This window comes from Castor canadensis, chromosome X (genome assembly GCF_047511655.1).
Source record: "Castor canadensis chromosome X, mCasCan1.hap1v2, whole genome shotgun sequence".
In the NCBI taxonomy this organism is placed as follows: Eukaryota; Metazoa; Chordata; class Mammalia; order Rodentia; family Castoridae; genus Castor; species Castor canadensis.
Genome location: NC_133405.1, coordinates 136,549,407 through 136,621,495, shown reverse-complemented (window position 1 = coordinate 136,621,495; position 72,089 = coordinate 136,549,407). Strand labels below are relative to the sequence as shown.

The following is a 72,089-nucleotide window of genomic DNA, read 5'->3' as shown; positions in this document are numbered from 1 at the left end:
AATACTATAATGAGCAAAGCTTATTCTATATCACCTAAAAAACAGAGTTTGTGACTCAATGATTTTTGGATACTTCCTTCTAAGTTTCTCCAGAGGACCTTATCTGAAAAACTAACAAAAAAAAACCATTGAAAGAGTAGTAACAGTGATTTAAAGGGCAACAGACCCCAGCCCACCTCTACAAGCATAGATGATTGTCCCTAAAGTTGCCTGCCCAGCAGCTCACACGATTGCAGCCAGGTATCCATCTCATTTCTTCTCAGAACACAAGCCCAGACAAGAAGGTATGTCAAAGTGCTTGCAACAATTTTTTTCAACTCTTTATAAAATAATAAAGAATCACTGTGAAGTACAGAGAAGGAAGAAAACTTGATAATCACATGTATTAAAGACATCAGACTCAAGAAAAGAAAGTACACTCATTTTAGGGAGCCAGAAAATGTAAAATTATGGATCAGTTCTAAAAATAATCCAGTAACAATTAGGTCCAAATGAAACAGCAGAAAATAAGAAAAGAAAATATTTTTTTCTAAAGATCCATCTCTAAAAAATAGCTGATGTTTAAGGATTTAGTTTCTTAGTCAGTGCCATTTCCAAACCTTTTGTCAACCTCAAAAGAAAGCTCTGGCCATGCAGCTGTCCTTGGATAGTTAAGTGACAAAGTCTCAAGGTCCAGAGGTTCACCAGAAGGAAAAGCAACTTGCAAATAGCACTAACCTTGCAGACCTAAGAAACTGTCTGCTGTCCACTCTTCCATTCTTCATGAAAGAACCAAACACCCCCGCATGATAACCTCTCCTCTCTGGGTTTTGCTTAAAGGGTTAAGTGTAGTTTGTTGCATAGAGCCATTAAAAGCAATTTATGCTTCAGTTCTTTATTCTCCAAAGCGGGAAATCTCTCTCATTACTGATGATTAGCTTTCTATTGATTCTGCCATGTGCCCACTCAAGCCTTATAAAGCTGGTTTTTAAAATAGAATAAAAATTTGGACGACATTTAGCAATGGCACGGAAATTAAAAACGTGGCGGGAGGTGGGGACAGAACACTCAGTAACTCTGTAGGCAAGCTACTGAGTGGAAAATCTGCAATCTACAGATAAACAGGCTTTAAATATCACTATTTGTATATCAATATTTGTATATAAAAATCCTATAGAGTACATCAAAGTCAATGACTTCCAAATATAAGTACCTGTCATATCAGGTCTTCCCACAGTGGTTCTTCAGGGCAAAGTGTTTTTGTCTTAAGATTTGAGATGAATGCATGGAAAATAATGGGTTACAGCATCTAAATTTAAATGGAATAGATTGACATTTTAACTTTTAATGCTAGTCATTCTCTCAGTATTGAAAGGACAATCATGGAAGCATGCAGGCATTGAATGAATACATAACAAGAGAAGCCATAATCCACCACACAATGAATTGAAAATTGAAGCTATTTTTCTTCTGTATTTAGAAAACTATTCTCTATTTCCTTCTAAGAAACCACCCTGCTAAAATTGTTTTTTAAATGGATACATAAAAACATAAAAATTGAACATAATAATGGAGCATTGTGTGATGTTTTGATGTATGCATATATTGTGTAATGTTTAAATCAGCTTTAAAATATCTATAACCTGAGATATTTATTATGTCTTTATGGTGAAAACATTCACATTATTCCTTCTAGTTTTTTTAGGTACACAGTACATAATTATTATCTATAGTCACCCTACTGTGCACTAGCACCCCAGAATTTGTTACCCCTATCTAACCATAATTTACTACTCATTGACCAACTTTCCACATCCCTCTCTCCCCTCTACTCTCCCCGGTCTCTGGCAACCATCATTTTAATCTCAACTTCTATGAGATCACTTTTTTCATATTTCACAAGAGTGAGATCATGCAGTAAGTACTACGTGTGTCTTCTGTGCCTGGCTTATTTCTATTAACACAATGATCTCCTGCTCCATCCATGTTGTCACGAATGACAGGATTTCATTCTTTTTATGACTGAATAGTATTCCACGATACATAGAATCACATACACGAAATGTATCTTCAAACAAATTTTATTTGCCTTGTTAAAATATTCTTGAGTTTTGTGAAATGCAGCCAAGGAATATTTTCAGCAAGAAACTGACATTAACGGTGAAGAAGGTAGTAGATAAAGTATACATTTATCAAGAAAACACTATAATGGGAAAAGCACAAAGTAGTAGACATGGACATAATGGGAAATGAAAGCCACTCTATTTCCTTGCAGTTCTAATGAATTAAGCACAAACTATGAGCTCTTTTAAAGTAAAAACACTCATTCCTTGAAGGAATGGCAATAGATAGATGAACCATCATTGGAGATACATGTTTCCTAATACCCTCATAAGTTTGCAATCACTCCTTCAAGTGCCTAATTACCTGTGAAATTTACCCAATAAACCATGTCCTGAAAAGGACCCCAAAACTCAACTGATAAGCCAAAAATTGTGCAGTAGGAGTGTTTAGAAGCCCCAAAGCATATTGGTTGATGATATAATTAGTTCACAAGCCTGAAATACATGACTTTCAGTCACAGTTGGTTTTTTGTTTTTTAAACTGACTAATAATTAACTTCTCTGATTTTCAGTGTTCTCCTCAGTAATCTGGAAATAATAATGGTCTACCATAGTAGTTGTTAAGCAAGAAACCAAAACACACCAAAAAAAAACCCAACTTCACAAGGGCTAAAATATATTAAGCATCCTTACTGTTGTAATTATTATAGGTGTTACTGGACTGAGTCTTGTGGGGCCATAATTCAAGTAAATGTGTAACAGTTGTTATCAATCTATAATGATATCATGCTGCAAAATATTTTCTTTGGGGAGTGTTAAGCCCTGAACATAAGACCCTCCAGCCTCCTTAGAACATAATCAATGAGGATCCCAAGTAAGGGATGGGGATGTAGCTCGGTGGTAGAATGTTTGCCTAGCACGCATGAGTTTGATCCCCAGTGCTGAAAACAAAGTCCCAAGCCACATGGAAAGGTCTTTAGAAGAAATAAGAGACAGCTCAGTTGGCCACCAGAACAGAGGTCCCAGGCAATAGCATCAAGGGACCAGCATGTGAGAGGGCTATGTTGGGGAGCCCAGGACCCAAGGTAACTATAACCCCAACCAAACTCACAGGAAGCATAAAAACCACCCATCTGAGCCTAGCCAACCTACAGAACCATGAGAACACCCCAAATACTATTGTTCAAAGCCTTTAAATTTTGCCATGATTTATTATGCAACAAAATAGTGTGGAAATAGTCTGACCTGAGGGTATATTGTGGCACACTTTAATAGCCACTTATTTGAGGCACCAAATAAAATTATGATCTATCTCTATTTGAAGCTAGGTTTCCATTAAAAAATTTCATTTACAGATTCTTAAGAAGTGAAAATTCATTGTCGATAATGTGCTTGCCTGAAACAAGTCCTGATATGAGGATTCAAAGATGTAAAAAGGGTAGTTAGAGAAAAAGGGAGAAAATAAAGTTTTAAGGCATTTCCATTCAGGCATAGGCTTTTCTCAAAAAGATAGTGATATATGTACCTTAAGTATTTCCAAAATTTTTGAAAATAAAAGTTAACAGTTTTAGAAGGCATTATTATTCTCCAGTTGAATCAATCCAAGAACGTAATCATTCTTCAGACTTTCAAGGATGTTCTTTTACTAATGTAGAGTGTCTATTTACCTCTGAAATAAATCCTGAAAGAGGAAATATGTGTCTTTTACATTCATAGAAAGTTCAAATGCTGCAGACTCTTTACAGGCATCGAAAATGAAGCTGACCACTCTGCTGCCTTCCAAGTGCATTATCCTGTTTTCTAGAAATGGTACTGGAGAACAGTAACTATTATCGTGTATTCCTTCTGCCTTTGCCTTCCAGTAGCATGGATCCGGGGCACATGAGAGAAGAGTAAGACACAGCCTCAGCTCACACAGCTCTCTGAGACAGATATTTCACTGAGTCCAGCTGTGGACAAAGCTATTCGTTCATCCATTCCTCACAATCTTGCTGGGAGTGTGTTTGGGCAATAGCAAGGATGACAGAGGTTAGAGCAGAGAGCAAGAGACAGAGCGTGTCAAGTTAAATAAAACAATAATCAGAGAGAGATCCTCCAAAGAATGATTTTATTTATTTTGGAATTGCACTGCAATTTGCATAGCAGAGTGTTGTAGTGGGAATATGTGGACCATGTTAGACAGAGGGGTAGTCAAAGAGGTTGAGACAAGGGGAAGTCGTGAAGATAAAAGTCAGGAGAATTGCATCACATATTTTAAAACATAATCTTTGGCCACAGTGATTAATAATAACAGTGACATTGGCCCAAGGCTGAATAGGCCAATGTATAGGCTGGAATGATGTCCTTTTAGAAGTACTTTTTCTTAAAAATAAGGTTATGGTTCCAGAAGAGCCTTTCATGAGAGTTACTATCAGGCATTCATGTGTGAGAACTCTTTCTTCATGATCTCCCAGTTATCTTTCTTCTTTTTGTTTTCCCCTGTAGTGATGACACAGCGCCTTCATTTTGATTCTGACAACTTCAGCATTTCTTCCACAAGAGGAAGAGACAAAGGTGTAGTGAGAAGAAAAGACTGAAAAGCAGTCATCAAGCGATGAGGTCTGATTACATAAGGTCTTGTAGGTTGTAGTAAGGGGTTTTGAATTTTACTTTGAATGAGGATTTTGAGCAAAGGAACCCCACAGTCCTTTTAGGAGCAAGAGTGCTAGTAAGTGTGCTGCACACAGACAAAAGGTCAAGGTGAAAATCCAGGAGACCAAGCGATGAGGCTTTTATATTCACGCAATTGAGAAAACAGGTGGGCCAAGAAGGGTGCTGAGAAGTAGCTGAATTCTTAGGCATTATACATTTGAAGTTAGGGCCAACGGAATTTCATCAGACTTAGATTTCAGTGTATGTGTGTGTGTGAGAGAGAGAGAGAGAGAGAGATTGACAGAGAGAGATCAAAATATATGCTCTGAGCAAATGGGGAATGACATTGTCATAAGATGCACTTCTGTTCTATAAAGTTGCCATTGCTGAGTTAGCAAATTGTAAACCACTGCTCCAAGGGAGAAAATAGTCATTCTCAGTGAACACACAGCCAGCAGTCCTAGACCTCATGCCTGAGCAGAGCTTTTCAAACATACATTTTCTTCATAGGACATGTCTCAGCCTTCTTGCACTTAGGATCAGTAGATAGCATGTCAGCACTATGCTTGAGGGCCATTTTAAATGGCAAAATCACCCACAGAAAGCACAAAAATGTGAAAGATGTGGCACTCCATAGGCCATAAAAAGGACACTTGTTGACAATACAAGAGCTGAAATGAGAAGGCAGCGTTCCCTTGTTCAGACGTAGCTGGGAATATGCACAAGGGTGGCCCAAATTTACCTCCACCCTGAACATGTCCAAGAATGACCACCAAAGACTGCAAATGTTGATTTGGGAGCAAAAAGCAAGTGTTAGCAAGGAGGTAGAATTTGCATATATGAAATTTGTGAAGGATTAGGACTGGCTGACAATCCTGAGTGCTTTAATAGCTATTTTTTAAGGATATATGGCAATATTCAAGAAGAAAAGACTAATGGAGACCAGGGAAGGAAACCGAAGAATTCACAGACAGGACGGTGCCCTACGGTCAATTTGCCCTTTGCCACTTCAGATGAGAATTGGCTGACCTGCCCCTTAAAATGCTGAATGCAGAACAGGGACAGGCCAAGTGCAGGTGGTAATGACACAGCATGTACTCAATGACAGAGGCAACTCGTACTTGGCCTTGGTGTCAAGGAGACAGTAGACAGCTACAGCAATGGTGGGAAAGGGGACAGTCTGAGCTGACACATGCTCAGCTACACCCAGTCCTTGGCATGACCCATGAGATCCCAGTGCGGTTAGATACAGTTTGTCTCAGGGGAAGTTGAGAATTCAGATCTTTTGTGGAACCAAAAAAAAAAAAGTCAACTAATTCAATGCTGTTGTCTTTTGTTTGCTTTGAGACAGTATTTCCTTACATAGCCCAGGGTGGCCTTGAACTCGCTATCCTCCTGCCTCCCGAGTGCTGCGATTAGAGATGTTCTTCTTCATTCATGCTAGACATTGACCTTCTTTGCTTCTTGTTTCTACCTTAATCTCTTACACACTCATGTGTGACACAGATAAAAGGTTCCAAAGTTGGATGTCAGCAGAAGTAAACAGAAATATCCAAGTGCTCAGAATACAAAGCGATGCATTTGCACTTTGCCTCATATCTTGCGCCATCCCCATAGCTTTGAGTGAGGTGCTTCTGGGGTTGTTTTTGTTTTTGCATAAGCATGAGCATGGATTTTAAACATTTCACAGTGTGATAGAAAAAAAAGGCTAGATGCATTTAAAATAAAGCAACTAGGATTTATTTCCCTACAGTGATTTTTGCTCCAGGGCCTTCACTGTTATTCAGTTTATGCTACTATTCCTCATTCCTAGAATTGGCTTCAGAATTGGGTTGCCAGTGACGCCAGAATGTCAGGCATGCCTCTTCACAGCCAAACTGATTAACTTGAGCAATCACAAACCTTGGGGGAGAAGAGGTCCACTGAGAGGTGGAAGAAGCCACAGACAAGTGGGTTATGTCTGAAGCATCAAACTTATTTAAAATTTTGATAAGAAAAGTGTGCTAGAAAAGATATTTGGCAACAAATGGTGCAAGAAAAAGCACAATGGTAGACCAGGTGTGGTGGTACACACCTGTAATCCCAGTACTCAGGAGTCCGAAGCAGGAGGATCATGAGTTCAAAGCCAGCCTGAGCTACATAGTTAGACCCCCGTCTCAACAAGTAAAAACAACAAAAGAAAAAGCACAATAAGAATCTGTCCTGGATGAGTGAGAAAACATGGAAGCTTTCATTACTGGTGTGTTAGCACTGACCTTAGGTCAAAGAGAGCAAGATGTACCCCTACAGTAGAAATGATTATTTTGCTGAGTTTTCACTTAGAACATATTACTGGGGTCATGGGGAAAGAAGTCTAGTTTTGTTTTGTTTTGTTTTTTGCATAAAACTGTATTTTACATTATCACTCAGTATCTTCCTTCAAGAGCCCGAATCAAACCAGGCATTGTGGTACTTGCCTGTAATTCCAGCACTTGGGAGGCAGGAGGATCATGAGTTCAAAGTCAGCCTGGTCTATACTGTGAGTTTGAGGCCAGCATGGGCCACATTTGGTGAGACTTTGTTTCAAAAAGCAAAAGAGAAAGAACTGGGCTAAAATCATGCAGAAATGAGCATAGATGACACAGGAACTGTGGAATGCTACCAATGACAATGACAAACTGATGACATTGCTCAATGACAAGATCTTCAAATCTCAAGACAAGTGAGAAAGGGAATGACCCAGAAACTAGAAAAAGCAACAAAATTTGAAATTTTAATGAAGTCCATGAATTTTAGAATTAAGGGACCAATTCAAATAAAGATTTATGCAGGAGAAATTTATAATTTCCTTTTGCAACTTTCCAATTTCAACCACAGCAGTAATCACTATGATTGTTTGACATGCCTTTCTCAACATTTACTCTGAGTCTTTTGAAATTAAATTTTTTACAGTTATTCTGTTAATAGTAAAAAAAGAACATCTATCACTCTCTATGGAAAAGGAGTTACAACAGTATTATAGCTAAGGAAAGGGACTAACCAGTTGACCCTTTCTGTGTATGAAATAAGTGACATGTTTTCATAGCGAATATCCTTATCTAAAACATCTCCAATGACCCTAAAAATGTCGAACAGCATCCTTCACATTTTGGGAAATTTGTTCCTCTTTCCTTAGAAATTACTCTGACAAGTGATAGAGCAAGAAAATCAATGTTGTCATTTGTGTATGACATTTATGTGGCTTTTCTTTCTAGAGATAATGTGACACTGAAGCTGAGAGGAGACAGTGTCCTTGTGTTACAGCTAATCTTCTGTGTCACCTCTTCTCATTTCAGCTCATTTTTCCAAAACTGATAGATTCAATAGAGTAGCATTTCAACCAGTGACCAAGAGACAGATAGGCAAGAAACGACCAGAAATATCATTTCACTGTGGAACTTATGATGCACAAAAGAAGATGTGCAACAATTTTCACGATTCAGAGCAAAGTTGGAGAATCTCAACATTCAAACTATATCAGCTTGTTTTCATCAATGGGCCCTGTAACCCACACCTCTTTCCTCAAAACTGGGAGTTTAGTTGCTGTTTGGCTTGTAAGCATGTTATTGGAGAGACTGAGAAACAATGTTTTGGATTCATTTATCAGTGTCCTGGAAATTGCTCCCAACCTCCTCTTCTCTTTCTTTCCTTGCTCTTTTCTGTTTTGCTTCTGGAAAACAGTGATTACAGGTGAGACTTAAGCTAGGATACTCAATGAGTAGGCCAGGTGAAAGGTGGGGACGGAGCTAAGGGCTCACATTCAGGCATGTGTTAGTTTTTCTTAGTGTAAAAAAAAAATACTTGCAATAAGCATCTTAAAAGGAGGAAAGATTTATTTTGATTCATGTTTTCAGAAGTTCATAGTCAGTTGTCCCCATTGCTTTTAGGCCTATAATGAGGCAGTACATCGTAATGAGGAGAACATTGTGCAGTGAGCTGTTCACTTTAAGACAGCCATGAAGTAAAGAGGGATGGAAAGGAGGGGCCAAGATCACAATATCCCCTTCAAGCCACACCCCAATGACCTAACTTCCTCCCACTAGGCCCCACCTCTTAAAGGTACCACTGTTTAATAATAGTGGCACAGACTGGTGATCAAGCCTTCAACACCTGGGTCTTTGATGGATACTTATCCAAACCATAGCTAGTAAGCCAAAAAGACAGCTTCTCTGCTGAGAGGCTCAAGAAAATTCCAACCAGCTGCCTACTGACTACATATATCATAGGTTGTCAGCACAGATATGATTGATCAAGAGCTAAAATCCTGCATTACTGCAGGTCATTTTGACACAGGTCCTGTCTCTAGAGAAGTGAGGATGCATTTCAGAACTATCTACTTTAAACAGTAAAATTTTAATAAGCATACAGCCACCAATAATAATTTATATCTTAAATCTGCTTTACAGCTTTCAAGGTATCATCACACATGGAGACAATGTGCAATTATCCAACGACAATTTTCAAATTTGCAGCATTTTCCAGACCATTTGTATTTCCCCATCTTTCTGCAATTACCTTGATTCTAAGCATTTCACTGCATCTCAGTGCTTTTTAGCACTGTGAAGAAAGAGGAGCTCCCAGGGAGCCAGGTTTGCTATGCATTAGTGATTCCCACAATAGAGATATGGATGGGACTTAACTAATAATTTCAGTGGTGAGTCTGGACTTGTGAAGTGCTTTCCCATTAGTGCCTTGCTTTCACCCTTTAAACATAAAAATCATTTCTGACTAAATGAGTCACTCTAACAATTACAGTGCTTGTAACTCCTCCCAATCCAAGTGCCTGCAGTCCTTGGAAAGGGCACAGTCCTAAAAATTTCTCTTTCAAATATTCTCTCAACATCCCTCTGTTTTCACCTTCAATATTTTGGTTGTCCAATTTCCTTCTATAGAGAAGTTCTAGAATTTTCACTCAGGTCTTATCAGTCACATCCACCCAAAAGAAAACCAGCCAGACTTGAGGCCAGGTCAACTTGTGACCAGGAATAGATGGTTGATGCAGAGTGATTTTTTATTTTGCCCACTATCCTTTACCAAGTGAGAGTTTTTGGCTTTTCCTTTTGTGTGACTTTCATTTCTTTCCCTTTGCTTCTTTTCATCTACTTTCCTAATGTGGGAAGTGAATTTTCTCTTCCTTTTTACTTTTTATGTCAAGGAGTAGTTCACTGGGTTAAGCCACCAGGTAAAACTTGAAACAACAGAAAGTGGCTGTTTAGAAATCTCAGTTCAAGTGGCCATGCCATATGTACATGCATTTCAGGGTGTTTTGACCTCCCTGTTTCTCCTTTTACTAAACCAAATATGTTTTTTAAATTGTTGATAGATATACCAAGATGAGTTCTCTATGAGACTTCAGAGTCTACTGGAAACAGGACCCAATTTTTAAGTATTTGTGAAGAAAAAGGAGTTTACAAATTAGCACTAAATTCTTTCCTAATATCACAGGCACCTTTAAAATTTTAAAGTTCCACTAAGGTGGAACTCGTGTTGAAATTTAATTGCCATTATGACAGTAATGGAAGTTGGAGTCTTTAAGAAGGGATTATTAGGTCATTAGGCCTCTACTCTCATGAACGGATTAATGGCATTGTAGCAGTAGTGGGTAAGCTATCTCAGGAGTGGCTTTGTTATAAAAGTTCTCTCTCTCTCTCTCTCTCTCTCTCTCTCTCAATACTGTTATGATATGGATGTGAAATGTCCCCAGAATTCATATGCTAAAGGCTTTCTCGGCAGTGGATGGCATTATTGGGAAGTAGCAAAAATTTAAGAAGTGTGGCCTAGTTGTAGTAAGTAGGCCTTTAGGGGCAGTGCCCTAGAAGCCTGCCTTGTCCCTGAACCCTTCCTTTCCCTCTCTTTCTCTCTGGCCCTCATGAGTTGAGCAGCTCTATGCCACCATATCCTGTCTGCCAATATGCTTTGCCTCACTACAGGCCCAGAAACTCTGGAGTCAGCTGACCATGGACTGGAACCATGAGCTAAAATAAATCCTTTCTCCTTTAAATTGTTTTTGTCAGACATTTGTCCCAATGACAGAAAACTTGCTAACACAGATACCTTCTGCCATGTTATAACCTAGCAAGAAGGTCCTCACCACATGTTGCCCTTTGATCCTGGATTTAGCCTCTAGAATTGTGAGAGACAAATTTCTCTTCTTTATAAATTACCCAGTCTATAGTATTCTGTCACAGCCGCTTAAAATGAGCTAAGACAATTTCCAATTTAGAGATGAAGAAATTACGGCGTAGGGAAGTACAGGAACTTGCTCAAAGTTCACAGCTGATAAGTGGAGGATTCTGAGACAGATTCACATCACTCTATGTTCACATTTCACTAATCAGTTCCAGGAACTAGTTCCCCACGAGAGAGAAACATTCCTGAATATAGGATCTGTCAACAAGTCTAAAAATAATGCAGAAACTGAGAGTTCTAGACTTTCTGCTTTCTCCAGGTATACAGCCATACTCTGGGGAAGTGTTGGTGAGAATGTAAAGGTAGGTAGTCACACTTGAATCTTTCTTCTTCTTTCCACATAATATTTTCCCCAAAAGGCAGCATAACAAAATGAAATTCTGCACAATATGAATGAGAGAGTCATACAACCCATACAAATCTATTGCGAGAAAAAAAAGTGAAGGCAGGTTAAACACACAAGCAAACATCCCTCTCCCAACAGATCTTGGCTCTGAGGTATTTCTCACTCAAGTCCTGCTGAGTTGCGTTCCTGGTGGCTTTTCAAACACACCTGCCTATCCCTGCCTGAGGACATTGCCCAACTGTTACTGGCTCTGCAGGTAGCTGGGGGCAGGCTCCTTATAGCTCTGCCTAAATGTCAATGAGGCCAATTAAGATTGACTCCAGGCTTTTGTCTGAACTGGAAAAAAGGAGCTTTCATTAACTGGAGATGTTGGTAGCAATCACAATGCATTAGAAAACATGCTCTAATAGGTTTGTATTTGCGATTCAAAGGAGAACAAGCAAGGAAGAGAGTAATCAGGGCAGTAGACCTGTGCAAAACTAGAAATGACAAAGCAGGTGATGTTTAGAGTCCCCTTTCCACATTAATATTCCACAATGTCTGTGCATGCTGAGAACGGGGATTGACAGGAGAAAGGGCTGTAATTCGGCCCTTGGACACTCATACATAAAGCATACTCAACTTCATGATGCATGCAGAGATTCTAGCACTTGCCAGCAGGTGGAATTGTAGAGAACCCCCTAGGCCTGGATTTGATGATAATTGCAGTGGATATTTTACAGTGTCTATAAAATGATATGGATTGCATGGGCAACACTAAATCACCAGATTTTCCAGTTTCTCAAAAATGACTGAAAATTCAGATTTTTTTAATGTATAATATTCTTATTTTTAAAGGCCAGTCAAAATTTTGTGAATACTGCAACCCAAACAAAAGATTATATCTTCAAGTTACATTTTGATATTCAAGGGAAGAATCAATTAACCCTTAGTTTATTGTGATTTGTTAAAATTTGATAAACTATTCCACACAGGGTAATCAATTCTTATTATCCAAAATACATAAGATCATGTCAGCTGAGATTATTTTTGCTTTGTTTTTGTTTTGAAGAGACTCTCCAGCTCGAATGGTGGGAGTTGCTGAGAGGGTAATTTAACTTTGTCTGATAAGGCTTTATTAAAAGTAGTAGTTTGTATTCTTTTGACCTGCTCCCATTGGTAATTGTGTTTTGTTGCCTGTTCTGTGTGTGTGCATGTATTTGCATATATATAGTTTGTGTTTGTATATTGTGTGTGTTTGTATGTAGTGTGTGTCTCTGTGTCTGTGCATGTTTGGTAGAGGGTGGAAAAGAGGGAATAAAAAAAGTTCATTGTCTTATACTGCAAATGCTGCTATAACAGAATACCATAAACTGGCAGCTTATAAACAACAAACATTTGCTACTCACAGTCCTGGAGGCTAGAAGTCCAAGGTCAAGGTGTGACATACTTGGTGTCTGCTGCTCCTGGTTCACAGATGGTACCTTCCTGCGGTGTCTTCAAGTGGTAAAAAGAGCAAGGAGGTCTCTGGGGTCTCTTTTATAAATAATTGCACTGATCTCATTCTTGAGTTGACCTAATCACCTCCCAAAGACCCCACCTCCTAACACCATCACCTTAGGAGCTAGGATTCAACACAGGAATACTGGTGGGACGCAGACATTCAGCCCATAGCACTCATCAGGATGTGTGTGCGAAGGAGTGTATGCATCTGGTAGCCTCAGTCAATAACTGAGTATTCACACTTGGGGGTTGGACGTAGACGACTATATAACATGCCCTGTTTTCATGAGCAACACACATATACAAATGCTGCATCTCTCTTGAATGTACATTAGAATGCTGCTGACTTTTTGGGGGTTGGGGAGAATGAATTCCTTGTTTTCTGTTTAATTTTTTCTAAGTATGCACATTTGTTTTTAAAATAGAACATAACTGCTAATAAAACTAAAATAAATAAAGTCAATAACTGGGAAGAGGGGAGGTAGCTGGAGAGACTGTTAGAATTGTGTTTTCTCGTGTTGATTTTCCCAGCTGTGCTGGTCCCTTATGCTTCAATCATCAAAAATCAGAAAGCATGAAAGCTCCCAAGGGGGATATTTATGTCACCAGCACTCTCATAAAGAGTGAGTGAAGAGGCATTTTCCAGGTAAGCAAACTGCTGGGGAGTAAGTGTGCAAAGCAACGTGCTTCCAGAAATGTTCCAGGGAGCGGATTTACTTGGAAATTGAATGAAATGCAACCAGGAGAGACTGTCAGGGAAAGGCATGGGTCATACAATAACTTGGGAATGCAGTTTTAAAAGTCTTCATAGGGACAGAATTGTATTGGATTGGCAAGCGCTTCTATAGTCTGCACTTCAAGGTCACGGCTATATTCTTGAATTGTTCCAGTAGGGTGCCCACCTAGCAGAAACGTCACCAGGCACTTGGTGAACCTCCACCAAACATTGGCAAGGATGGCGAACTTAGGCAGCTACGTCTCCCCTTGCCACAGATTCTACCTTTCAAACTTCCTAAGATGTCTTTTTCTGCCTTCTAATGGTCTCCATAAGGTACTACTTTATGCTTTATGAAGCAGGGCTGTTGTTAAATGACACTCTCACAGATCTTAAAAGGCCTGACGTTACTGGGAAAAGCATTCGTTGCTTATGACAAATTGGGTTTAATGCCATCTCACAAATACTTTTGAGCCAAATAAGTCCAAATCTTGAAGAGAAAACTTAGGCCAATATCCAATGTATTCATGAGCACCTCAGAAATGTTTGTGTTTTCCAACTCTGCTCACAGCTCAGGGGAACCAGACAGACCCCACGTGCCACTGCCTCGAAAATGGAAATGTTGGAAAGCTAAGCTCATAGCCTTGCTTGTAATCCAGCTATGCAGGTGTAGCTAGGAGGATTGTTGACCAAGGCTGGCATGGGCAAAAAGTGTGAGACCCTACCTGAAAAATGACTAAAAGCCAGAAAGCCTAGGGGTATGGCTCAAGCTATAGAGCACCTGCCTAGCAAGTGTGAGGCCCTGAGTTCAAACCTCAGTACCACCAAAAAAAAAAAGACCTGACAGCAATCTGTTTCCTGTTACACATAAATGTATGCTTGGTTTTGTCAGTAGTTTTCATTGCTTAAGGTATTTTTCACAGCTTCATTATTAAGTAACATCATTTTTCAAATTTCTACAAGGTTTTAGAAGTATCATTGTTCATTCCTCAATTGAAACTATTTTGTTTTATCTCCAGATACAATCCTAATAAAAATGGCCAAGAGTTAAAATATAGAAAGACTGATAACTAGTTTCTTTGGGGAAAATATCAACATGAAAACCCATAATATGAAGCAGTGATTTGATCTTAATTAGTGCTAATGGTTAGACAAGCAACCACACCATATTGTTTAGGATGGACTATTTCTTGCAGACAAAGAACTAGAAAACCCTAAAAAAGCTGCCAGTGGCTTTCGTCATTTGGTGATCATCTTTGCAGCCTAGAGCAAGCTGACCACATATAAAATGTGAGTAAGAAGCAAGAATGCAGAGCTCTCAGGAACCCCAACAAGGATCTCTAGTCTAAGTAGCTAGGATTACAGGCTTGAGCCACTGGTGCCTGGCACTGCTGGTATTTTAAGGTGAGGGCATTGAACCCAGAGCAACTGAGTGATTACTCAGATCTGCTAATGAGAGCACACTGGGAGGGAGATGTAGCATTTTAAGTCAATCATCCACTGCCCACCATACTATTTTCCTATATTCTGAAAAAATAACAATCTATACTCATTCATGTTTTTGTCACCTGGAAGAGTATGCAGAACCCCAATGCTCATTTAAGGTAAAACCAAAGATCTTCTGCTCTGTGGCTCTGAGGACCCCACGAAAGCCTTAGAAGAAGGGTCTTGGTGGGAAACTGGGGGGGGTGGAGATTATCCAGGACCCCAGGAGAAACCACAGAGGAAGATCCTGGGCAGTCAGTAAGTCCACAGATCTTAAAATCATGCCAACAAAAGGGAAGCTGAGTGTGGCATGCTCAATGCCAGTGTTGGCTTTATTTACCATTTTGACTCATTTTAATCCTATATTGGGAAATAATTTTATTTCTATAGAGTCGGACTTTATTCTCTCAGTTTAGTGCCCCCTTGGTCCATTCCAAAGTTTCTTATAAATTGTGCTTGTTTCCCTGCTTTTCAGTTTGTATGGCCAGAGTTGACCTTTCTATGCAACTAGGAAGGGAACAATAATTTTCATGCCCAAGTTAAATTCTCATGTGCTTGATCCTATAATTATTGTCCCTTGAAAATAAGTGCTTAACCTTAGGACATTGGCAAGCACATGCATTGTTAATATATGGCTTTGTCCTGGGATTGCGCGGGAGGTCCAAGAAGCCCCAGAGAGCTTGGAGTTCCTCCAAAGCTGCCCTGCTGCCGCACACTGTGGCCTTTGACAATTGCTCCACCTTTTGTTCCTGTGGTGCAGAAAGAATTACTGTTCTGCCCAGCTTTTGGGTTTTGTGGCCTTCTGTTTCCACTGAGCTAAGCCCGGAGGTGCTTTGGTGTGCAGAGTTGAGCCAGCTGTTCAAGCAGGAATCTCATTTTCCAGGAAAGAAAGGTAGGCAGTTCCCTTTGTCAAGGGGTAGGATATATTTACCAGCTCAGGAGATTTCTGCAACTCCTTCTGTCTGCCAAGAAGGAGGATGGGTAGTGAAAATAAGTGAAATTGATAATCTTTTGTATTCCTCTGGAATTACAGCTCCTCTGGGAGTTGAGAGGTGTCTTCCCAGCCATTCTTCTCAGGTTGTCTGAATCTTGAGGTTCTCTTGGTGGAGAAGACCACCCTGGGAAACACTGTGGAATGTTAACTTTGCTGTGGCTTTCAGCTTTGTCAAAATAGATCCCTTGGATGTTTCTCTCCAGCACAGTCTGAACTCTATTTTTATTGTCAACAAGATTTTTACATGAACTGAATGTTGGATGATTGAGATCATTATCTTTTTTGTTTTCTTTCATTTTGGAACCCACAAATCCTGGTACATTCTCATTATTCACCCTCACAAGGAAACTCACAGTTGTGTGTATTGGGTATATCCTTGGGAGATTTGTTCTGTGACTCCCTTCAAGGACATCAAAATGTGGGGATACCCAAGCCCCTGATGGAAAATGGCATAATATTTGGATGTAACCTACACAATCCTCCTGTATATTTTAAATTATCTCTAAATTATATGTAATGAGTAATAAACGCTGTGTAAATTATTGTCATACTATTGTAATGCTTAGGGAAAAATGACAAAAACTGTTTATACATATTCAGTACAATCACATGCTTTTGCAATGCAGGTGGTCCCTTTCTTACAATGGTTCAGCCTAATGAGTTTTTCAATTTTACAATGGTACAAAAGCAATACACATTCAGTAGTAAATAGACTTTGAATTTTGATATTTTCCTAAGCTAGAGATATGCCTTACTAAAATCTCTCTCTGTTCTGAGCAGGGAAAGCATGACACGGTTTCCAGGCAGCCACACTGTCACTAGGGGAAACAACCAATACTGTATAGTGTACTGTGTTGTCAAGCTGCAATACTCAGTAGTTAAGACATATTAAATGCATTTTTGACTTACAATGCTTTCAACTTATGATGCACTTACCATCACAAGTGGAGGAGTATCTGTATTTTCCATCCACAGTTGGCTGAATCTGCCAATCCAGAATTTGTGGACATGGAGGGCCAATTTTAAATGTATGCACATATACATCTGTATTAGTTAGCTTTTTGTTGTATCAAATACCCAAAGGAATGGCCTATACAGAAGAAAGATTTATATTGACTCATGGTTTTCAAGGTTGCAGTCCATGGTCAGCTTGCACCTTTGGTGTTTGCCTATGGTGAGGAAAAACATCATGCCAGTGACAACACCTCATGGTGGCCAGGAAGCAAAAAGAAGAGACCCAGAGAAAGTAGCTGCAAACAAGATATATCTTTGCAAGGCATACCCCCAATGACATATCTCCTCCAGCTGGTCCCCCTCCTTCTTTCCATCACCTCCTTAACAGTGTCACTAAATTATGAATCCATCAAGGGATGGATGAAAGCAGAGCCCTCATGATCCAGTTACCCACCTCTAACACTGTTTGCATTGGGGACCAAGCTAAACTCACATGAGCCTTTTTGGGGAACACTTCATATCTACTTATACTTCTATTCCCATGGCTTTGGTAATTCTATTAGAATTCTTCTCTTTTGAGCCTTTTGTGACATTTATGGTACAGTCTTAAAATCTGTCTTGCTGTTCACCCATTTGTTTTTCAGCTGGATACATTCCTATAGTTCAGTCTAACACTTGTGTCCTTTATTTTAATTATCATGTATTTCATACCTATGTATTTCTACATGTCTTCTTTGATTTCGCTGAGTATATTCATTATGTATATATTTCTAGGCCATTTTTTCTAATAATTTTGCATCCATGGGTATATATTTTTCAGTTTGCTGTCTTTTGAGTGGTTGTACTTTTACATATCTAGTTACTTTAGTCTATGAGTATATGTTATTTGAGGTCAGGGTTCTCAACTGGGAGCAATTTTGTCCCTCAGGGAATATTTGGCAATGTTGGAGCTATTTTTGCTTGTCAGAGCTGGGTAAAGAAAGATACCACTGGGATCTATTAGGTGAATGCCATGGATACTGCTAACACACTACAATGCACAGAACATCCCCCTCTGGCCTGAAATGACCAAAACATCACTCTGGCTGCAGGTGAGAATACCAGTAGCTCCAGGTACCAATGAGGGACTTGGTCCTCTTACCATAGAAAGGAAAAGGCCAAGGAGGATTTTCCCCCACTAAGGGAGAAAGAAAACAATTCCTTGACTTAGATTCACAATTTCTGTTACTAGAGTAGGGAAAGGCTAGGAAGTCCCTCAGCCTCCCAGTTTCCACGTAAATCACAAGGTCCTGAGATCCACAATGAAAAGCATCTCAAGGGATCGCACAAAAAGGAGAGTCTCACAAGGTGGAGGTTTTAGCAAGGGTTTACTTTTGTAAAGCAGGATGTGAAGTGCAGGAAACATTGAGTGAAGACTCCAGTGGTAGTTCTTGTCTCCTGGTATTTATCTGGGGAATTTCATGTTGAATTCCTACCTAGACACCTGGTCACCTAGCAACCCTAATTATTAGAGACAGCAGCTTCAGAGTAAGCTTATTACCCAAACTGAGGCTAAGATGGGTCTTGTTATTATCCAAAATGTGGAGATGAGGTCAAGGATTACCAAAACTTGAACGGGTGGGAATTTCAGAAATTCTGTTCAGCAGACATGCCCTTTAATTTTCTGGCTCTACACCTATTTAAAGAGTTTTCAGCTTCTTAACATCTGAAAAGGAAAAGGCTGAATGCTTGGAAAACTTGCTGCTCTGGTTTTTCCATTTTTCTTCCTGGTTCCATTTTAACTCCTGAGTTTGGCCCTTCTAATATGTATCATTTTTAATTTCCCTGTCACCTCACATATCTATCCTGCCTTGTCCCAAGGGTAAAAGCTCAGTAGTGCAGAAACACCAGGAGCCATTTCCTCTCCCTCAACAACATTAGGCAACAAAATGTGGTCAGGGTTTCTCCTTAATACGCTGCTGAGGTTGTGGACCACCCTTACTGAGTTTTGGAAGGGATCTCAGAGAGGAGGAAATGTCCAAGGAGTGTCCCATCAGGGACACTCCTCATAAAGCCCTCACTTTAGCAGGGATTTTTTTCTGCTCTGATATGACCACTGCACTCCCAAACCAGTGGTCTGGACTCTCACAATACATTCCTTATAGCCAGTGGGGAGACCAAGACTCCCCCAAAGCCAAACAGAGGGGAAGGGACAGGAGAAGTTCTTTCTGCCAGTTCTCTCAATGGCTGTAGCTTAAGGAAGCACCTCCCTCTCTCCCTGTCACTTCCAAAAGAGAGGTCTTCTGCTTCCACATCTGTCCCTGGCTGCTGTTAAAGTCAGGAACCAACAGCTCTCACAGCGCTGCTGTTTCACAGGAAATCTCATTAGCTTCAAAGAATAACTGTGAGTGCCTTATGAAAACTGAGATATTGAAGTGAATATTTCTATCAAGTCCATTCTTTGTTAATGGATGATATAACAGATTCTTGTAAATAAGTTTCAATGGTGTAGGATATATTTATGAGTTGCTCTTTCTCTCTCTTCTGGACGTAGAATTATTTCTTTCCCAACTCTGACAGTTACCATACACATAAATATCTAAACGATTTTAAAAAATCCAAATGTTTTTCCCTTCTCTGTTTCTATTGAATACTGTTTAACATCACAAGCCCTTTTGCTATCTCCATGAACAGAATCTCATTCCTAGCCAGTAATAACATTAATCAAAGTCATCTTTCATGACATTTAAATAAATGGATTTTCCTTTACACACACAAGGGCAATATAGCTGATCTGTGGAAAGTGGACATTTATCACAGTGATATATTCCTGTTAGCACATTGCTATTATTTAGCCATTGATCCAGGGAATGAAAACTGCTGAGGATACCAAGATACGGGGATGGCAATATGAAGGGAGAAAAAAGCCTGTGAACGGTCAAATATGGCTTTCACGGGCCACTGTGTATTTCATCATTTGAGATCACTTCCATGGCTCATTTCAGAATCCAGACTTTATAACAGTTTACCATGACAAAGCAGTTTTTCACATATATGTATGATACACAATTCAAATAATGCATTTTAGAAAAAAAATTAAGCTTACTTTCTTAAAACTAGGTTTGTGTGTATTCAAATTTCTAAAAGGAAAAAAAAAGACTTTATTTTAAATCTGTCTTTATGTCTACTAAGTTCTTTGTCATCTGTTTTGGTGGTTTGCTATATATTCACTTTCCATCTCATTGAGATGAAATGGTAGAGCCAATTATTTATCAAATCTTGAAATAAACACTGTGCATGCAAATATATTTGCAAATTCTACTATAGCATAATCATTGCTGAACAGAACAATTTTATGAAAGCCACAAGGTAACCTGAATAGCTGTATTGTATTCAAATCAATGTAATGGATATTGATAAATTATACATCACAATGAAAGCATGTCTGCAATAATGCAAAGCTTTAACACAAAAAGGAGTCCAGATGAACCATTTGCTTTCAATTCAAGTTTTCCATTCTGGCCCTTTGTCTTATATCTGGAGAACCAGCAAACTATTACTCTTAAGCCAAATATGGCCTGCCACCTTTTTTATACATAAAGTTTCATTGAAACACAACCACATGCATTTGTTGACGAATTGTCCAGGTGGTGTTTATACTACCATGTTAGAGCTTGTTATAGGAGATGTTTTAGGTCACAGGCCCAAACTCCTGGGTTTCATATCAGGTCCAGCCACTGGTCCCAACATGTCAAGTAAAAGACTAACAGTGAAGGACAGAGAAAGGAAGTTTATTACATGGCACTGGCAGCCACAGGAAGAAGAAAGGTAGCATTTTAAACCCATCTTCTCTAGCTATTTGCTTTAGGTTTAACTAGAAGGGAGAATGGGGTCAAGGAAAGAGGCATGCATAATATTAACCAGTCCCAGTCCAGGTGTGTTCTGGTACTCATAGATGACTGGTGGCAACCGCAGGTGGTCTGGCAGATCCTTGTCTCAGGATTTGTCAGGCAGGGCCTTTTTACAAGCCATTAGTACCTGACCTCCTATCAGGTCCTTCCTGGATTCCAAGATGGCTACAAAGTGACTGCAGGAGAGAATGGCTCAGAGGAAAGGACACAGATACAAAATGGAGACTGGGATGCCTACCTTTTACCCTGCCTTCAGTTAATTCATGATCCCAAGTAAGAAATCAGTGCTTTTCAGAAAAAGTAATTGAAGTATCTGTTACAAGATGAGACCATCAGACTCACAAAGGCCTACATAACTTACTGTCTGACACAGGTTTTCAACCTATGTCAAGGGCAATGAGTAAACAAACAACGGAGTTACGGTTATGTCCACCAGGGCTACACCATCTAGTTTTAGTGCAAATATCTTTCTTATTCTATCTGGGCTGTCATCTCCAGTAAGATGAACCCTGTCATCTAGTCATTTCTTCTCTTACTGTGTGCTGGAATGAGCAGTTTTCTCTGCCATTGGATCTAGTTACAAAGGCTTCCAAATGATCTTATAATTTCATTCCTCACATATTGTGAAAATTATCTACACAAATACTCCCTTGGAAAAGCAGTGATTCATACTTTGATTGGCAAAATGAGAATGTTGATTAGAATCGATAATATCAAATGGCTGCCATCAAGTAAAATGCTTCCAACCTTTTGTAGCCTTGTGTAAGTGGATATGGGCTTGATTTATTAGGAGATGGATGGATGCATAGTAAAAGGTATTGATTTGTCAGGTTTTTTTCCCCCAGATCCTGGTAGCGGACAATCGATTTAGCATACCCTCAGTGTTGTTCTGATTCTAAGCATTTTTTAATTGTCATTGTTATTTCTCCTGTAACATGAGTTATTGAGGAGTGCATTGTGAAATTTCCAGGCACATAGAACTTTATTACCTATATTTTTCTAATTGATTTCCAACTTATTGCCTTGTGGTCTTCATATCTGGGATAAAAGTTTATGTGTGCAAAGTATTTTATGTGGGATAAAAGTTTATGTGTGCAAAGTATTGCCTGAATATTCTGCTACTTTGGTGTCAGAATTTCTGGTAAAAGGTTACAATCATAAACTGCTAATGAATGTGAGCATTTCTATTGGTAATTCTGTCAGTTTTCTGGAGTCCAAGGTATGCATGATTTTATTTTGTTATATGTTCTTAGTAGCCTTTTGTGTTTATTAGATTCCATCTGGCTTCACTAAAACAATTTGTGCATAAATTTTAAATGGTGGGATATTATTATTACAAACTGCATTTTAATTTATATTTTCCTTGACTTTCTTTTAGCTGTGTCATTTTTGTATAGCTGGATTTTTAGTAGGTAAATCTATTTATACTGATGGTAATTACTGACATGTCAGGATTTATTTTCACTATTTGATGGTATATGTTCTATATTACTACTGATTTCCTTTTGTTTTGCTCCCTTTCTTTTATTTTAATTTCCTTTTATTTTGCCTCAGTTTGGGCTATTTATCAAATTTCTATAACTATATTGGTTACTTTAAACTTTATATATAATTAATATTGATTCTTCAAATAAAATTTGAAGTTATCTGGTAATTGTATTTGTCATCAAAACATGGAACTTCTATCTTGTTATTGTTGCTAGTTTTTTTATCTGAATGAAAAATGTTATTTTTACATTTAGCACTTAATTAAATTAATTGACATTAATTCACTTACTTCCGTGTTCACTGTTGCTTTTTTGAATCCCAACAGTTTTCCCCTACCTTCTCTGTTACATTCTTGATAAAGCTCACACTAGAATATTCTTTAAGTGCTACTTCCATAGTCTGTATAGATAGATCTGTGTCTGAAAAAAAGTGTCTTTATTTACTGTTGGACTGTGAAGTTGGTAGTTGCTTTCCTTTCTAGCTAAACTTACTAAACGTTAGGTCCACTGCTGGTGGGATTGTCATTCCCTTGTAAATAAACCCAGGGCTTCTCTGTGCTATCTTATTATTTTTCTTCATTTGCAATGGCTTGCAGTCAACTATCATGGAATGAACTTATATTTATTCATATTTTCACTTTACAGAGTGTTCTTTTGATAATGAAGATTTCAGTACAGAATAATTTTGGATATTATTTCATTCTGAACAGAACGCATTATCCATTATCTCTTCAAATACATAAACCTCTATCTGTTCTGTAGCAATTTACCTTTTATGAAACTCTTATTAAAGTTATATCATAGTATTCCAGTCTGGCTTCCAAATCTCACACATTATCCTTCATATTTTTACATAAATCTTCATCTCTTGCTATTCTACTTAATTTTCTACTAAGGTACCTGAAGAGCATTTTGACAAATGTTCTGCTATAAAAGAATTTTTGTAATTGACAGAGTGCCTCAATGGGTGTCATGAAATCATGGTTTCTACAAAAATAATCTGTAGAATGAGTGGCAAGTAAAAGATAATGTGATGAACTACACAGAGATGGCATGGATCTAAAGATGGAACTAGAGGCCAGACATGGTGGTGTATGCCTGTAATCCCAGTTACTCAGGAGGTGGAGGTAGTAGGACCATGGTCCAAGTTTAGCTGGGACAAAAGCATGAGCCTCTATGTGAAAAACAAACTAAAAACAGAAGGACTGGGGTTATTGCTCAAGTGGTAGAGCAGTTGCCTAAGGCAAGGCCCTGAGTTCAATCCCTAATACTGAAAAAAAAAAGACAGAACTGGAGGAAAATCTCTAGCACGATAAAATGAAGTTATGAACCTCATTAGGAGGAATGAAATTAAGCTATTTTACTGAGAACTTGATACTGTGGAACATGAAGTTGATAGTTGGTGACATGAAAGAAAAATGGTTGACTTTCATGATACAGAGGGAAGAATAATAGTAAAACCTGATGAATAAAAGACAAGAGTATAGAGTCCCAACTCAGAAATTATAGACACTTCCTCCATCAGGGTCAAAGGCAAGAATAATTTGAGTAGATGTAATTGTTAATCAAAGATTGATTGATGAGTGAAAAACTAAGAACTAAACTTAAGTTCATTGGTTAAAAAGCATGTCATAGTCTAGAGAAGGAAGGCAAGAAGTGCTAGCAACATTTCTGAATCATCAGAGTAAAAGAATAAGGAATATCTACTAGCATCCAAGCTGGTATATGCATGTCTATTTACTAAGAAATGCATAACATGCTAATTGCAGACATTTCCATTAAAATATTATATTTCCAAGGACCAAGAATAAATATGCTTAGGTTTTAGATAAAAAAATATGGACTTTGAATTTCATAAAGCTTCATTTAAATATAGAGGCAAAACACATTCATTTTCATGCATGTGTGCATGCAAATGATATCCAGAAGCTCTTTGTAAAGCCTTCTCTCGATGGACTCCAATCAATAGAAATTAATTAAATAAACAGAATTAAAGCACTCAGTAACTTATGAGTCCTTACCTAACTTAGCCATGTGATAACCAAGAAATCACACAGTAGATCTTTCTAAAAAAACAGGAATAAGAGACAGGAAATAGAAAGATAATGCTCTTTAAGTTTATAAAAATATCTACACAAATAGAGGCAAAAGGTGGCATTGCAGGCATTAATTATCACAGAAATATAACAGTGAGACATCTAAGAGTCCTTGGATGTAGTCATTTTTATGTGTGTTTACTTCCTAAGAGGACTCTTCCATTACTTTATATATAATGTATGGTAGGATGACAAAACAACAGCCTCAAGCTCTCATCTGAGCTCCAGGTATCTCCTAGATCCCCTTGGATGCCTTGGAAAGCACAAACTTGGCATGGCCAAACAGACCCTGGAGCCTAAGAATATCCAAATTCTGTTCTTGTCCAGGGTTTCCATCACAATGAATGGCACTGCTAGCCATCCAGTTGCATAAGGAGCCCTTCCAGGTATCTTCTTTGGTTCTCCAGTATCCACCATCTATATATCCAAGTTGAAGTCCTATGTGCTCAAAAATATGTCCCAAAATTTTGAAGAATATTAGCTGTATAAACAAGAATTGAGATTATATGTGAACTGCAAGGTGACATGGTAGCAACAAATGGATTTTTGCTGATTTGTTCTCTAAGAGAGGAAAGATTTGATCTTATTTCAAAAGAGCAAGTAAGATAGGGAAAAGCAGAAAGTATAGAAGTTGGAGAAATCCATTAAGCACAGACTCACAGAGAGCAGGAAAGAAGGGATAGAATTCAGCATATAGAGTTCAGGGATGGTCTTACAGGTCAAGGGAGCAGTGGAGAAAATTATTCCAGTAGAGTGTAAGAAGAAGACAACAGGTCAGAGCCTTATATCTACAGCTTTGTGGCAAGAAGTTGAAGACTTTCAAAAGGCATCTCTGCCTTTTGAAGTTTGTAGGATGGTCTGCTTCAAGTTGGTAGGAATTGGATAGCATGTGAGGTAAGGGGAGATATGGGAAACTGAGGCTCATAGACAATGGGGGAAAGATGGTCACGTGAAAGAGTGTATAGAACTCTCGAATGCCCTGCAAAGGGGAGATAAATAATAGGTAGTGGGATCCAAAGGCACACCTGCATAACATCCCACAGAAGGCTCCACTTCCTACATATAGACTTGGGTTGAATGGAGGAATCCAAAACTGGAGTCCAGTCAGCCCTTTGTATCCGTAGTTTCTGCATCCACAGATTCAACCACTGGTGGGTAGAAAAGATATATTTGATATATTGTAAGAACCTTTGTATATGCCACAATGTACCCCTACCCTGCACAACAATAAAATAAAAAGAATATTTGAAAATGTGTCTGTACTGAACATGTGCAAATGATTTTTCTTATCATTTTCCCTTAACACTACAGCATAACAACTATTTAGATGGCATTTACATTGTATTAAGTGTTAGGAATAATCTAGAGTGCATATACGGATCATGTTTGTAGGCTATATGCAAATAGTCATTTTATGGGCATCTATGGATTTTGGTATCCTTGGGGAGGCCCTGGAACCAAATCTCCAGGGATACCAAGGCCTGACTGAATGGAGGACCAAATGTTGAAGATATTGATAAAATATTTGAAGCAATGGGACACAGAATTTAAGCCACATAGGGAATAACGTAGAAACAGGAGAAAAATGATGAAGAGGGAGAGAATGGTGCTCCCAAAACATCCGTGACTATCTCGTCTCAGTAAGTGGAAATTACAATCAAAACTCCCCTGAATCTGTATTAGGGGTGCTATAGCAAAGTACCCCACACTGGATGCCTCAAAACTGGAGGAACTGATTCCCTTCCAGTTTGGGTGGTCAGAGCAGAAAAGCAGCGTTGGCATGGTTGCTTCCTTCTGAAGGATCAAAGGGGAGAACTTGTTTGAAGCTGCTCTTTTGGCTTCTGGCTATTTCTGACAATCCTTGACACAATGTGGCAAGTCGCTTCATTATTCCAATCCTAACTTCATCATCACACATCTTCCTTCTGTGTGTTTCTGTGCCCCTTTGTATAAGGATTCTAGTCATATTGAACTAAAGGCCCATTCTACTCCAGTATGAGCCCATTGTAATTTAACTAATTACATCTACAAAGACCCTATTTCCAAATAAGGTCACATTCTAATGTTCTAGAGAGAACATAACTTGTGATTGCTCCTTTTCCTCCCACTACCTAAATCTAATACCAAGTCCAAGCCGATCCAATCTCTCCATACTCACATCTGGAGCAAGCCACCATTCTTGTTCTGCTTGGGTTACAGCAATTATCTTGGACCCTATCCACACTTTGACTACCACATCTTTGAAAATTCAAGCTTGATGTGATCTATGCTCAGCTGTATTAGTCCACGTTCTATTGGTATAACAAAATAAGTAAGGCTGCATACTTTATAAAGTAGAGGTTTGTATATCTCATGGTTTGGGAGATTTAAGAGCATGGTGCTAGCATTCGATCTTCTCTGGCAAGGACCCCCCCTTGGCTTTGTAACAACATAGCAGATGGTATCATTGCAACCAAAAGAAAGCACTCACATGGTAAGATAGGAAGCCAGGGACTGGGGAGGGGCCACTGTTAAAGCTTTTTATAACAACCCCCTCTCATGGCAACTAATTCTCACATGGCCACATTGAGTCCCAAGCTTGCACCAGAGGATCTCTAGGGGAACAGACTCCAACCATATCCAAACGATAGCACAAGCAAATATTGCTTGATGACTTTCATTGTTCTGAGAATCACAGAGGACTATCAAAGTTTTTATGCACACCTCCAGCTCATTTCCTAACCATCTTTCTTTCTCACCAGGAAAGCTGCTGCTGTGCCAAAGCACTTTCAGCATCTCTGAAGTGCTGTTTTCTTAAGACTGGGTGCTTTTCTGTGGACTCTCTCCACGCTATAGAATACCTTCCTACCTGCCTCCATTTCCCACCACCCTCAGATTCAGTATTTTTCTCCTTTTTCTTCCTCAGACCTCACCCCTCCCACCACCACCACCACCACCACCATTAACTGGGTTAATTTCTCTCCTAGTTGCTCTTGTAATATCCTCAGCTTTATTAAACCAAAACTCTAGAGACCAAGAGTTCTCTGAAATAAAAAGAATTTATTGAGCTCTATGGTTGTAAGGCAGAAAAGGATCAGATCCAGGGACTTCTGCAACTACCAACAGCAAGACGGGGGTAGCAGTTGGAAATAGATCTGCTGGACTTAAGAGTCAAAAGCATTTTTATGTAAAAAATTGGGGCAAGAAAGCCTACATTGGCTACAGATAAAAGACATGGGGTGATGTGAAGCAGGGAAAGTTGGGGGTAGAAGGACAAGCCATAAGACTTGTCGCCTCTGGATTGGTTGGGTTAAGTGTATAAAAAGTTCAGGTGAGCTGGAAGTGAGGGTGGGGGGACTCACCTGGCAGTTCACTGCCTGGGTTATTAAGTCAAGGTCTCAGCATATATTCAGGAAGGTCTTTCATTGGTTTGGCCTGCAGTTGTTAACTGATTAACTTTCCTCCCCTCCATCCCTCAGCCCTTGTATATGAACTTAGAACATCTAGCTCAACCCATAGGGCATTGTATTATAATTTTATTTTTGTCAGGGTCTCTCACTTTGGAGGCCAGGCTGGCCTTAAACTCTCCATCCTCCTGTACTCTACCTTTCCCGTGCTGGGATGACAGACATTCACCACTACACCTGGTTTTGTAGTTTCATTGTCTCTCATACTGAAACACAAATCTTTTAAGGACTAGCACCCCCATTATTTTACCAGTTGGTTGAGCTTGAACCCAGATTTAGCACATAATTAACCCCCAATAAATATTTGTTGAGTGGTGTACTGGCTTTTCTTCATTCTGAATAGCCTTGTTATTCGAGAACATTTATCATTTAAGTACGAAACTACACTTTTGAGACGTCATCGCTCCATAGTATGTTTTATAGTAAACATTTGATTTACTGAAATTTTTTTGTGTGAGTAAAGGCACAAAGTTTGTACACATGGCACCAATAAGACCTGCCGACTTCAGCCCCCTCCGCGCTGTGCTAAGTGGGAGGGATCCTGCTATCATGTACGCTGCCAGAGGTTTGGTGCTAATGGCATTTGTCCCCTTTGCTTTCCTAGTGTGTGGCACAAATCCAGAGAGAAGGCCAACTTAAAATAAAGGTCTCAGGCTTTTTGCATCTTACCTGGCTCTGGAACAAATTATAAACTTTACCAGCATTGAAGAAAAGGTCTGCTTCCTCTCACAGGAAATTTGAATGCATGATTGCAGGAGAAGCAAATTTGAGCTATGAGCAGTGCGGAAACTTTTCTCATAGTTGCTCAACACAGAAAGTCAGGGGGGAGAAGTAAGCCATGCGATGTGATCGCAGCGAGGTTTGAGCCGATCACGCTATGCAGGTGTTCATCAGCCTCCTCCACGGCGCTTGGGAGGACACAGCCTCCAGGGTGCGAAATCCCCGCTCATGTCATCTGCAGTGCGAGAGCAAGAGACAGTGACCGAAAGGAGTTCTGGAAGAAAACTTCCCCAGAAGAAAGCTTTCCCCTTCAAGGTCTGCGCAAAGTAACTCAGGCCATCCCTTTAAAAGGCACTGGGGAGGCGTGAGGCATGGAGAGTCCTTCATAACCCGCCCCTGAAAAGATGTGCAGAGTAGGAAAGGAAGAAGAGGGCAATCGATTCCAGGCAGCTATTTCTTCTCCTGTGGATCTAAACATGTTAATGTTATTTAATTTTTCTGACAGGTGGGAGGCAAGGTGTAAAGGCATTGTGATATAGAGTCTGAATGTCTCAAGTAAAAGAAGAGATGATTACGATAAACTGTAATTGATATTTTTCTCTAGTATACTTGCAGTGATTTACCAAAGAACTCGTAGGAGTGCCAATTTGTGTTGAAATGGGGGTAAAAATTCTAAGCCCTCCATGGTAGTGGTAGAGGTTAAAAGAAATTACTTTTGATTTTTTAATATGTTTTTAATTTAAAGGGGAAAAGGGCAAGGAAATAAAGACAATATCAGCAGACAAAGGAGATTAAAGGACTGCATGATAAGAAAATATTGAAAACATTAATGCACCACTGATTAACATTTTCTCTCATTGCAATTCTCCTTTGATTTCTTTAGGTTAAAAATGATAGAATTGAGATGGGTGTGGTGGTACACACCTGTAATCCCAGAACTATTAAGCTGAGACAGGTGGATCCAAAGTTCAAGGCCAGCCTGGGCTACCATAGCAAGTTCCAAGCCAGTCTGGGCTACATAGCAAGACCCTGTACCCAAAAGAAAATACAGAACTGTGTTTTACCAAGTACAATTTGAGTTGCTCAACTTCATTCAGCAAATAGAGCCAGGGTCCTGGAGCAGAATACACAGAACTCTTTTCCCCATCCATGTCCTTAGAAATGCCAACCCTTTCAATTATCCCAGTAATTAGTCATTGGCTAATTTACATAGATGGTAATGAGTCCCAAATATTAGTGACATTTGCCCCTCTGGTCACATGGTGTGTGTGTGTGTGTGTGTGTGTGTGGTGAGGGAAGTGTGTTGGCAGGATGCAGCAATACCCAGGGCGTCCTTTGATGGATGATTGCATCCAGGTAGCATTCTGTGTTTATTACAGGACACAAATGGTGACAGGGAGGAGCTGGGTCTGACAAGGCTGGTAGCCAACCTTTGGGAGCAATCATTGGACAAAAAGAAAAAGATAAAGAAAAGGACGTAACTTGGTCTGGGCAGGTAGCTCAGTGGTAAAGTTCTTGTGTAGCATGCATGAGGTCCTCGGTTCAATTCTCAGAACTACACCAAAAAGAAAAAAAGGTACAACCTAGGGAACTGAAAGTGTGGTTTAGAATCTCTTCTGAGCACAGAAAATGAACCATATTCTATGTGTACTATAATAAAATACTTCACATAATCAACTTACAAAGAGAAAAGGTTGATTTCTGCTTACAGTTTTGGAGGTGCTGGCTCATGAATGTCAGGCTCCATTGCTTTGGGCCCATGGTGAGGTTGCACATTACAGAAGGACTGTGTGGTGGCGAGAAACACTCACTTCATGACCAGCAAGCATCCAGAGCCCTGCTCCTCCCTTCAAGGGCATACTACCAATTACCTGAAGTTCTTCCCCTAGGACCCACCTCTTACAGTTGCCATCACCCCCCGACCACCAAGCTTTTGTCACATAGGCTTTTGGGAGGCATTTACAATTCAGAGCATAGCAGTCCACCTGCATGAATTGGCACAATTGCATCCGTGTACATGGGCACCATGTGTCATAGACAAACCCATGTACAAGTAACAGCTGCTCCAAAGAGCAGGCCTCTACCGTCTGTGAGGCATTTGGAAACATGACGTACATTTATGGTTTTTCCCTAAGATCTGACATGTGACTTTCTGGTCAGAGGCTCATCAACACCAGCTGCTCTCATCTGAATGCAATCAGTCCAGGGAATTCTGACCTCAACCATAGCAAAAACATTGGATGAGATGCCCTGTCCAGAAACCTGCTTCACGACTAGACAAAATCCTTTGGAATCCACGTAAGGTCCTCTGCAAATATTAGCTGTGCCACCCTAGTTTAGGATGCTTGGGAGGCTGAGCTGTGCTGACACAATTAATTTGCCAAGTACATATCTCTTCATCAGCTGGGGAAAAGCAAGTCCTAGGCCAGCTAAGAATTGCATTAAAAATTCCCAGAGTGGGTTTGACAGCAATGAGTCCTAAACATGGTCAGTTAGTCTTCTCGGTTCTTTGTCAATGTGCTAATCTTGTCAGTAATACTAACCTTAAATAATTATGTTACCACTTTGGTAGAGAACTTGGTAGCTGTGTTTCTGGGATCAGTCCAAGTTACCAGGCTGGGAAGCTGTAGACCAGTCATGCCTGAGTGTTTCACTTTGCTATTTGTTTGTTTATTTTCTTTTTTCCTTTACTGTGGTTAACTAACTTTATTTTAAAATTTTTTATTTTTACTTTGTTTTGGTGGTACTAGGGCTTGAATTCAGGGCATCATGCTTGCTAGGCAGGCACTTTACCACTTGAGTGACACCCTAGCCCTGAGTGTTCTTTCTTTGTTAAAGGCTCCCTCCACTACATCATGTTGTAAAGTTGGGGTCTCCCTAGCTCTGTTTCCTCTCACTGCCTTTCATTTCTTCCCTAAGTGTTTGTCTCTGCTACTGAATTTGTACTTTGAGTCTTGGTGCAAAGGTCTACGTGCTTCTCCCTGAGCCTAGAAAGCACAATTTTTAGAGTGTACTCTTCCCTAACCTCATCTCTAAAGCCACTTCCTCCATGCAGCCTTCTCTGATGTGCCAAATTCCAGGACTCTTCGCAGGTCCTGCTAATGATGTCTATCATCTTCTCCTTTGCCAAGTTTTTTTTTTTTTTTTTTTTGCATTCAAATCTTATTTCGCCAGTTCCACTTCATAGCAGAGAACGACTCTTTGTGATTCTAAACTCATTTCTTTCCTGGCCTCTAACAGGCAAAGTATTGCATCCTAATTACTGCCACTAAGAAATGTGATCTGTTTACCTTTCCTGGCAGGATCTAAGTTCTTTACACAGAAATGGATCTTCCTCTCCCAGCAGCATCAGCTGGGGCTTCCACAGGTAGAAATGATGTATATTCCATTGAGCATTATTACCTTCTCCACATGCATGCAGTCTTTGCATTCCTTTTATCAGCTGTTTTTCTGGGACCAAAGGAGATATGGAATAACAAAAAAGAATTGGCTACTCACTGGGGAAGAAAAACCAAAAATAAATAAGTCAAAGGAATTGATGTTACTTCTACAGGTGACAATAACTATCTTAGAAAGTTACTCCTTTGGAAGTGGTCTCTTCTGGTCCAGTCACACCCCATGGGTTTTCCTGAGAGAGTGTTCATATACAACACAGACCGGGACACTATCTGTCTGTAACCAGGACTCCTCTACAAGACAGAACATATCTGTAGAAATCTGATATTCTTACATCATGTATTTCAAAGTGAAGTGTCCAGTAGCATGTTTGATTTCTGTTACTAAATTTGTTTTTCTTTCCAACCATTTTGGATTCCAGATCCAACACAAGTAGGCTGAGAATCTCTTACTAACCCTTCACTTGACCGTAATGATAATGAGATGAAATAACTGCATGCGTCAGACATGGGGAATAAATTTGAAAACCCAAACTGCACCCTGTGCTAAATTTCTCAAAGAGACCAGTGAACTTGCTGATCACATGAGCACAGCAGATAAACAGATGCCCTGATGTGCCCAAGAAAATGCAAGAGCACTCAGGAATCAGGCAAAGGTGTGTGCAAATGACTAGTAAAAATGCACAATTATCCCATGGGTTTGCAAAAACAGGGAACAATCATCTAAGCTACCACAGGGTTTTCCTGACTGGGAAGATACAAACAGCACATTTTGAAATTTTCCACTGTGGGTTTTTCCATTCATAAAAGACACAGATTAATAGCTATCTTCTCAAAGTTCAGTGACTCACTTCACTTGTGGACGATTAGAGTGGAAGGAAATAATTCCATGGAATGTTCTTTGCTGTATACAGCAAAGTTAACCCTCTGGCAATGGTGCATAATTAGTTCCTTTTAAAGTAATTGTTACAGGAAAGCAAAAACAAAGACCAGATTTGAAAATCTGCTTGTAACTTTGAATAGGACCTGTACTGTGCTGGTGCTGAAGGGGCGTAAGCAAGCCAGTAATGGGTGCATGGTATTTGACCATGGTCCTCCTTGTACACTGGAGCACCAGGCCTGGAGGCTAAGCCCCATGGTTCTGCACTCTCTGACCACAGTGGAATTACTCTGTGTCTCTCTTTTTTCATTTATCAAATGGAAAATATTTGATACCAGTTATGGGGAGATAAAATAAATAAATAAATGGAAATGAAAAGATCTTTGAAAACTAACAAGAAAAATAAAACATTCTAGTTGTTATCCACCCCAGTTTTATTTTTGCACATTGTCTTTGTGTCTATTCCTGCTCCTATACCCAAATATCTCACACAGATAATTTGTAAGTAATGGACATTTATTTCTTGCTATTCTGAAGGCTGAAAGGCCAGGATCAAGGGTTTGGTGTCTGGTAGGGCAGCGCTCTGCTTCCAAGATGGCACCTTCTTTCTGAGTCCTCAGATGGTGGAAGAGGGGAAAAGGCGAAAAAGGGACTAGCTATTTCCCTCAGTCCCTTTGATAAAATCACTAAACCTTCATGAGATAGATCCGTCATGATCTAACCACTTCCTAAAGGCCCCACCGCTTAATATCATCACCTTGGGATTCAAAGTCTGAATTTGAATTTCTGAGAAACACATATATTCAAACAATAGCATACAAAATAGATGCTCCATACTATTTAGTGCATTTGTTAGGGGATTTTTGACCTTCTAGTTGCTAAATCCAATGCATTGCTTGCACCCCTCCACATCCCTAGTTTTTATTCTCTTCATTCAACTTTTACTGGATCACTTTCTTCCGATTCAAATCCAAAATGCAACTTCACGCAACTTCTTGTTGACTTATCATCTGCTTGCTCTGGGAGGTTACAGCTCTCTAGGAGTCCTGGCCCTGGGTTTGCTGTCTTGCATGGGCTCTAGTCATCACTATGTTTGTTCTTCCTTCCCAGATCTTTATTTCTACCCTGTGTTCTCCTCTAAATTCCAAGCAATATTTTAGCATCTTGCTGAGTGTCTGCATCTAGAGCAACTTCCCATATCATCTCCACAAAATCAAATAAGCCATTTCTCCAGTGCTTCTCCCTGAAGACATCCCTGCTGCTATCGTCAGTCCCCTGCCTTGTCACTCAGAGATGTTGCCATTGTTCACTCTCTCTTCATCCCCTGCTCTCCTGTGATGCATCACAAGCCATGCAACTTTTCCTTGAATATATTTCTAAAATCACTCACCTCAGCCCTTTGCATCCTTCACCACATACTTGTAATAGCAATTCTGTTGACTTCCATGACCTCTAGACTATTCTCCTTCCACTCTCCTCCAAACAGCTGCAGACTGATGCTTCTGAAGCTGAAATCCGGTCATGTTGTGTCAACACTTAATGGCCCATTCTGGCTCTGTTTTGTCTCCAGGAAAAACCAAGCACTTTATCATTACAGGGCTGCATGAAGATGAGCCTGGCCAGAGTCCCACTGCAGAGACCATAATGGACCAAAGGCTTCAGCTCTAAAATCCATCATTGTATTTGTACAGAGGTGACACCTCCCATAAGCTGCTCCCCACCAGTGATAAACTCAGTAGCAACACTAACAAAGACCCATTGTGTGAGACATGGATTTTGTCACCCATACATTTTGGCCACTGGACTTCCAATGGCTGAACTTTCCCGAGAGTTCACAGCTGCCTAGGATGCGTCCATCCAATCTTCTTTCTCCTTCATTCCAGGTCAGATTTCACTGTGGTTAGAACCATCTACTGATCTTCTCTGGCTCTTTCCCAGTTGCCTTTCACATAAGGATTTCCCATAATCAAATCCTTGTGAGTTTACTGCACAAATTATCTTTTCTGAGTCAATTATCTCTATTCTAAAGTGTAGCTATCACACACATGGAGTTGTATTAACTGAGATTATACATGTGGAGAAGTGTATGACATAATTGCTAGGTTGTATTGTTTTCCTAGTCTCTCCTAACTGTGGTTATAAAGATGAACACTTTCTCTCATGCCAAAAGTCTAGACTATGTATATTCAATGTGCTTTAAATCTAAATGAATCAACAAGTTTTATCTTTTATTTTTGGACCAAGAAGGAATGAAAGGAAAGGGCAAAGGGCCATAAGAAACCCCATTGCTCTGAGTTCATTTGAAATATCAGAATGATCCATGCCTCCATATCAGCTTTTCACATTGGCTTGAAAGTGACTCACATTTGTCCCTTAGAAGTGATAAGGTCACATTCTATCAGGACTCTAAGGACATCAGAAAATAAAGTCAAGGATGATCTTTGTTTCTTTTTCTAAACTACATTGACTGGCAACAGTTACAGAGAAATGACTGGCATTTGTTAACAAGCTGATGAATCAAACATTTATATCTTTGTAGCTCTGGATACCATGGAGACAAAAAATTGATAAAAAAAATTTAATGCAAATAAATAATGCTGCTCCTACTTGCCTTTTAGAAGAATATTGAAAAAGATATTTCAAATGCAAGAACAAAAATATAAATGTGCAAGTATCTATGGTTTCTAGTCTTAGGTACTGAAGAAAGATTACCTGATTTACAAATCACTCATGTCACTAGCTTTTTGGATCCTCCTTCTTCCTAATATCCAACTTTTGACTAACCACAAAAAAATGAAAAGTTGCACCAGATGTGAGTCAGATTACGAAGTGTTATAAAGTGAAAGTAGTCCACGTGACACATAAGGTTCTCTTGCCAATTTGCAGACAGCTCAAAGACAGTGAAGGCATGGTTTTTCAGCTTTTGCGTTCTTTTGTTTTGTGGTGACACTGGGGGTAGAATCTAGGGCCTTGTGCATGCCTGACAGGTGTTTTACCACTACATCCCCAGCTACATCTCCAGCTCAAGATATGTCATGAGACCATATTAAGATTACATCCATTTGTGCTTTTCCTCACTTCTGTATAGAAATAGCTGCAAATGATGTGATTGCAAATAAAATACAGGGTACCAAAAAGTAGAACTTGTTTAAAAGAAAATTACATCTATAATAAAAGAAAAGACCTCTCTCAGAACAGATGAGGTATGAAAATGTTTAAATCTTCTTTTATCTAACAATTCAGGTACATCATTTAGGCCATATTGAACCAAAGTTGAAGTAATACTATGGATCAGGGCTCAGGAAACGTCTTCTGCAAAGGGCTCCACAGCAAATATTTTACTCTGCTATTAGAGCACAAAAGCAGCAATAGACAATATGTAAATAAAAAGATATGACTGAGTCCCAATAACACTATACTCAAAAAAACATACAATGAGCCAAGTTTGGCCCATTGGTGATAGTTTGCCAGCCCCAATGATAGAATAGCATAAATCTATGCGTCCACAAACTAAGACAGCTACAGAAGTAAGAAAAAAACCAAAATGCTTGGACACATCCTGCTAGAGTTAAGAAAGTCACTTGAAATGATATTAAAGATTAGCTGCATGTTTCAGTAGCTACCAAAGACAGGAGCAATTTCCATTTCCCATAAAAGTTAACTTAAAATGCTAGATGTCTGCTTGCCAATGTGCACTGCCCAGAAGATAAGGAAATTCACAGCATCTATATGTCAGCACTTCTGCATTCTGCTCTTCCACTCCTTTAAAAGGCCAGGCTGCACAGTAGGCTTTTAAAATGAAATTCCAAGAAAGAACTTGCAAAGATGTTAGCAGACATAGACTTCTGAATTACCAATAGCAAAAAAATGTCAGCTCTCCTCTTTCAAGTCTTGGGGTTTATTATCCAAATGGATAGGAAAGCAAAGAGAAGGCTGGCTCCTTTCAAAGGCAGAAAAATCTTGAAGGGAGAGAGGGAGATCAGAAAAATAAGAGATTAAGTGGAAACATAAAGTTGAAGATGAAAGCAAAAATTGAGAGAGATGAAAAAGTAAATACACTTATTCAAGTGTTAGTAAAGGGATCCTGATGAAAAAGGATGCTAGCTTTGATTAGTGAAGTTTGATTGCCAGACTTTTAAAATTATATTAGTTTTATGTTTTCAACATCCTACCTATAATAAACCAACAATCCCCATCACTCCCTGACATGTGAGATTTAGACACAAAGTCAGACAGGAAGAAGGTAACATAGATTTTGGACAAGGTGCAAAATCACACAGTCAGGGACAAGATGGCACCATGAACAGGAGCAAAATGGTGCCCTGGGAAGTGTCCGAGTCTGAAAGGCAGCCTGTCCCCTACCTTCTGAAATTCCATGAGATGCACTCCTCTAGGGTTTTTTTTAATCTTTTAAAATTATCATACTGTTCCTTTGGTGTAGAGTCCTTTGAATTTTAGCACATCTAGAGTTTTATAACCAATACCATAATCAATGTACAGAACAATTCCATCATTTCCCCAAACTCCTTCATACTATCTATTCATAGTCACAGTCATAGTCATCACCCATCCTTAGCCCCCAGCAGCCATTGATCTGTACTCCATCACTATCATTTGCTTTTAAAGAATGTCAAATAAACAGAACCGTACAGTATATATTTTTTTGAAACTGGCTTCTCTCTTTCACACAGAATTATGTGTTTCACATTCATCTGAATTGTTGCATACATTACTAGTTTAATTCATTCTTTTACAAAATGGTACATGATTATATTGAAGTAGCAATTATTTATTTGGTCATTGACCCATTAGAAAATATATGGTTTGTCTTCAGCTTTTGGCTACCTCAAATAAAGGTGTTCTGAACATTCACGTTCAAGTTTTTGTGGGAACATAAGTTTCATCTCTCTAGGGTAAGTACGGAGGAATGGCACTGCTGCACCTTATGGAAAGTATGTGCTGTGCTTTCTATGCAACTTCCAATGTGCTCTCCATGGTGTGGACTTTCTAATCATTGCATTTACTAGTTTCCTACATGAGGAGCTAGCACTCGTCCAAATGTAGCTCCTCAGTACCCTAGCCGAACTGCATGGAACGGGTTGCTTACACTCCTTAAGATTGGGTCCTAGATAGAAAAGAGCGCTAAAGATAATCCTCATTTCATGTTTCATGAAAGCTAAATGAGGTAATCTTTCAGTATTACTATGCACAGGGCTACTCCCTACAATAAAGACTTTCCAGTTCCAAATGTCATTGCCACCAAAGCTAAGAAGCTGGTCTACACACAGCAAACACTCCTCAAAGATCTATTGTCACTAGCAGCAGCCCTATTAAAAGGCATATTTAGATGGGCATTGTGGCACACACCTGCAACTCAGCATTCGGGAGAAAGAGACGGGAGGGTCATGAGTTCAATGCTAGCCTGGGCTGTATAGAAAGTCCCTATCTCAAACACACACACGCACACACACACATCAAAATTTGTTTATTCAAAGTCAGTATTATAGTTAGCCAAGAATCCTAGGCAAGTAAACTGTTCAAAAAGAATACTGACTTTAAAGGAAAAAAAATAACTGATTTTTTTCTTAAAATTTCTTAAGAAAATGTTAATATCCAAAGATTTTTTTTGAAGCACCCTTGAAAATTCCACATGTATCTAGTGTCCTAATACAGTTTTCATTGATATGAAAAATAACAAAGAGAAAATGTTTCCACATTTTTCGCTGGAAAAAAGTTTTCAAATTGAATTGCACTGAAAAGTCAGTTCAGCTGAAATTAACTTTAGGAGTAGCAAAGGGTTGTGATAAATTTAACCAAAGGTGAAGATAGGCCATTGAAAGAAAAGTACTGGAATAATCCTGTCCTAAGTGGGAGCTCAACAAATATTTGTTCCCCTATTTTCTGTGCAGACAGAAACAAATGAAATACAACAGTATGCAACTGCATTTAGTTTGACTGCCATATTGTCACCATCAGCTGCACGAGTCTGGGCCTCTCAGACCCGTGGCCTTCTCATGTGTGAAAAGACCCAATGCATCACCAAGTCCTCTCCCTTCAGGATGGAAGGTGCTCTGGGAAGTCCAGGAAGAGGCTGGAGAGAGGCAAGTCCCAGACCTAGAGAAGAATCCCATCTCAAGATTTAGCCAACCTGGGCTGCCAGGTCAGCCAGGTAAGTGGAGGACTGGCAGAGCGGTAAGGGTACAGGGAAGAATAAAAATCAAGCTGGTTTATTTGTTATTTAATCTTTTAAAATGTATTTAGAATTTATTCAAATTGCAGCCAGCAATCCTTGAAAGAATATTAGTGTGACCTGATTTGCATTTTGTTGTTTGCTTTGTTTTGTTTCTTCCTGTTTTTGTTTGTAAGAGCTTTATCAAGATGTAATTTGCAGATCACCTATTGAAAGTATACAACCTAATGGTTATTAGTGCATTCACAGAGTCATCCAGCCATTGTCACCATGATTTAAAACACTTTACCACTTCTAAAAGAAACCCACATTCCTCTTAATCCCCCTCCTCTCACAAAGTTTAGCTCTGTGGATAACCAATAGAAGCAAATTTCACAGACCTTTCAGGAGCTACTCTTGGCCTGTTTTTTTTTTTTTCCTTTTCACTCTCTCATTTTATTTATTTGTTAATTTATTTATCTATTTTAGTTTCTGACGGGCAACACTGACTGCAATGTCAGAACCACAAGAGAAGTGTGCTTAGCTTAAATCCAAACACTGTCATCAAGAAAATTCATACCACTATAGACTATTTTAAAAACCAAAATGAATGGAAAAGGTCCAGCATTTTCAATAAAGACAGACTCTCCTTCCACCAGCCCAACTCACAGTCCCTCACCTCATCCTAAGCCTTCCAGGTGACAATTTCAGGCGCTAAACCTTATTTACAAAAACAGGCAGCCTGCCAAATGGGCCATTATTTGCACACTTGATCTTTAAAACATTGCATGACAGTGTTGCTATCTTGATTGCTGACTTTTATTGATGCTCTTTTCATTTTTTGCACTTTAGGCAGATGACTTATTCACCCTCTTGTCAGACCCGATATTGTTTTACATTTTTTCCCCTTCATTTTGCCCTTTCTCTCACCAACTAGTCAAAAAAGAGATTTTGAAGCCTATAGAGACTGGTTAAAGGAAAGCAAGAAAATTAGATGCTCCACAGATGGGTCCATGAGTCCATGAATAACTGAGGTATGGAGTGTGAGCACTCAAGATGACTCCATCTCATCCTCAGACTACTAAACACAGCCTTTAGATGACTGTGATGCCCACCAGGGCAGAGCATGGAAATGCACACTGAATTATGTATTTATTCATTTTCTTGAAACTAAGATAAATGCAAAGGTAGTAAAAGATCCTGATGCAAATTTTAGTTAATAAAACTTATGGAGGGACATGAAAAACTCTACCAGGGCTTTGTGATCATGCCACCTGATAAAATTTAGCCAAAGAATAAAACCTAGAGGTGCTCAGGAAAAATACCAAGTGGTAACTGGCTCTAAGAAGCTGTTGGCTACTGTTTTAATTTGGATATCGAATGCCTCTCAAAGGCCAAGGTGTTGAAAGTTTGGTCCCCATGTTGGGAGATGGTAGAATCTTATTGGGAGGAAGAGCATATTGGGGACGTGTCCTTGAAGGGAATATTGAGACACTGGAACCTCAGCCATTTTCCCTCTCTCTCTCTCTGCTTCCTAGCTGCTGTGGTGCTGTGAGGTGAGCAGCTTCACTCCACCACATGCTCCCCATCACTATATGCTCTCTCACCACAGGCCCAAAGGAATAGGATCAACTAGCCATGGACCAAAGCCTCTGAAACAATAAGCCAAAATAAACCTTTCCTTCTTTTACATTGATAATCTCAAACAACAGTGATGGAAAGTTGATGAATACAAATTGGGGAATCTGCAAAAGCTGAACTTAGAAATAGAAGAATTGTGGCTACCACAGGTACTCAGGGATTGGAAAGACATTGATCAAATGATACCAAATTTCAGTTAAATGTGAGGAGTAAATTTGAGGACCAATTATACATGGTGACTATAGTTAATAATGATGCATTATATTCTTGGAAATTGCTGAGAGTAGGTTTTATGGTCTTGCCACAAAAAAAGAAATCATGTATAGTAATGCATAGGCTAATTAACTCAACTGAGTCATTCCACAATATATACATATTTCAAAATCTGTTACACATCACAAATAGGAACAATTCTTATTGATTTTAACAATTAAATTAATTTTTAAAAAAGAAGTTATTGGTTTGGCAAGATCCTAAATGTGTAAAACATGTTTGAATGTATTAATGAAAAGATATAAAAGATACTAAAGCTGTATATTAAGTACCTGAATGAACTTCCTCCTTACATAATAATATTCCCACCACAAATGGTTGGTACATTTGATCAAGTAGACCAAGATGGGGAGGACATCTATCCTGAGCACAGTCATATTTCCAGTAAGAGGTTCAGTTAGGTTCATAAAGCTAAAATTTAATGAGCTTTGAGAGACAGGTGCAGATGAAACATGTCAAAATTTGAGTCTTTCTGCTCAGAGCATATAGGAACAGTGACAATTATTCTAGCAAACATAAAGAGTAAGGAAAAGGTAATCTGGAATCTTGTACTTTGATTAATCAGGGCATATGTATGTCAGATGATGAAAAATGAGCAAAACATTTTGGAACATACAGAAAAAGGAAATGCTTACAACTCCATGGCCAGTCCATCCTTACTGACTTCAGGTGGTGTGCTAGGTGTCTGACTTCAATGGGCTACTTCCATAGGTTTCTGTGCCTTCTAGCTTCCAGTCAAGATGACAAAGGGAAGGGACACCAGAAGACTCCAGCTCAGCTTGGAGTGGGCAAAGCCTTACTCACCATTTTCATAACCACCAGCCGCCAGGGCAGGGGAAGAACACCTCTGAGGCCCACAGTGATTGTTGATGGCAAAGCTCTTGGGATTTCCCAACATGACCAGGAGGAAATTCAGGATCTATTCACCTCCCTCGGTCATGTACCTGAGGCGTTTGCCCTCCAAACTTTGGTGTTCCAGAAGTAAATACTGATGTCGCTTTACAGCATCCTGATAATGATAACACTTGGTGACCATTCAATTCTGTTCATTTTTCAGATAAGGGCCCAGTGATAAAGAACAGCCATGAAAAGCCATGAACCATTTTCCTCGTTATAAAGATTCTGACTTTTTAAAGATTGGAGTCAGATACCTATAATACAAAATATAGTCATGCCCTGCATAACAGTATTTCTGTTACTGACAGACCACATACACAATGGTGGTCTCAAAAGATTATATCATCTCATGGTGTAGCAATGATGTTCACACAACAAAATCACCTAATGATGAGTTTCTTACTATGTGTCCTTGGCATTAAGCAATGCATGCCATTTGCACCATTTCTAAGTAAAGAATTGAGTGGTTACTTCCTTTCACACCCTTGTATAACTGCCACCACAATACCATTCCAAAATATTTCCATTGCCTTAATCTTTAATCTTTTAAAAAAGATGCTTTGTAATAAAATATACATAGCATAAAATCTTCCATCGTCACCATTTGTCAGTGTACAGTTTGGTGGCATTAAATCCATACGTATTGTTGTGCAACCATTACCATCATCCATCTCTGCAACTCTTTCATCTTCTCAAAGTGAAACTCTGTTCCCTTTAAATCTAACTCCCCATTCTCCCTCCCCAGGCCCTGGCACCATCATTCTCCTTTCTGGCTCTAAGAATTTGACTACTCAAGGGGCCTCAAAAAGTAGAAATCTTACAATATTTGTCTTTTTGGTGTCTGTGTATTTCGGCTCAGGGTTCATTTATGCTGCACCATGTGTCACTACCTCATCCATTTGAAGTTTGAGTCCCAGTTTTCAATTCTTTAGGGTGTAATTGTTGGATTGTGTGATAATTCTTAGCTTTTCAAGGATCTCTTTGTGAATATCACTCTTATTTTCAGCAGCACAATATAAAAATTTAAATTCTTGATCTATATTTCCTGTAAAATGTAATTTTAGTAGATACCAAACCCATAAGAATTTCCAGTGGAAACTTCTAAAAAACCTTTAAAAATATACAGCATCTGGAGGAGGTTAGAATAATATGAACATGCTTGTACCTGACTGAAAAATACTGATTCCTTATGCCACTGTTGAAGGTGTAATAAAACAATAGAAACATCAGCATGCTTTTAAAATTAGTTTCAGAAGCATATCATTAAACTTTACTTCTTCTGGTGAAGTACATAGTTTTGTACTACTGTTTTTATGGATATGATTGTGTGAAAAATTCCTTATTTTGAACATGAAACCCCTGCCTCATCCACACACAAAGATGAGATGTGAGAGAGACGAAACTCTCCATCATTCTAGCAATTTCTTAGCCCACACCTGCACTAAAATAACCTCCATCAGATCCTAGCTGGAGCAGCTCTGTAAGGCTCTTTCTTGTTTCCCATTAAATCTAACAAAGCATCATGGATAACTGTGTGCTTGCTGCCTTACAAATAAGAATGGAGTCATTTATCATCTGGAAACACAGGTGCAGAATCTTTGAGACCCTGATTCCTATTCAAAGCTGGGGTCAGAACAAAATGCCAGTTGGACATTGCTATCTGGGGGCGTCATTGGTGGTGAGGTGTACAGACCTGGGAGCACACAGCCTGTCTGATTCTTCATGAAGACAGACATATCAACTCCAGGAAACTTGGCACCACTCCCAGAAACACATTTGAGATTCACCTTGCCATCAGGATCCCTGCAATGGCAGTAACCTTGGGGAGGCCAACATATCCATCCAAATTTGTTTCGAGCAAAAAGAGACCTGTCCGTGGCACTTTATGTGCGAAATAACAAGGATTCCCTGCTACTCAGAAAACCAAGCCTGTGCTTTGCTGGTCTGAGACCAGCTTGGAATCTGATGTCTTCAAGGAAAAAAAGAAATTGCATCTCCTTTTCCAATACAACTCTTAGTCAAATGTTAAACAAAATATTGTTCCTCCTTTTTTTCCTGATTTTAGGATGAGAAGTGTTTCAAGTTTTAGAAACACACAACATGATGGTTCTCAGATTTTTGAGTGCCAAAAATTGCCAGCCAAGTGCTGGTTAAAAATGCAGCTCACGGTTCATCTGACCACACTTTGCAGGCACATTCTGTGAGAACTGCACCCCGGAGGAGGACAGAACAATAGAAAACAGCCTAGGAGCTCTGCAGTTCATTATACCCATCAGACCCGAATGGATCTCTCTCCAAGGCCTCTACTTCCTCTCTCATCTCCATCCAGTAAGAGTGAGGTCAGAGGACTTGGCTGTTTGGCATTTTGTGGCACTTCCACTAAACGGTGACAGGAAATGAAGCACACTATGTAAAGCTCTCACCTAGAATACTTGTTTTATTCCCAAGACCCCTTCAATAGTCACACTTTGAGGGTTCATGCATTTTAGATGGGTGCCTATTTTTACCAGTTCCACCGAGTTACTATCTCATTTAGATCATGACATTTTGGCATAATTAACATTCTTTGGGGGCTGGAGAAAGACCCAGAGGTGCTCATCTAGCAAGATATCAGTTAGAGGGACAGATTGGGTTATTTTATGGTGAAGAGCAGGCTTGTCAACTAGCCAGGTCTGAGCTTCGAAAGATCAGACAGCTCTTTCCAACAACCATTGGGTCTGTCCTGTTTCCCATGAAATATATGGTGTTCGGGATCCCTCTCCTGCTGAAACTAAGGAGCTTGTTCCCAACATAGTAATTGCATCTATGTCTTGAAGGGCCAGCTCCTTTGGTTCAGCCTTTTGGTTTTTTAGGGAAATAAACCCTATCTCCTATCTCCTAAGGAAATAAGCCTGGAAGGCACAATTTATATTTGTTATATAGCTGCTGCTGGTAATGATATTTTGTAATTATTAATGTCCCAGATCATGTCTTATTTTGTTGTTGTCTAGAAAGCTTGATTACTGCTGATTACCTTAAATTACACCATCCTCCAGGTTCAATGAACACTCATACAAAACACCGTCTTCAGCCTCCTTCCCCTTCCACCACAAAAAGCAAAATAAACATAAAGAATAAGATGTAATTTGATTGTTTTGTCTGAACATAGAACCTACATTCCTAGCCAGTTATTCTAGTGTGCAATTGGAAACATTTTAAGCAGAAAGGATGCAGACTTTCTCTACCTTTGAATGTGGTCTCTTGCTCAGCAACTTTGAGCTATTCCATTGGTATCTCCAATGAGCCTATGGTTTACTGTAAGCTGTCTGTTGTGCTTAGGTCACTGGATGCTCATTGGAAGTCGTTGGATGCCTTTTCCTATGAGAAATCTAGGGTCAAATGGTGCCACCATGTTGGAAGGGACTTCCAAAGTTTGTAGAACACACACCGGGCCTGGCCTCCTCTTCTCACTCAGCATGACCCTTTTGGAGGACCCCTAATTACAACCTATCTTCCTATTCTTTCTTTCAGTAGCCACCTCACATTATGTTTCCTTGGTTTTTTATTTCCCACTGGCATTTATTTTCCTCCCATTTTTTCCTATCTATTTTTCAGCAACCAAACTAACTTCCAGAGCAATAGAGCAGGAAACATGGTGTTTTTTGTCAATCTTTTCCTCTTGAGCACTGAGACTGTACTAGTTTTGCCCCTGAGTTGAGACAACCATTGCTTCATTTAACATTCAAGGGCATGCTAAATTTCCAGACCATGAATGTCTTGAGGGCAAAAAAGGTGTCTTGTACATCTTTCTACCTGCAAAACCTTGCTCAGAGCCTAACATGTATTCTCAGATGTTTGTGGAATAAAATGAGAATTATTTATATTTCCCCTTAAAACAAAGACTATCCTTCCTTTTTCAGTAAATATTAAGTGGGAATCAACCGTGGTTCTGGCACTGAAATATCAACACAAGCCATACAGACTATTTCCTTGCTCACTTGAAGTTTAAATTCTGGTAGGAGAAAAAGAAGAAAAGGAGGGAAGGAAGGAAGGAAGGAAGGTTGGGAGGGAGAGAGGGAGGGAAGGCGGAAAGGAGGGAAGGAAGGACAGAGAAAGAGAGAAAGAAAGAAAGAGAAATATAGGAAGAATTAAAAGGTGATTTCACATGAAATTTTTCACTATGAAAAAATAAAGCAAGGAATTTGACAGAGAAGGGGACAAGCAAAACAAAAGGTCATGGGCAGATTCTCTAAGGAAGTGACACTTGAACTGAGAGACCCAAAAGCTTTTTAAAAAGAACAGATCATGCTAAGATTTAGGAAACAAAGCCATGCAGGTAGCAGGAGTTGCAGGTGCAAATTGAAGAAAAAGGGAAGAAGGCAAGTGTGGTAGGGGTGTTATGGAGGATTTTGAGGAAGTAGAAAATGAAGTCAGAGCATAGCACAGCTACCAAATCAGCAATGGTACAAGTTGACACTGTTTAACAGAAGAGAATGCCCCTGTTGTGAATAGCAGAAAGAGAAGGAGGCTGTGTTTTATACTCTCTGAGGGATGCTACTGATAAAAGGAAGAGAATTAAGTAATGTCCTTTGGGTGTCGTTGCCAGTAATCATGCTGTCAACCCAGGACTCCCACATTCATCAGGAGCAGCTCTTGTTCTGGACATGAGGAATTCAGAGCCCCCTGGGGAAAGCCTGTCATAATTTATTGTGCAAGTTGTCTCTCTGCATCATGTTGGGATGTTCAGCTGTGCAAGGGAAGGTTAACGCCCAGCCACACCTCGTGTTCTCTATGTGAGCATATCATTTACTTAAGCTAGCACCAAAAACATAGAAGAGAATGATGTTTGGGATTGTCCCAGATCTGGAAGTTCTAAGATAAAGAAGCAAACCTGTTGAATAAGTAAATGAAGAAACAGAGGAGGTGTGATTTCACATAAGTCATTCTGGCAAAAACGTGCAAAGTGTGATAAAACCGAGAATGTCACAAATCAGGACCCCACCCACATACATGACTGATGGAAAAAGAATTGGGAAGCAATTTTGCAAAACCTATTAAATTCAAGATGAATGTAATCTACAAATCACCAATTCTACTTCTGGAGAAATTCTTCTGTATGTTCACAAAGAGGGAAACATGTAGATGTTTACCACAGCATTGCTTGCTATTGCGAACAACAAATCAAACAAAAAGCCTAAGATCCAGCATTGGGGAAATAGATAATGATGCATTCATCAAATAAAATATTACATGGCATTTAAGACAAAGAGCTTCTTGTGTAAACATGGGTAAACTTAAAAACTGCTGAATGGAAAAGAGAAACATGTTGTCAAGTCCGTTATTGTAAACCATTTGTGTGAATTTTCAAGCAGTTAGGAAAATCCATCCATAGTAAAAGTTTAAAACAGATAGTTTAAATGGGAGTGACCAGCTCTGGGGACAGAGGTAATGGTACTTGTGCTTCTTTTAAAATGCTCCGAAGCAACTATGGCAATATAGAAGATTGTGTTCAATCTTTTCTGCAAGTACCTTTAAGGGACATCTTCATAAATTAGATTTTGTAGCATTCAGGGTCTGTCAGCAATAATAATTTGCAGGTGGAAGACTTTGTGCACAACTGGAGGAGTCACTGTTCCTTATTATTTAGGAACTTTGGTTGTTAAAAATAATCATGATGCCACCATTAGGAAAAGGAGCAATACACCTCTTCAAAATTAATAATGCTCACATATTATTAAGAATTACCAGAGCAATCTTTCATTCATCTTAAAAAACAATACTGAGTACTCTAATGACATGACAATGTGTTTCTTACTGTTTTACCCTATACCATATTACTAACCACCATCACTCTGTGTAATTTGAAGAACCATGGAAATTTTTTGATAGAATGTGCACTGCAGTGTCTGAAAAAAGGAAAACATTAGGAAAAAATAGCAAAAGTAGACCTGGATTCATTAGTAAGTAATTTGTTTACAGGCATTTAAATGCTGTCATGCAATTACACTGGTGAACATGAACAAGCTATTACTACAGATGCTAATAAAATCTCTCTTTCTCTTTCCCAAATGACCCTGAAACTGTAACAACAGTAATATCAATGTTCGAAGTTGTTAAAATGAAAATAGGAGTGTATCCTGACAATAAGAGATAAAGAACATAAAAAGTTGCTACCTTTTTTCAAACATATCATAAGTAGAAGCCACATTTCTAATAGCAAGAGATTTCTACTTACATCTGCTAGTATACCATGTAAAAATATTCACTACTGGTTCTGTAATTCTTGATTTGAAATCTTTCAGAATGACCTCATTTGGGGGATGGTGAGGAATCACTGTATTCACTAACTCAAGGTTAACCATGCAGAAGGCCAATCATGGTAGCTTCTGCCATTCTCTTTCTCTCTGTCTTCTGAATATTCTTGGGCCCATCAATGTTGTGTAATATAGTACTTACCTGTGGCACAATGGGCCCCTCTAAATATTTGTTCACTAATTAAAAAGGAAGAAAGCAGACTTCCTCCTTAGCAAACATAAAAGCAAATGCTTCCAGATTGACAAATTTATCTGACTGAGATATCCATTAGCCTCACTGTCCAGAGATCCAGCAGACTGGTGAGAGAGAGTGGGGGAGGAAGAGAGAGAAGAAGAGGGAGAGGGAGAGGAACTCAGATGAGTATGTGAAAATGTATTATTTAAAATCACCTCTACAACTGTTCTTGTATCTACATAGCTGCTCCCCAGTGAGAATTGCCATCGTTCTAGTGGGTAAAAAGTACTAAAAAGAGACTTTTTACTGCCTTATTGCTTACTCCTATAACAAGCATGCTGTTCCTTGCTATTAGGAGGCTTTACCCAAGTGAAATGAGTGAACACTTTCAGTACAACAGCTGCCATTTTTAAGTGTGTCCCAAACAGTTCCTTAGCTCATAACAAAGAGGGTGATTCTCTGGGTGCAGAAATATTTGGTTAAAGAGTTGCTTTATGGGCTGGTGGAATGGCTCAAGTGGTAGAGTCTCTGCCTAGCAAGTGTGAGACCCTGAGTTCAAACCCCAGTACCTACAAAAAAAAAGTTGCCTTGTTTAACTTAGTAAATTTTCAAATTTCTAACTCATTGATTCAATATTATGATATTTTAAACCAGGTAAATGTCACATGGGGCTTATTATCATTCTCAAGTCAGCATGTAGGATAGAAAATTTTGTTAAATGGGAGTTACAGCTTCATTTCCTAGTTTGCAACCACAGCATTTCTTCTCCATACAATGCAGGAGCAGAAAATGCCACATTTCTCAACCTGGACATAAAGCCAGTCCAGGATTTCTAGAGGCCACCCTCTCCCATCTACCCATGTGATTCACATGTGTGGTTTGAACTCTTGCTATGGAGCTGCACTCATAGCAGACATCAGAGACTGTGCAAATGAAATCTGAGCCCCTGTTATCAAAAGCATGAACACATGGTGAAAACAAGCAAATAGCGTGAGGGAATGGCACAGACAGTACTGAGTGGCAGCGACATTTTAGACCGTTTGAACAGGAAGTGCAGAGACATAAAGAAAACAAAGCAGTGGGTCCTCTGGATGTGGAGGCAGGGAAGAGACTGTTTTTTGACCAAGTAGTCAAGGTCAGCATTACCAGTGAGAAGCCATGTGGATACTGTGTACTGTACCATTGATTTGCTGTAATGAGAGTGGCACCTTGCCTCACTCATTCTCTTTCCCAAATCCCAAAACCCCAGTCAGTCTCATTGTGAGAAAACATGAGACAGGCCTAAATTGAGAGACTTTCTTCAAAATACTGGATAAGAATTCCTCAAAACTGTGAAGTTCATGAAAGACAAGGAAAGAACTAGAAATCATCACAGATCAAAGAAGTCAAGGAAATATGGTGCAACGTGGGATGTTGAAATGGATCCTGGGACAGAGGAATTATTAATGGAAGAATTGGGAGAAATCCAATACAGTCTCTAATGTGGGTAGTCTATTATATCAATGTTAATTTCTTAATTTTGACAAATGTGTTTTATCTTACTCTGTGTGTGCTTTTCTGACACATTTTGCATAGTCTGTAAAGAAGAGAAATGTATTTCTCACCGTTCCGGAGCCGGGAAGTCTAAGAATGAGGCTCATACAAGTTTAGTGTCTTGGTTTCTGCTTCCAAGATGGTGTCTTGGTCCACAGGAGAGGGATGGTGAGTTCTCAAGTGGAAAAAGGCAGAAAGGTAATAAGGATTAACTCTATCAAGCCCTTTTACACAGGCATCTAATGCCAGTCATGAGGACAGAGCCCCCTGATTCAATCGCCAAAGAACATTACTTTCAGTACTGCTGTTTTGGGGATACGTTTCAACATTGGTCTGGAAGGGACAAGAGCATTCAAACCATAGTGCACTGCACTATCAAAGATGTTAACATCAGGGGAAAGGACATATGGAAACCCTCTGTAATGTCTTTGCAATTATTCTAAACTCTAAAATGGGGCATGTTAAAATTAATATTCTAGACATTTCACAGAGAAAAATAAGACAACCAAAGGTCTAGTTAGATGTGAGAAATCATAGTAACTTAGATATGGCATGGGGAAGTGGATGTGATGACAAATGGGATGGTTTTGGTCATATTGTGAAGGAAGAACCCATGGAATTCGCTGTTGGACTGGTTTTTGGTAATAGGAGTGAGGAGTCAGAGGAGCTTCCAAGTTGGAAGGCCCAGGAAACTGGTCTGGATTTGAATAACAGGTACATAATTCCTCCTACAAGTGAGAAAACAGCCTGGAGATTGGGTGGGCGGAGCTGGTAGGGAGAGGAAGAGAAGAGCCAATGGCAGAGGAAGAAAAGAAGCAAACAAGCAAGCAGGCAGTCTTATCCATTATCAATAAAATTCTTATAATATAACTAGGCTTTTCACAAGGAAAAATGGAGGCTTAGTATTCAGCTATGGAGGTGGAAGTTTATCATGGACCTTATCTGTGTGTGTATAAAGTATATGTAGTAATCCCCCTTAAGCATGATTTTGCTTTCAGTGGTTTTCATTTCCAGTGACCATAGTCCAAATGACTTAAATTGAAAATTCCAGAAATAACCAATATGGAAGTCTTAAATTGCACATCATTCTGAGCAGCATGATGAAGTCTCATACCATACTGCTCAAGACTTGAATCACCGCTTTGTCCAGCACATCCATGCTATATATGCTACCCTCCTGTTTCTCACCTCATAGGCTTTTCACTGATTACATTGGCTAATGTAGCATCCTAGGACTTGTTACTTAATAATGATCCCAAAATGCGAGCGTAGTGATGCAAAGGACAGAGTAAGGCATAAAATATGCAAAGACAAATTAACTGATTCTAGGGAGCAATACTGCAGAACACATAGGGAAAAACACAGTACATATAAGGAATGGTACTGTCTGTGGTTTCAGTCATCCACTGGAGGTCTTGGAAGATATACCATGCAGACAAGGGAGGACTGCTGCATACACACACATACATGTGTGTATTTCACATCGCACATTGTCTTCCATAGAACTAGGGTCCCTCTCCCTGGGGATTCTGAGATTTTTCATCAGCAGCCATATCTGCTTATTTACAATAATAGCAAATCACAAGCAACAAAGGGAATGTTTTTCTATGGCAAAGGGCTTAATCTGGAAAGTATTCCCACTGAAATAAAGGCAAGGAGGAGATACTCAGAAAAAAAGTCTTTTGGCTAGAACATAATAAATTCACTAAATCAGACCTACCCCCAAAAGCAAAGGTCACAGGGATTTAGCATCAACAATGAGAAGTTTTTTCCTTTCCCTTCTAGACTTAGCTTAGTATTCTTGAGTCCTGATGAGACAGAACTGTATAAATACCTTAAGAGGTTGGAGATATCCCCCATGTGGTTTTCCTATTGGGAGACTATAACTCAAATTAAACTGTGGGTGCATGATACACTGCTTTCAGTGAATGTTTTTCAAGTTGTTAAATAATACAGATGCAAAGGGCTGCATTATTTCATTTAGACTTCTCTTTGGTTCATAAGCTTAATTATTATTTTATATGGTCCTTCTCAAACCTATTTCCCTAGGCTGCCAGGCCTCAAATATGAATGGAAACTTACTGCTGGGGAAAGCACATTACATTTACCTCCTAAAGGTCCATTATCTCTCCTTTCTGTCAGATACCAATTTACTCCTGTTGGTGAGGCATGAATTCAAGGGAAAGTTACAGAAAGGGATTCAAATCTTGTGTCTCTAAAAGACACTGCCCAGTGAAAACAAATCTGTACTTAGTAAAGATTGCTGCAAGTAAGTGAAGAGGGAGAACATTGCAAAAGGGGGAGGAAAACTAGTGCAATAGAGACAATGCTTATGATGGTGGCATTTCAAGAGTTAGGCAAAAAGTTTTCTTTTCTGTGGAGCAGACAATAAGATTAGAAAGAACCAGGTGTGGGGGAGACAGATGAAGAGTGATGTTGGATTACAGAATGTTTTATGCTGAGGGGCCTTCAGCTAGCTAAAGTTGTCAGTTAGCCGAAGTTCAGGGTCCTGGCAAAAGGAAAGAAATGGAACCAAAATTTGTGACACAAGCATTTTGTTCTATTCATCAGTGGGGACAAGCAATTCATGTTATCGTTTGGCTAGCAAACCACAAGCTCATGTATTGATGGCTTGGTCTCCAACTGTTGAATCTAATCGTTCACCTCTCTTGGTGATTTATTTGAGAGTTGACCACAGAGATAAAAGCTGCCCTTTGCATCCCTTACCCTAGATTTCCATGTTCTCTTACCCTAGATTTCCAAAATGCAGTTGGTTTTCCGTGTCTACAGGCTGTGCATCCACCAGTTCAACCAATCAAGAATAAAAGTATTCTGAAAATATTGCATCTTTACCAGACATGTACAGACTTTTTGTCAATATTTCCTAAACATATAACAGCTATGTGTATAGCATCCACATTGTGTCAGGTTTTGTAAGTCACCTAGAGACTGTCTAAAGTATATGGGAGGTGGAGGGGGATGTTACAGGCAAATACTATGCCATTTCATGAAAGAGATTTGAGCATCTAAGGACTATGGAACCCACCAGGGTCGTGGAACCAATCCCTCATGGAATGACTAGTTTTTAGTTCCTCTTTGAAAGGTCAATTGTTCTGGGAGAAGCTGATCAGAAATTAGCAGGATTCACATAGGAGTGATGTTTTGAAGAAAAGGAATGGAAAAGCAACAAAGAGAAGTTTTCCTAAGTTTCCCCTAGAGCTGGCCCTAAAAGCAAGGAGAAACCCGCCTCTGGAATTTGCTCTATAATGATGGAGTGGACAAAGGGGCATTGCTTTAGATTTGGCTGAGGTGAAGGACCTTCCTCTTTCCAAAGCTTGACTGCCTTCCCACCATTATTCTTGGGGACACTGTGCCCCTACTTATTGTTTAACAGACTGCTATATACAGTGCTTAATGGGCCCAGCTCTCTGGATGTTAATGCAATGTTCCATCTCAATTGCATCTAAATTGGATATCGTTTGCCTTTGAATGTTTTCTTTCCACATGATAGTGGTTTGTTTTACAAAAGACTGCATGTATAAGAAAACCCAGAAATATCTTTTTCATTACAAGAAAAACTTCAAGAGCAAAAAACAAAATGACATTGGTGCTTATAATCATTAGGATTTTTAATGATTCACTGGAGACAAAATTATTTGGATTGCTTGTATTTATTAAAAAGTAATGGCATACAATTTACAACTTATATTGCTTATGACTGATGTTGAGGTAAAATAATCACCATCAAAGTATACGAGTAGAATTGCAATGCATACTACTTTGCTATTTATACGCATGTTTGAGTTATGTGAAATTTTATGTAGCTGTGCATCAGATCTATCACAAAGCAAAAAAATCCTATTATTTTTATTATTAAAAGCCTTAAGGTATCTGGGAGATGGCCCATTAAATAAGAACAAAATCAAGGAGGAACTTGGCTTCCCATTTCTAAAGGGAGCTGGCAGAGGTGACATTCAATTCTCTAACCAACTGCCAAAGGAAAACAGGCATGTCCGAAAGACTCCTGACCTTCCTAGGATGAGTTAACTTGCACCATCCAAGCTGATTTGATTTTATGGTCTGGGCCACTTTGTTCAAGAATAGAATTCAGTGAAGGTTGTAAGTAAAGTGCTTTAAGCTTCATTTGGATCTACTTAAGTTATAAAGTCATTACATAAAGTACATAACATTTCTAATGGAGCATCTTGTCTTTCCTTTCCTATTCTTTTCATTTTGCACTGCTGGAGATCAAACTCAGGGCCTTGCCATACTAGACAAGTGCTCTACCACTGAGCTACACTACCAATCCTTGTTTTTTTGAGACAGGGTCTTACTATGTAGCTCAGGCTATCCTTGAACTCATGATACTGCTGCCTCAGACTCCCGAGTGCTGGGATTATTTAATAGAATATTAAATCTGCATTTTAACAGAATTGAGGTTGGAAAGCATAGTCCCCCTCCCCCCCCACACACCATCACCACCACTGTGACAAGGAGTGTGTGAAGAGAAATGAAGTCAGTACTGAATTTTGGCAAAGATATAAAGGCTCTACAAGAAAAGAATGACAAACATATGTCCATGAGCAATCACAAATCAATAGATTTTTACATGTTATAGCTTAGAAACCAAATGCTATTTGGGCCAATTTTATACATACTTGCAACAATGAGGTTCAACAAAGATGGGGGCAGAATGAAAATCACTTCTTAAGAATTACTTACTGGGGGAAGGGGGGATAAAAGAGAGCAGTGGAGAGGGTGAATTCAAGTATGATATACTTGATACGTTGTAAGAACCTTTGTAAATGCCACAATGCATCCCTACCCAGCACAACAATAAAAAAAGAATTACTTAACAATGGGTACTTCTAAGTAAAGTCTACAAATGGGAATTCCCTGGAAGTACAGTCCCTTAACATTTATATTAATGACATTCCTGTATCAAAACATGCAAATAAAAATTAGAAAAGTTCTTGACTGGGGGCATGGCTCAAGTGGTAGAGTGCCTACCTAGCAAGTTCAAGGCTCTGAGCTCAAACCTCAGTACTGCAAAAAAAATTGGAAGAGTTATAAGTATTCTAGTAGAGAAAACATTACCAGATTATTTTTTATAAAAGGGTTTACTTAGGATTCTTTTAAACATAAAGACATTAGATTTTAATGCACTTCATAAATATAGGCAATCCTGTCTCCTTAGATGAATAACATTTTGTCAGGTTAACTCTCCATTAACCTCCAGCATATTATCTACAAATCAATTCAACACAGTTATTGAGTATTGCAAGCCATGGTGCTAAATGCTACACATAAAAAGAATAAAATAGCACCCCTGTTGCCTAAGTACTAATGGTGGGAAGAAACAGTACATCAGCAACCAATTAAAATGAAATGTGATAAACGCTACACATAGAAGATAAGGAAATGACTCTGTTATCTTGTTTTGGTTTTCACAAAAGCTGAGGAGCATTATCAGAAAGATAAAGATACACAAAATGACCCCAAAAGTGGGGATCAATATTCCAGGTGCTTTGATTTGAGTGAGTATCCCCCAAAGGTCCATGTATTAAAGACTTGGTCCCTGAGGTGGTACTTTTGGGAGGAGCTGTGTACTTTTACCAAGTGTAGCCTAGGTCATTAGGGGTGTCCCCTCAAAAGGGATTATGAGACCCCGCCCTTCCTGTTTTCTCTCTTCTGTTTCCTGGCTCATGAGGTAAGTGGTTTAGTCCAACACATGTTCTCGCCATGATTGAGTCACCCTTGTCAGAGTCTCAAAGCAATCAAACCACTTGATCTTGGACTCAAAACTCCACCGCAATTAGCCAAAGTAACCCTTTTCTCTTTATAAGTTCATTGCTTTGAATAGTTTTTGTTATAGTGATGGAAAACTAACTGATCCACCGGGCCAAAAGAGCAATATAATGAGGATATAAAGGCATCAAAGTTAAGAGTGTGTCATAAAGAACCACTGAAACCTCGAGGAGTCAATAAAGGCACTGAACCCATGGAGAAGAATATCAGAGAGGAATAAGAAAAGTAGGGCTGGATGGAGGAAGTAAATGTCCACTGGAAGCGGACACCCAGTGGACTGGTTTCCCTCATTCTCTTACTCACAACTCCTTTCTTTATCATGAATCCTCAGTTTTCTTTTTCTAGGTACCCTTCAGCCCCTAGATGTCCTAGAAGACCACTAGCTCTCTTCTCTGAAAAGGAACTATTAGCTTTGAAGTCTCACAAGCTTATGTCTAGCAAGCTTGACTTGAGCAAGTGTCCCCAGGATTTCTCTCCTCTCAGATTTTGCAAGTTGTCTGCAAAGGATAGGGTAGGGACCCATATACAACGATACCTGTGTCTATTGCTTCCTGACTGATATCTACAGCATGTCACCTCCAGTGATTTAAGATTAATAAATATTATTGGAGGTGACCTGCTATCAGTATTTATCCAAAACATTGTTCTTCAAGGAACATAATTTTGACAATATTCCTCCCAAAACACTAGCCTATGGATTTTTGGGCTTTACATTAGAAGAAATATTATTTGAGGTTGGCTCTGACCAAACCTCTGGGGTAGGAGACATCAAAGATATTTTTTCCAAAATCATCTCATACGTGTGAGGTGCCTGAAATATAGGAGGCATTCATTGAATTTTGGACTGCTTTCTCTTCCACCCCTTAAATCACAGCTGCTTTCACCATCTATGAATTGATGGCATGTTACCAAATAAAGGTTCATGTGACACTAAAAATAGATCAGGTTCACACAGTGGCAACACTGTATTTAATTAAAAACACTAAATCTTTTTTTTCAAATTTAGTGGATGTTATTTCACCTGAGGTCAAACTACAAATGCCTCTCCCCTTAATTCACTACAAACTAGTGAGAATTCACTATAACATTTTAAAATTTTTTTCTTTTCTTAAAAATGCATGTTTTCACTTTGATACCTTTGGTTGGAACATATAGATCACTGTCATTTTGAAAGTTCATAATTCTAGGGATTTAGCATAGTGAAAGGGCCTTTTGAGTGTTTTCATCACAAACAAATGGTAAATGTTTGACAGAAGAAGAGTACCTTAAGTATTCTGAGTTCATGTCCCAGGCAAGGCTTGTATAGAATAATTGTTTTCTATGGTTTAGAGTATTTGCATTTCTTTTTTAAATTCTTAAGTCCTGTTCTTCAACATCGTCACTTCTTTCTATTATGAAGGGAAGTTTCCTCAACCAGAAATCTTGAGGAGGCAGATGTCATGTTGCCTTGACTTTACATTCTCTTCACTACTTGGGATAGTAATTCCTTGGGATGTTTCTGATAAATTCAGTAATATCTTTATTATTATTCTTTTGCTAAACTCCCCCAACATAATAAGCTATACAAAAAAACTAATTTCCTTACCCTCCCCCCCTTTTTTTTTTTTACTTTTTGCAGAAGTTTCAAAGGTAAGAAAGAGAAAGATGTAAGATTTGATCATTGTCACAGATGACTAGAAGTGGAATTTTAGGACATCACAAAATTTTTGCACGGGAGAAGAAATACAAAACTTGTTCTTTATGACTCATGGCTTTCTGTTAAATTGAAAGAATAAAGTCACAATGACATTAACCTTTTCAAGAGCACATTCTTTCAATATTTGTACATCAAAAAATGACTAAGAAGCAGTGACCTTTCAATCTCTGAGGACACTGAGCCATGTCTCAGAAAGTCTTGTGAGCGTCCTTGTCACTGGGGCTTCATACCCAGATCTGGTCTCTGGCAGGGTAGAGCCCCTTCAAACAGAATAAAGTAGGTGTGCTTCAAAAGTGGGTATCCCCAAACACTGTCGTACCAGTTAGTGAGGTTGTGTAACAAACCTCCCCAATGTCTCAAAGAAACAGTGGTGTGATATGGCTTCTCATGATTTGGGGGTTCACTGGATCATTCTGCTGGTCATTCCTTTGCTCACATGTGCACCTATAGTCATAGGCTGGATGTTCTTAGCTGGTCTCAAATGTTTTTGTGGACATGGTAGAATGGTTGGGATGGCTGGCGTCCATCTCCATGGGTTTTCTTTTTCTGGACTTTTTTAGAAAGGATGGTCCTGGTTTTCCATGAAAACAAAGGTAGGAGTTGCAAAGCCTATGGAGACCTGCACTGCCTCTGAATGACTCAGCTACAAAGAATCAAAGGCTGTTTTTAATCCACTTCAGGAAATTAAAAATCCCTCATACCTCTGCTCAGCCCAGTTCCATCAGAAACCTAGATAAAAACTGATGATAGGCTAAGAGTATGTGTCACCTTCCAAAACTTCCACTTGGCCACCTTAAAATGGGATCTTTCTCAAGTGTGCTTTCCCAAATAAAAAGGCAGAAGGAAATCCATTCCAACAGATCACATTGTAAGTGTATTTTTATGTTTTCAATTGTAAAAATTGAATCTCCTAAAAGTCATATTAGTTGGAGCACAGGTCATATTCATACAGAATATTCATATTCTGTAGCTATAAAGATCTTCAGAATTATCATTTGCAAAGGTCCATGATTTCTTGTGTGGTATCTACTCATCTTAAAAGTAACTGGTTTGTTTTGTCTTGTGGTGCTGGGCTCAAACTCAGGGCCTTGTACATGCTATTAGTAACTTTATAAATAGAGGAGGCAATATTTTCAGTGGTCCCCACATGAAGAGATATTTAATTTTGCTGACAGCTTTGATGATATATTCACTAATAGATGCCAATCATTTTTGATATTAGACAAACCCTTGCCCTCTGAAGTATTTCAGGATGTGTGAAAGTGGTGAAAAGATATATGTAACATCTGCTAAGTACAAATCAAAACCATAAATTGAGGAAATATCAAATAACTTACAAAAATTGCATGCAGTTTTCACATAGAAATATTGCAAAAACATGGTGTCTTCAAAAGAAACAAAGTGAACCTAGTGTTTGCTATTGCTTAGATCTTAAGTGTCCCCAACCTGATACTATTGAGAAGTGGTAGAATCTTTAAGAGGTCGGGCCTAGTGGAAGGAAGTTAAGTCATTAGGGTCATACGCATAATAGGCTATAGACTGCTGGTTTATATATTTCTATACTTATGACAAAGTGAGTAGATAATGACTTATTACAGCATCCCCATTGAAAAATAGTCAATGTCTCTTACTTCCTAGGATTTGCTTGGTAATTAGATGTGTTAACATATGCAAAATTCACCAGTGTCTATAACATAATAAGTAACCTATCCTATAAGGTACAATAATAATTTTATTATTATCAGCAAAGAAAATATTTTGCAGCATTCAAATTTGAACTCAGGGCTTGCTAGGCAGGTGCTTTTACCACTTGAGTCAGTCTGCCAGCCCTCAACAAACAAATTTTTAAATGGAAGTAAATTTTTTTTATCTTCAACTTCAGAAGTCAGAAAAGCAATTCATCTTTGCTTTTTTATAAAATGTAGGTGGATGTGTATAAGGTACACAGAGAAGGTAGAGAGGCAATACGAGCTGTTACAATCGAAAGTTTCTGAGTGAAGACATTCCATATTTGCCTAGTAACAGGGACTAGTCTACAGCACTTGTAGATACTAATTCATTAGATTCCCAACAAAGTTAAAAAGTGGGTACATTTATATTCTGCATGTACAGATGTAAAGGTTGAGGCATGAAGGTCCACACTAGAAACTGGAAGAGCTGGGAGTCAAACACAGCTTGTTCTGCCATATAGAATCCATGTTCTGGCCTCTACTCTATGCCACTTCTCCATGATGCTGGTTGACAAAATTCTCCTTCAAACCATGGCATAATTCTGCAGCTAACCAGGTATGTCCTCTGCTAAATTAAAATATCTAGGGAACCCTACACTACAGAATGCTCCATTTGACTAGATCAACAATGGCCTAAATACCAAGGGTTAAGGGATGGAAAACAATTATAAACACTAATTACAAACAGCCATGAGGCTTTGTTCTGGTCGTTCAATTGCTCTATTGTAAAGCATGATACATCAGAAATCCCCTGTGTAGGAGCATAGTTGGAGGACAATGGGGTTAAGAGCGTAATTCCAAATGCATCCATTCTCAAACTCTAATTTCTCAAAGAAGGACAATAGGTTATATTCTCATGTAACTGTCCACTTCTTACTTCTGAACCCAAAGTAGGTGGTTCTCTGGGGACAGTTTCTTTCCACATGAAATAAGAATGAAGAGAGTCTCATTTATTCTGAGAATATGACACGCTTCGTAAATGCTTATTATCTAAACCCCACTTTGGACTGACTTAAAATCATAGAACCTATTATTTGCTAAGTCTCTTCTTTTGACTTCTTACATTCATTCTTCAATACATCAAAATTATGAAAAAAAACCTAGCAAATAGTATTTCTTTTCCCATGAAGCTGAAAAGCATTGGCAAACTGAGCAACAATAGCTGACTTCCATAGGAAAGAAATTCTTCAAGAGTCATTGTTTTGTACTAATAGTTTGGTCCACAAAGATCAATTCAAACAATATGCAGGAAAGTTTGCTTTCATTCTGTTATGAAGTTTAGAAGTGAAGTTAATTTGGGAATCTGGCTGAGTTGCCAGTGACCTCTAACCACATCTCAATAAGATGATAAGAGGCACATGCTCACAAAAGATGAGTTTCTGCTTTCAGGTCATTTTAATCAGGTGTATATTCCAAAGAACAGAATACTCCTTAAAAGCTTTATACTATGAGCAAATGATTAGAGTTTTAAGATTTGTGACTTTTTCCCCTTCAACAGAAGCCTGCACAAATTGAGTGACTTTTCAACAACTATCTGCCTGCAAGAAAAAAGCTTTCATTTTTCAGTCTGATCTCAACCAAGGCGTTGGCTGATCCTTGACCATATCATCATTATATTCAGCTGCTTTCAGACAGCTTGGCTTTACACAGACAAGCAAATGAATTGAAAATGTCCTCATCCAAAAAATACAAATTTTCTTTCCAAGTTTTGAGTGCAAGCCAATTTCCCCAAGTTCATTTAAGGATAATCAGCCCAGCCACACTAGAGACGAGATTGTCACGGGGCAAAATTTCAGGACATCAGTATCCCTGGGGAAACAGCATGGGCTCTTCACTTACAATTTTGTCTAAGGCCAGCCTCAGAGATCATCGAGAGAAGGCCAGTATTTTTTTATCCTAATCCAATTGCTCTAGATCATTTTCTTGTATCTTTTTTTTCTTTTTGGCCAGTTACTCAAAAAAAAAAAAAAAGCTACTGCTTATCTATCAATAGATAATAGATAAATTTTTCTTTTTATTTGTAGTTATTTCATCTAGTTATTTAAAATGTTAGTGCTTAAACTTAATCACACATGAAATTTGTATTAGCACTAGCTACTAACCTATTTAGAATAAATACATATGTCTTCTGTATTTAATGCTCTCTACGCTCCTCTAATTTCCAGTGACAACTTACTATCTGGGGAAAGAAAACAAGCTGTTTTCATCTTACATTACAAGCCCTCTGTTTTTCATTCTTTTTCAATAAATTTAAGAAGTACATTTCCCAATAGTATCACTTATTTTTCTTTTATAAACAAATGATCAATTAATTTACCTCTCCTAGTTGGTCCAAAGTTGAAAGATTCCAGTCCTTTTCAACATTTTCCGTGAGTCTTCGCTTTCTTTCCCATAATGAGCTATTCCAAGTGATAAGAAAAAAAGATAGCTCTAGAAAATGTATTTAAGGAAAAATATTTTCTCAAAGGACATCTAATAAAGCCGTATATGTTACTCCAACACAAATGAGTATACAGCAATGAATATAAACAGACAAAAAGTTAAATGGGACACTGTTGGCCACATTAGTGAATGGGTTATTTGGAACAGTTATGCCTTCAGGTAGCCCCAAGAGAAAGAGAGGAGCAAGAATTGGCAAATATTGATTTTAGAACAAACTTTGCCTTTATCCAGCTGTATGACATTCAGAAAAATTCTTAACCTCTCCAATTCTTAGACTGTAGTATTCTGGATCCTTGTGAGAAGCAAAAAGAAAATATTTGTGTAGGAAATAATGGCATATAAATGGTGGTTTATTTTGTTTGTGAGTTGAGATTTAATTTGTGCTGGATGATGCTAGGCAAGATTAAGTGCAAGCCTTCTACATTTCCACTGTACTTCCTAAATGGCTCATTGAGGCACCAGGCACAATCAAGAGCAAGCACTCCACCAAGGTATATATTGCTTTTGTTCATATATCCACCACCAAGCAAATTACATGCTTCAATAAGTATTTCATGCATAAATGAATGGGTTCCAATTAGTGACATGAGGTCCTGACATAAGGTGAAAATCTGTTTCTTACAACAGATTATGGTTCCAAGGAGTCAATGAAAGTCAAGGTAGAACCTTCATAAGCAAGCAAAAGTCAATGGCAAAATGACTGATAAGAAAGTAAGAGGGAGGGTGAATATGGTGGGAATATTATGTACTCACATATGAATGTGGAAAAAAGGACATCTGTTGAAGCTATTCCATGAATGGGGGGGAGAGGATAAAGAGAATGATGGAGGGGGTGAATTGAACTATGATATATTGTAAGAACTTTTATAAATGTCACAATGTACCTCTAGTACAACAATAATGAAAAATCACAAAAAGAAAATAAGAGCTAGTTAAGGTGATAAGCAATTTTTACTATTGTTTGTTTTCCCCCTAAATGTAATAATTTAGATGGGATTGATCAGTGGTGCTTGGTCATTTTTCCTCCAGTTAGTAGGGATGGTGATTTAAAGACATTGTCCTGATTGCAAACTACCGGTTTCAGCAAGTTGTACCTGCTCCAGGGACAAAGATGGAGAAAAGTGGGAAGTAGAAGAATCCTATTGATTTCTTGTCAGAAAAGAGACAGAAGACCTTTCTATTAGCCACCAAGAATAAGAAGAGCTTATGAGCTTTGTGTTTTTGCTTTGTTTTGATTTTTTGTTTTATTGTTTTTTTATATGCAGGCAGAGTGCAGAAAGCTCTGTTGGCATCATTTCCAGTAATCCATCCATTCTTAACTGGGGACAGTTTCATCCTCCCAGGAATATTCTGTTGTCATAATTGCAGCTGGTGAATAGAGCCCAGGGATGCTGCTAAATACCCCACAATGCCCTAGTGCTGTCCACATCACAAAGAATTATCCAGCAGCAAATGACAATACTGACAAGTAGACAAAGCTCAACTTTAATCTTCATTTTATGAGACAGACATTATTCCACTTTTTCAGATTTGGAAACTGAAGTATAGTAAATTAAGTAATTTGCCTAAAGTTGAATGACCAATAAATGATGGGGCTGTGAGTCAACCCTGCGTCTCTCAGATCAAAGCTCATAACTTCAATAACACTCTATGCTGTTTATCCCTGAAATCATTATTTTAAAGTCTTGTGCAGTGTTAGTCAGCTTGCCACCATTATAGCAAAGACCTGAAATAACTGACTTAATGAGAGGAAAGATTTCTTTTGGCTCATGGTTTTGGAAGTTCCAATCAATGATGGTGTGGACACATTGCCACTAGGCCTCTGGTGGGGGGTGTATTTCATCATGGGGTGAGATTGTGTTAGAATATACCATAGCAAGGCTGTTCACCTCATAGCTAAACACAAAAGACAGAGGAAGACACAAGGGTTCCACAATCCCCTTCAAGGGCACGATCCCAACCTCCTTCCACCAGGACCAGCTCATAAAGGTTCCACCACCTCCCAATAGGACCAAGCCGGGGAATGCTTAAAGGCCCAACTATAGCAAACACTCGGCTGATTTTCTTTCAAAAACACCATGTTTTTGATACATTTCTATGTGAAAACTGCATGCATTTTTTTCTGTAGTAAGTTATTTGGTATTTACTCAATTTATGTTTTTGATTTGCACTTATAAAGATGTTCTATGTATCTTTTCACCACTTTGACACATCCTAAAATACTTTAGTGGCCAAGGGTTTTGTCTAATATCAAAAATGATTGGCATCTATTAGTGAATATATCACTGAATCTGTTCTTAATCTTTTTTTTTCTGGTGCTGAGAATTGAACACAGTGTCTCCTGTATGCTAAGCATGCACTCTACTGTTGAGCTACTCCTCATTTCATTTTTTTAGTGCATAAGTAATACACAGGACACATACGGATTTTAAAAAATTTGAACACAGGCCAGTCTTTGCAATATGAAAGTTCAAAAATTTGAGAAGTTTTCACTACAAAGCAGGTAGAAAGGACAAATAAAATACAACTGACATTCTTTTAAGCATTTAGTTTTGCTTGGAAAAAAATATATAAGCAAGTCCCCAGGGGCACAAAATAATGAGGACACTGAAATTTGGCTACTGAGTAAGAATCTGAAAATTCCCATCACTGTGAACCAGATGAAGACAACCTAAAGACTCACACAAGATGGAAGCTGAAATTTAGACCCCATCAGAGAGGTGGGACCCTCAATGATGTACAAACATATATGTTCTGGCATCCACCAAGCTCTAGTGTGGCCACAGAGGTCATCCTGTGTAAAGATGATCCCTGACTTACAATCATTCAATTAAGGATTTTTTTTTTTTACTTTATGACTCAAAAGCCATATGCCTTCAGTAGAAACTCTTCTTTGAATTTTGGTTCTTTCCCAAGCTAGTGATATGCAGGACAATACTCTCTCATGATGCTGGACAGTTTCTAGTTAGCCACACAATCATGAGAGAAAACAGCTGACCTTCTACAATATACCATGTTGCTAATCTAGGAAGTTGGGTAAATTAGGTGTATTCAGTGCGTTTTCCACTTACAATGTTTTCAACTTAAGATAGGTTTATACTTGTAAGTCAGGAAGCATACGTAGTAATAAATGAAGGTCTCCCTCTGGAAGAGCATAGAATTCAACTAATTGCTTCCTGTGTGGTCTGGGGGCACTCAAGCTAGGATTTTTTTTTAAATGGTCCTGCTATGCTAAGAAGAAGCAAGTGAAATTATTCTTTCAAGTCTTTGGTCAAGGACTGGTGGAATGGCTCAAATGCTAGAGTGCCTGCCTAGCAAGTGCAAGGCCCTGAGTTCAAACTCCAGCACCACACAAAAAAAAAAGTCTGCTCAAAAGTCACCTTGTCAGCAAGGCTTTCTCTGGTCATAGTATTTAAATTTCCACCCACCCTTACTCCATCTTTCCTTAGCACTCACTCATTTCTAGTAATATGACATAAATTACTTAATTTTGAGTTTGTCTGCCCGTGTCCACCAAAAAGACTGGAATTTCCACAAGGACAGGAGTTTTGTGCATAAACTCCTTAACATCCACATGCATTTGGTCATCCCAAGAAACATCAGGACCACATTGTTGTATAATTCACTGGAGAACCCAGGTTAGGTACTCACACCATGCCAACCTCCTTGGCCCCTTTTGCTTGAGCGTTGGTGTAAGGCATCTGGATTTGTGGTAGGTTAAATGAAAGGAATTGCATGCTTCTATGAGCCAAAAAATTTAGTAGTGGGAGGGGGACAAAGGGCATTTAAAGGAGTATAGCACAGATGAATGTAGGAATGGCAGCATTTGTGCCCAGCCTAGACCCAAGTTGAGAGGTGCTATAGCTTGTTTCTTGAATGCCCCTCCAAAGGCCCATGTGTTGAACATTTGGTCCCCATCTCAGGGTGCCTACTGGGAGATGGAGGAGCCTCTAGGAGATGGAGTCATGGAAGAACATCAGGTCTTTGGGGATGAGTCCTTGAAGGGAATATCAGAACCCCACCCTCTCATCTTCATCTCTCTTTGCTTCCCAGCTGCCACGAAGTGAACAAGCCTCCTCCTCCCCCACATGCTCCTGTTATGATGTGCTGTGTCACCACAAGTCCAAAGCTACAGGGCCAAGAAATCAAGAGCTAAAATCCCTGAAACCATGAGCCAAAATAAATCTTCCCTCTTTTTAAGTTAATTTATCTCAGGTATTTGTTACAGTAATGAAAGGTTGACTTAACACAGGAGGCAAAGGTATACAATCCCAGCACTCAGGAGGCTGAGGCAGGAGTACCACAAAGTCAAGATTGGCCTGGGCTTCATAGCAAGTTTCAGGCTAACCTAAGCAGCAGCATGAGATCCTTTCTCAAAAAAACCCAAAAATGAGTGAGGGGTTAGAAGGGAATACCACACTGAAAATTAATTAGGTGCTCAAAAGATATTGTCATTTATCAACCAAATTTCTTTCCTTTCTTCTAAGGGTACACCAATTCAGCAGTAAAGATGGACTGGCAAACTCCCAACAGTCTCTAATGGATTGCATCATCATGGGACAGAATGTTTATCCAAGAGTCCATGATTAATGGTGTTTTGGGATTTCCAGTAACTGCAGAAAAAAAATAAGGATTAGCAATGTAAACACCCTCATATTTCACTGAATTTTTAATGGTGTAGCACTGAGTATGCATTCTTCCTTCATATTCTTTTCTCATCTCTTCCTCACGTGGCAAGCTCTATTATTGCTTTATTAATATTCTAGTTGCAGCTTCCCATAGGCCTCCTGTAACTAAATTCTTTCCAAGGATCGTCTTGGGAGATTTGTATTTTACACAATGTGAAAGATATCTTCTATTGAATTTCATCTATCTGAAGCTCATCTGAGAGAAATAAAGCAAAGATTTGAGGTTTTGCTTTCTTGATGTTTTCAGATTTGCCTTTTTTTAAATTTTAAACATTCTATTTCAACTAACCACGTATACAAAAGCTTGCCTTCTATTTATTGCTTGTTACATTTCTTATCTTTCATTTGCATAAAGATACAGCTGCCATTTTAAAAAATCTCCAATTTTAATTTTTAAGCAGCTTTTAAAGACGGCTGTTACAAGGTAAACGCAAATATGGAATAACTGGGTAAACACTGGAGACTTTCACTTTCCATTTTATTACTTGATGGATTAATATACAAATAAATCCCTACAGAGATAAATTTATCAAATTTAATCACACAGAACAGGCAATGCATTATTCAGCAAAGGAAGCCTTCAATACCTGTAATCAAGAGCCATTGTTTTTGTGCTCCAAGACACAGAATTTATTTTCTTGTATTGCTTAATATAAAATAGCTCTTTTCAATTCATACTTGATAAGTACAACATTTAATGCACGTTCTGCCTGGAGAGAGGCAGGCTTCGATTCATTCTCCACAAATGCTGTGCATACAAATGACCAGGTGCAGGCTATTTCTCAGGTTGGGGGAAGAGCCAAGAGCAGTAGCTCACTTCCAAAATGCAAACAGCTGTCACAGAGTGTCACCCTGCGTGTCATGAAGAGATGGCCAAGACAGACAGAAACAGCTCAAGGATTTTTTTTCTTCCAAGGTGGGGATCTGTTTACTCTGAAGGATTTAATGGAAGTTTACTGTGGTAGGAAGAATTAGGGGTCCCCCTAAAATGTCTACATCCTTCTCACCAAATTCTGTAAATATGTCATATCACGTGGCAAAACGGAACTTTGCAGGTGGGGATTAAATTACAGACATCAACACGGAGAGATCTTGCTGATCCAGATGGGTCACACATACTCACAAGAATCCTTATACAAGGAAAGCAAAAGAGAAATTTGATTACAAAAAGTGTCACAGTGATGTACCATGAGAAAGATTCAACCAGTCGTGCCTGGTTTTGAACACGAAGGGACGGCTCACCAGCCCAGGGATACAAGCAACCTGTTCAAGGTGGAAAAGGCAAGGGAGCATCTTCGTCTAGGACATCCAGGACGAATGCAGCCTCACGCATGACATTCCAGTTTTAGCCTAGTGAGATGTATCTTGTACTTCCAGCTCCTGAACTATAAGATCATAAATTTCTATTGTTTTAAGCCACTAAATTTGTGGCAACTTGTTAACAATAGTCAAAGTGACACTTAGCAGACAAAATAGCTGTATCACGCTCCTTGGATTTCAACCCCTTCTGCCACTTATTGGTGTTCATCCTTAGGCAAGTTTCTTAACACATGATGCTGAAGGGTCAAAAACAAATCCCAAGACGAGGGCTCAAATGCGAGAGTTTATTTGTGAGGTACAGAAAAGATATTGGCGCTGAGAGAAGGAAGACCACGGGTACACAATGTATTACTAAACCATCAATCACAGTGGACCAGTGGCATGAATGGCTGGGGTCTCTCTAGTAAGTGGTCCAGCAGGCTTCCTCAGAATTATGCCATCCCCAGGACTCTATGACCTATTTCCCAGGAGCAAGAGAGCTAAGTTGTGTGATTCCCTAAAAATCATTGATTGGTGGCTATTCTGGAAGGTGTCCATTACTGACAGAGAGAGAAAGAGAAAGAGACAGAGAGAGAGAGAGAGAGAGAGAGAGAGAATTGGCAATAATCCTGTGTGAAACAAATGTCAATATTGGCAGGGGACTGGGGAGCTACTGCTACATGTAGGGTGACTGGAAGACTAACTCCATGCTTTGATCTTTAGTGTCTAGCACGCAGTAAGTACTCAATAAAGGTTAATAATTACAGCCATTGGGTCCCTTTCCTCTATTTCCCAACATATCATATTTGTAGCATTTAGCACATACTGTGATTACCTGGTTACTTGTATGCTACCCTGATAAGACTGCATACATAGTGAGAGGCAGCAGGTATGATATCTTGATTTACTGCATAAATGGTATGAAGGTATACAGTGAGGATTTGCTTTGTTGAATGAATAGTAGCAAAACCCATAAGCAACTGGCAGTAGAAACTGGCAATGAAACAGTGGCAACCTGGAATTCCCATCCAACCCAGAAATTCCACTCCCAGATATATAGCCTACAGAACTAGGAACAATGACTCAAGCAGACTCTCCTACATAAGTGTTCACAGCAGTATTATTCACAATTGCTAAAACGTTGAAAACAACCAAAATGCCCACCAACAGATGAATGGATAAACAGATGGATACCCATATCATGGAATATTATTTGGCCACAGAAAGGAAAGAAGTGTTGATATGGGCCACGACGAGAATGAACCTCAAAAACATGATGTCAAGCAAAAGAAACCAGACAAAAATGGCCACAGAGGGTATGATTCCATTCATATGAAATACCCAGAATAGGTTAATCCATACACACCAAAAGTAGGTTAGTAGTTACCAGGAACTGAGGAAGGAGGGTTGTTAGAGGGTACAGGGTCTCAGTTTGAGATGAAAATTCTCTGGAATTAGGTAGGGGTGATGGGTGTACCACCTGGCAGATGTACTAAGTACCATTGAGCTGTGCATATTTCCATGTTTAAACTGGTAAATCTTACTCTGTTAGAAAAGGAAGAGAAAAATAATTCTCTTGATGCCGGAAAATTAGATTACTCTCCAAGCAAAAGGCCATTTTTTCCCAAGTTTCTACAAGCAGAATGCAATGAAAATTTCCAAGTTTAAAAATAGCCAATTGGGTTTGAATCCTAGTTGTGCCACTTCTTAGCAATGTGAACTCAGACAAATGTTTCTGTAGCTGAGTTTCTTTTTCCTATAAAGTGGAGATGGCTGCATGCCAAAATTATCCTGAAACATAATGTATGAAAAGCTCCTGCCACATAGTAGGACCTTTTAAAGCTCTTATCACATAGTAGGCCCTTTAATGAATATGGATGCCTGTCCTGGCCTTGGTGGCTTGATCTTATGTAGTAATATGCTCAGCCCTTCTTCAAGTCCAAAAGAAGTCTCATTATAAGCTCACATTTCGCAAAATGCATCTAAAATCTGCTGCAGTCTCCTTATTTTTATCCCCACATATTAATTAAGCTCAGGGTGACATTTCCATACATGCATACAGCGTTCACTGATCAAATCCAATCTCCCTTCATCCACAGACTCACACCCTGCACCCTTTCCAGTCCCTAATCATCACCATTCTAGTTTCAGGTTGACTTTTTTTACTTTTCACATATGAGAGAGAACATGGGATACTTACATTTGTGGGTCTCACTTATTTCTTTTACTATGATATCTTCCAGTTCCATTCATTTTATTGCAAATGACAGTATTTCATTCTTCTTTATGGCTGAGTAGTACTCCATTTTGTGTATTACCACATTTTCTTTATCCATCCACATTTTGATGGGTTTTTTTGCCATAAAGTGAAGGAATTAAACTGTTAAACACTAACCTTCCCTTATGGAGAGTAAAAACCAGTCCTGGAGCTTAAGCAACAGACCAAAAATGTAGCAGATATTTTCAAATCATGCAAGGGGTTAACTATGAGAATGCAGCCTGTACTTAATTCATAAGAATATTTTCACAACTGTCAGCCCTTCATACATAGTTGGCTGAGTTTAAAGTCTTGAAAAGAGATTATCTGTAACTAAACTTAATGAAACAAAGCATTGTTTAAACCAGTTGACAAAACAAATGGATTAAAACCACCAAACTCACCTTTGCTTTGTGAACATTTTCACTTCTCCCATGAACACCCGTACAATACAGAATCTTTGCAGGTCAGTGAGCAATAAGACAGCCATCTTCTCATCCCCAACTATGGGCCACACTTGCAAAGATGAAAGGTGCTTCTCTGTTAAGAGAGAGAGAGAGAGACACAGAGAGATGAGAGAGAGAGAAGAAAGGAAGGGAGGGAGGAAGGGAGAAAAGAAGGAAGAAAGGAAGAGAGAGAGGAAAGAAGGAAGAGAGAAAGAAAGAAAGAAAGAATAAAAAGAAAGAAAGAAGGAAAGAAAGGTTTGCAATCACTCACAGAGGTCAGCTCATATAAGAGCTCTCACTAAATTTAGATTTCAAATACCTTCCTCAACACTGTCAATTTACCAAGCTTAACGGAAACAATATTGGCATTAGGAAGCATTTTGAGCAGGCATCACAAGGGTTCTAGATCCATTTACAGTAGTAATTCTGAGCGTGGGGCCATTTTGTCCATGGGGGACCTTGGGCAATGACTAAAAATATTTCTGGTTGTCTTAAGCAAGGAGGAGGCATTGCTACTGGCCTCCAGTAGGTAGAGGCCGGGGTAATGTTAACCCTTTGCGATGCAGAAGACAGCAACCCCTTACCTCCCACAATAGATAATCATGGTTCCCAAACACCAATTATGCTGAAGTTAAGAAGCATGGACTTAGAAGAGCACCCCATAATTTAATCTCTTATCTCACTGCCCCCCCCAAATGAAAAAAATGCAATTCACAGTGATTTTCTAATTTACTTGTTGTTCCTATGTATATTTATTCATGAATTTCTTTCTTGGAGGGTGCAGTATTCCGGTTTGAACTCAAGGCATTGTACTTGCTAGGCAGGTATTCTACCACTTGAGCTACACCCCCAAACCCTTTTTTATTGCTTTAGTTTTTTAGATAGGGTCTCACATTTTTACCTAGGGTCTGCTCAGACTACGATCCCCTACCTATGCCTTCCATATAGCTGGGATTACAGACACAGGCCACCATGCCCAGCCATCAACTTGTTCTGAATCGAACCAGGATTTCTCCCACACATTGATGTAGAGCTTTTCTCTGTATATCTTCCTCCTTTTCCTCAGGAGGAGAGAAAAGTTGTCCTCTATTCCTGATAATTAACAGTGAAGTCAGTCAGAATTCCAGCCATATAATCTGAGTATTTATTTTTTAAGAGATAAACCAGATTTGCACAATAAAACATCTCAGCAGGCTTTTCATTTTATTTGGGTTATTCTGCAATTTTCAGCACAACATCACCTGAATGAGAGAGAATTAAGCATGAAATTCCTAACTAAGCAATAGTGTTGCTCCCTGCACGAGGAGCAAAGTCCTCACAGGAGACTTGTCCCATCATTCTGGGGCCAGTGTTCTTTCCAGATTCACAAAACAAGACACAGAGCACTGCTTCTCAAATGTTTGGGTGCATCAAATTCTCCTGGAGAGCCAGTGACCATGCAGATTGCTGGGTACACGCTGAGATGTTGACTTGTAGCTATGCCATGCCACTAAGTGTGGACATTTTGAAAAGTACCCATGAATGAGCACACATTGAAGAACACACCCTTCTAGTGTACACACCTTAAGCCCAATAGTAATTTATATATTAATCCACCAAGGAATAAAATGACAATATCTGAAGAGACTCTTGGATCACTACATGTTGTTTATAGATGCTTCTCATAGTTTCAATTAACCTCTTTTAATATGTACTTCAGGCTCTGAATTGCTTCTTCCTTATTCTCCTATGTGGTTTTGTTGTACACCAGGTAGGGTGGTTCACCCATTCCACAAGGAACATAGCCTGTTGCCATCAAATATAAATACCGGATGAGCAACTAACAATCTTTAGGACTCTACTCTACACAGAGGAGGATTGTAAGAAACTCTTTAAATATCTTCTCATCAACTTGGGATCTTGGTTTATAATGGAACCAACCACAAATCAGAAACCATGGAGTAAGAAAGGTTATAACCCACAGCTCTAAAAA

General features: G+C 39.0%; 2 long non-coding RNA genes across 2 annotated transcripts in view; one reads left to right on the top strand and one right to left on the bottom strand.

Moving 5' to 3' along the window:
- Positions 1–38,828: 38,828 nt before the first annotated feature.
- Positions 38,829–66,347, top strand: LOC141419685 (uncharacterized). Its single transcript, XR_012444303.1, has 2 exons — positions 38,829–38,939; positions 65,915–66,347. It is a non-coding gene; the product is annotated as an uncharacterized lncRNA (long non-coding RNA).
- Positions 66,348–68,807: 2,460 nt separating this feature from the next.
- Positions 68,808–72,089, bottom strand: part of LOC141419680 (uncharacterized) — a 6,191-nt gene continuing 2,909 nt past the window's right edge. The window contains exons 2-3 of the long non-coding RNA XR_012444299.1: positions 69,615–70,211; positions 68,808–68,959 (exon numbers count right to left, since the gene is read on the bottom strand). This is a non-coding gene — a long non-coding RNA (uncharacterized lncRNA). The remainder of the gene's footprint in view (positions 68,960–69,614; positions 70,212–72,089) is intronic.